We start from the raw sequence: 72,089 nt of genomic DNA, 5'->3' as shown, positions 1-72,089 counted from the left end.
GCTCTGCAGGGTAATTATAGGACTGTAGTGATCATGGTCTGCAGGTTAATTATAGGACTGTAGTGATGCTCTTCAGGGTAATTATAGGACTGTAGTGATGATCTGCAGGGTAATTATAGGACTGAAGTGATGATCTGCAGGGTAATTATAGGACTGTAGTGATGATCTGCAGGGTAATTATAGGACTGTAGTGATGATCTGCAGGGTAATTATAGGACTGTAGTGATGCTCTGCAGGGTAATTACAGGACTGTAGTGATGATCTGCAGGGTAATTATAGCACTGTAGTGATGATCTGCAGGGTAATTATAGGACTGTAGTGATGATCTGCAGGGTAATTATAGGACTGTAGTGATGATCTGCAGGGTAATTATAGGACTGTAGTGATGATCTGCAGGGTAATTATAGGACTGTAGTGATGATCTGCAGGGTAATTATAGGACTGTAGTGATGCTCTGCAGGGTAATTATAGGACTGTAGTGATGCTCTGCAGGGTAATTATAGGACTGTAGTGATGATGATCTGCAGTGTAATTATAGGACTGTAGTGATGATGCTCTGCAGGGTAATTATAGGACTGTAGTGATGATCTGCAGGGTAATTACAGGACTCTAGTGATGATGATCTGCAGGATAATTATAGGACTGTAGTGATGATCTGCAGGGTAATTATAGGACTGTAATGATGATCTGCAGGGTAATTATAGGACTGTAGTGATGATCTGCAGGGTAATTATAGGACTGTAGTGATGATCTGCAGGGTAATTATAGGACTTTAGTGATGCTCTGCAGGGTAATTATAGGACTGTAGTGATCATGGTCTGCAGGGTAATTATAGGACTGTAGTGATGCTCTTCAGGGTAATTATAGGACTGTAGTGATGATCTGCAGGGTAATTATAGGACTGAAGTGATGATCTGCAGGGTAATTATAGGACTGTAGTGATGATCTGCATGGTAATTATAGGACTGTAGTGATGATCTGCAGGGTAATTATAGGACTGTAGTGATGATCTGCAGGGTAATTATAGGACTGTAGTGATGCTCTGCAGGGTAATTACAGGACTGTAGTGATGATCTGCAGGGTAATTATAGCACTGTAGTGATGATCTGCAGGGTAATTATAGGACTGTAGTGATGATCTGCAGGGTAATTATAGGACTGTAGTGATGCTCTGCAGGGTAATTATAGGACTGTAGTGATGCTCTGCAGGGTAATTATAGGACTGTAGTGATGATCTGCAGGGTAATTATAGGACTGTAGTGATGATGCTCTGCAGGGTAATTATAGGACTCTAGTGATGATGATCTGCAGGGTAATTATAGGACTGTAGTGATGCTCTGCAGGGTAATTATAGGACTGTAGTGATGATCTGCAGGGTAATTATAGGACTGTAGTGATGCTCTGCAGGGTAATTATAGGACTGTAGTGATGCTCTGCAGGGTAATTATAGGACTGTAGTGATGATGCTCTGCAGGGTAATTATAGGACTGTAGTGATGCTCTGCAGGGTAATTACAGGACTGTAGTGATGCTCTGCAGGGTAATTATAGGACTGTAGTGATGCTCTGCAGAGTAATTATAGGACTGTAGTGATGATCTGCAGGGTAATTATAGGACTGTAGTGATGCTCTGCAGGGTAATTATAGGACTGTAGTGATGATCTGCAGGGTAATTATAGGACTGTAGTGATGATCTGCAGGGTAATTATAGGACTGTAGTGATGATCTGCAGGGTAATTATAGGACTGTAGTGATGCTCTGCAGGGTAATTACAGGACTGTAGTGATGATGCTCTGCAGGGTAATTGTAGGACTGTAGTGATGCTCTGCAGGGTAATTATTGGACTGTAGTGATGCTCTGCAGGGTAATTACAGGACTGTAGTGATGCTCTGCAGGGTGATTATAGGACTGTAGTGATGATGCTCTGCAGGGTAATTACAGGACTGTAGTGATGTTCTGCAGGGTAATTACAGGACTGTAGTGATGATCTGCAGGGTAATTATAGGACTGTAGTGATGATCTGCAGGGCAATTATAGAACTGTAGTGATGCTCTGCAGGGTAATTATAGGACTGTAGTGATGCTCTGCAGGGTAATTATAGGACTGTAGTGATGCTCTGCAGGGTAATTATAGGACTGTAGTGATGATGATCTGCAGGGTAATTATAGGACTGTAGTGATGCTCTGCAGGGTAATTATAGGACTGTAGTGATGATGCTCTGCAGGGTAATTATAGGACTGTAGTGATGATGCTCTGCAGGGTAATTACAGGACTGTAGTGATGCTCTGCAGGGTAATTGTAGGACTGTAGTGATGCTCTGCAGGGTAATTACAGGACTGTAGTGATGATCTGCAGGGTAATTATAGGACTGTAGTGATGATCTGCAGGGCAATTATAGAACTGTATTGATGATCTGCAGGGTAATTATAGGACTGTAGTGGTGCTCTGCAGGGTAATTATAGGACTGTAGTGATGATGCTCTGCAGGGTAATTACAGGACTGTAGTGATGCTCTGCAGGGTAATTACAGGACTGTAGTGATGATCTGCAGGGTAATTATAGGACTGTAGTGATGATCTGCAGGGCAATTATAGAACTGTAGTGATGCTCTGCAGGGTAATTATAGGACTGTAGTGATGCTCTGCAGGGTAATTATAGGACTGTAGTGATGATCTGCAGGGTAATTATAGGACTGTAGTGATGATCTGCAGGGTAATTATAGGACTGTAGTGATGCTCTGCAGGGTAATTATAGGACTGTAGTGATGATGCTCTGCAGGGTAATTATAGGACTGTAGTGATGATGCTCTGCAGGGTAATTATAGGACTGTAGTGATGATGCTCTGCAGGGTAATTACAGGACTGTAGTGTTGATCTGCAGGGTAATTATAGGACTGTAGTGATGATCTGCAGGGTAATTATAGGACTGTAGTGATGATCTGCAGGGTAATTATAGGACTGTAGTGATGATCTGCAGTGTAATTATAGGACTGTAGTGATGCTCTGCAGGGTAATTATAGGACTGTAGTGATGATCTGCAGGGTAATTATAGGACTGTAGTGATGATCTGCAGGGTAATTATAGGACTGTAGTGATGATGATCTGCAGTGTAATTATAGGACTGTAGTGATGATGCTCTGCAGGGTAATTATAGGACTGTAGTGATGATCTGCAGGGTAATTACAGGACTCTAGTGATGATGATCTGCAGGATAATTATAGGACTGTAGTGATGATCTGCAGGGTAATTATAGGACTGTAATGATGATCTGCAGGGTAATTATAGGACTGTAGTGATGATCTGCAGGGTAATTATAGGACTGTAGTGATGATCTGCAGGGTAATTATAGGACTTTAGTGATGCTCTGCAGGGTAATTATAGGACTGTAGTGATCATGGTCTGCAGGGTAATTATAGGACTGTAGTGATGCTCTTCAGGGTAATTATAGGACTGTAGTGATGATCTGCAGGGTAATTATAGGACTGAAGTGATGATCTGCAGGGTAATTATAGGACTGTAGTGATGATCTGCATGGTAATTATAGGACTGTAGTGATGATCTGCAGGGTAATTATAGGACTGTAGTGATGATCTGCAGGGTAATTATAGGACTGTAGTGATGCTCTGCAGGGTAATTACAGGACTGTAGTGATGATCTGCAGGGTAATTATAGCACTGTAGTGATGATCTGCAGGGTAATTATAGGACTGTAGTGATGATCTGCAGGGTAATTATAGGACTGTAGTGATGCTCTGCAGGGTAATTATAGGACTGTAGTGATGCTCTGCAGGGTAATTATAGGACTGTAGTGATGATCTGCAGGGTAATTATAGGACTGTAGTGATGATGCTCTGCAGGGTAATTATAGGACTCTAGTGATGATGATCTGCAGGGTAATTATAGGACTGTAGTGATGCTCTGCAGGGTAATTATAGGACTGTAGTGATGATCTGCAGGGTAATTATAGGACTGTAGTGATGCTCTGCAGGGTAATTATAGGACTGTAGTGATGCTCTGCAGGGTAATTATAGGACTGTAGTGATGATGCTCTGCAGGGTAATTATAGGACTGTAGTGATGCTCTGCAGGGTAATTACAGGACTGTAGTGATGCTCTGCAGGGTAATTATAGGACTGTAGTGATGCTCTGCAGAGTAATTATAGGACTGTAGTGATGATCTGCAGGGTAATTATAGGACTGTAGTGATGCTCTGCAGGGTAATTATAGGACTGTAGTGATGATCTGCAGGGTAATTATAGGACTGTAGTGATGATCTGCAGGGTAATTATAGGACTGTAGTGATGATCTGCAGGGTAATTATAGGACTGTAGTGATGCTCTGCAGGGTAATTACAGGACTGTAGTGATGATGCTCTGCAGGGTAATTGTAGGACTGTAGTGATGCTCTGCAGGGTAATTATTGGACTGTAGTGATGCTCTGCAGGGTAATTACAGGACTGTAGTGATGCTCTGCAGGGTGATTATAGGACTGTAGTGATGATGCTCTGCAGGGTAATTACAGGACTGTAGTGATGTTCTGCAGGGTAATTACAGGACTGTAGTGATGATCTGCAGGGTAATTATAGGACTGTAGTGATGATCTGCAGGGCAATTATAGAACTGTAGTGATGCTCTGCAGGGTAATTATAGGACTGTAGTGATGCTCTGCAGGGTAATTATAGGACTGTAGTGATGCTCTGCAGGGTAATTATAGGACTGTAGTGATGATGATCTGCAGGGTAATTATAGGACTGTAGTGATGCTCTGCAGGGTAATTATAGGACTGTAGTGATGATGCTCTGCAGGGTAATTATAGGACTGTAGTGATGATGCTCTGCAGGGTAATTACAGGACTGTAGTGATGCTCTGCAGGGTAATTGTAGGACTGTAGTGATGCTCTGCAGGGTAATTACAGGACTGTAGTGATGATCTGCAGGGTAATTATAGGACTGTAGTGATGATGCTCTGCAGGGTAATTATAGGACTGTAGTGATGATGCTCTGCAGGGTAATTACAGGACTGTAGTGATGCTCTGCAGGGTAATTACAGGACTGTAGTGATGATCTGCAGGGTAATTATAGGACTGTAGTGATGATCTGCAGGGCAATTATAGAACTGTAGTGATGCTCTGCAGGGTAATTATAGGACTGTAGTGATGCTCTGCAGGGTAATTATAGGACTGTAGTGATGATCTGCAGGGTAATTATAGGACTGTAGTGATGATCTGCAGGGTAATTATAGGACTGTAGTGATGCTCTGCAGGGTAATTATAGGACTGTAGTGATGATGCTCTGCAGGGTAATTATAGGACTGTAGTGATGATGCTCTGCAGGGTAATTATAGGACTGTAGTGATGATGCTCTGCAGGGTAATTACAGGACTGTAGTGTTGATCTGCAGGGTAATTATAGGACTGTAGTGATGATCTGCAGGGTAATTATAGGACTGTAGTGATGATCTGCAGGGTAATTATAGGACTGTAGTGATGATCTGCAGTGTAATTATAGGACTGTAGTGATGCTCTGCAGGGTAATTATAGGACTGTAGTGATGATCTGCAGGGTAATTATAGGACTGTAGTGATGATCTGCAGGGTAATTATAGGACTGTAGTGATGATCTGCAGGGTAATTATAGGACTGTAGTGATGCTCTGCAGGGTAATTATAGGACTGTAGTGATGCTCTGCAGGGCAATTATAGGACTGTAGTGATGATCTGCAGGGAAATTATAGGACTGTAGTGATGATCTGCAGGGTAATTATAGGACTGTAGTGATGCTCTGCAGGGTAATTATAGGACTGTAGTGATGATCTGCAGGGTAATTATAGGACTGTAGTGATGATCTGCAGGGTAATTATAGGACTGTAGTGATGATGCTCTGCAGGGTAATTACAGGACTGTAGTGATGATCTGCAGGGTAATTACAGGACTGTAGTGATGATCTGCAGGGTAATTATAGGACTGTAGTGATGCTCTGCAGGGTAATTATAGGACTGTAGTGATGATCTGCAGGGTAATTACAGGACTGTAGTGATGATCTGCAGGGTAATTATAGGACTGTAGTGATGATCTGCAGAGTAATTATAGGACTGTAGTGATGATCTGCAGGGTAATTATAGGACTGTAGTGATGCTCTGCAGGGTAATTATAGGACTGTAGTGATGATCTGTAGGGTAATTATAAGACTGTAGTGATGATGCTCTGCAGAGTAATTATAGGACTGTAGTGATGATCTGCAGGGTAATTATAGGACTGTAGTGATGCTCTGCAGGGTAATTATAGGACTGTAGTGATGATCTGTAGGGTAATTATAAGACTGTAGTGATGATGCTCTGCAGAGTAATTATAGGACTGTATTGATGATGATCTGCAGAGTAATTATAGGACTGTAGTGATGATGCTCTGCAGAGTAATTATAGGACTGTAGTGATGATGCTCTGCAGAGTAATTATAGGACTGTAGTGATGATGCTCTGCAGGGTAATTATAGGACTGTAGTGATGATGCTCTGCAGGGTAATTATAGGACTGTAGTGATGCTCTGCAGGGTAATTATAGGACTGTAGTGATGCTCTGCAGGGTAATTATAGGATTGTAGTGATGCTCTGCAGGGTAATTATAGGACTGTAGTGATGCTCTGCAGGGTAATTATAGGACTGTAGTGATGATGATCTGCAGTGTAATTATAGGACTGTAGTGATGATGATCTGCAGGATAATTATAGGACTGTAGTGATGATCTGCAGGGTAATTATAGGACTGTAATGATGATCTGCAGGGTAATTATAGGACTGTAGTGATGATCTGCAGGGTAATTATAGGACTGTAGTGATGATCTGCAGGGTAATTATAGGACTGTAGTGATGCTCTGCAGGGTAATTATAGGACTGTAGTGATCATGGTCTGCAGGGTAATTATAGGACTGTAGTGATGCTCTGCAGGGTAATTATAGGACTGTAGTGATGATCTGCAGGGTAATTATAGGACTTAAGTTTTGATCTGCAGGGTAATTATAGGACTGTAGTGATGATCTGCAGGGTAATTATAGGACTGTAGTGATGATCTGCAGGGTAATTATAGCACTGTAGTGATGATCTGCAGGGTAATTATAGGACTGTATTGATGCTCTGCAGGGTAATTATAGGACTGTAGTGATGATGCTCTGCAGGGTAATTATAGGACTGTAGTGATGATCTGCAGGGTAATTATAGCACTGTTGTGATGATCTGCAGGGTAATTATAGGACTGTAGTGATGATCTGCAGGGTAATTATAGGACTGTAGTGATGATCTGCAGGGTAATTATAGGACTGTAGTGATGATCTGCAGGGTAATTATAGGACTGTAGTGATGATCTGCAGGGTAATTATAGGACTGTATTGATGCTCTGCAGGGTAATTATAGGACTGTAGTGATGATCTGCAGGGTAATTATAGGACTGTAGTGATGCTCTGCAGGGTAATTATAGGACTGTAGTGATGCTCTGCAGGGTAATTATAGGACTGTAGTGATGATCTGCAGGGTAATTATAGGACTGTAGTGATGATGCTCTGCAGGGTAATTATAGGACTCTAGTGATGATGATCTGTAGGGTAATTATAGGACTGTAGTGATGCTCTGCAGGGTAATTATAGGACTGTAGTGATGATCTGCAGGGTAATTATAGGACTGTAGTGATGCTCTGCAGGGTAATTATAGGACTGTAGTGATGCTCTGCAGGGTAATTATAGGACTCTAGTGATGATGATCTGCAGTGTAATTATAGAACTGTAGTAATGATGCTCTGCAGGGTAATTATAGGACTGTAGTGATGATGTGCAGGGTAATTATAGGACTGTAGTGATGCTCTGCAGGGTAATTATAGGACTGTAGTGATGCTCTGCAGGGTAATTATAGGACTGTAGTGATGATGCTCTGCAGGGTAATTATAGGACTGTAGTGATGATGCTCTGCAGGGTAATTATAGGACTGTAGTGATGCTCTGCAGGGTAATTACAGGACTGTAGTGATGCTCTGCAGGGTAATTATAGGACTGTAGTGATGCTCTGCAGGGTAATTATAGGACTGTAGTGATGATCTGCAGGGTAATTATAGCACTGTAGTGATGCTCTGCAGGGTAATTATAGGACTGTAGTGATGCTCTGCAGGGTAATTATAGGACTGTAGTGATGCTCTGCAGGGTAATTATAGGACTGTAGTGATGATCTGCAGGGTAATTATAGGACTGTAGTGATGCTCTGCAGGGTAATTATAGGACTGTAGTGATGATCTGCAGGGTAATTATAGGACTGTAGTGATAATCTGCAGGGTAATTATAGGACTGTAGTGATGCTCTGCAGGGTAATTATAGGACTGTAGTGATGCTCTGCAGGATAATTATAGGACTGTAGTGATGATCTGCAGGGTAATTATAGGACTGTAGTAATGATGATCTGCAGGGTAATTATAGGACTGTAGTGATGCTCTGCAGGGTAATTATAGGACTGTAGTGATGATCTGCAGGGAAAATTATAGGACTGTAGTGATGCTCTGCAGGGTAATTATAGGACTGTAGTGATGATGATCTGCAGGGTAATTATAGGACTGTAGTGATGATCTGCAGGGTAATTATAGGACTGTAGTGATGCTCTGCAGGGTAATTATAGGACTGTAGTGATGCTCTGCAGGGTAATTATAGGACTGTAGTGATGATGATCTGCAGGGTATTTATAGGACGGTAGTGATGCTCTGCAGAGTAATTATAGGACTGTAGTGATGCTCTGCAGGGTAATTATAGGACTGTAGTAATGATGATCTGCAGGGTAATTATAGGACTGTAGTGATGCTCTGCAGGGTAATTGTAGGACTGTAGTGATGATGATCTGCAGGGTAATTATAGGACTGTAGTGATGATGATCTGCAGGGTAATTATAGAACTGTAGTGATGCTCTGCAGGGTAATTATAGGACTGTAGTGATGGTCTGCAGGGTAATTATAGGACTGTAGTGATGCTCTGCAGGGTAATTGTAGGACTGTAGTGATGATCTGCAGGGTAATTATAGGACTGTAGTGATGATCTGCAGGGTAATTATAGGACTGTAGTTATGATGCTCTGCAGGGTAATTATAGGACTGTAGTGATGATGCTCTGCAGGGTAATTATAGGACTGTAGTGATGATCTGCAGGGTAATTATAGGACTGTAGTGATGCTCTGCAGGGTAATTATAGGACTGTAGTGATGATGCTCTGCAGGGTAATTATAGGACTGTAGTGATGATCTGCAGGGTAATTATAGGACTGTAGTTATGATGCTCTGCAGGGTAATTATAGGACTGTAGTGATAATGCTCTGCAGGGTAATTATAGGACTGTAGTGATGATCTGCAGGGTAATTATAGTACTGTAGTGATGATCTGCAGGGTAATTATAGGACTGTAGTGATGATGCTCTGCAGGGTAATTATAGGACTGTAGTGATGATGATCTGCAGGGTAATTATAGGACTGTAGTGATGATCTGCAGGGCAATTATAGGACTGTAGTGATGATGCTCTGCAGGGTAATTATAGGACTGTAGTGATGATCTGCAGGGTAATTATAGGACTGTAGTGATGCTCTGCAGGGTAATTATAGGACTGTAGTGATGATCTGCAGGGTAATTATAGGACTGTAGTGATGCTCTGCAGGGTAATTATAGGACTGTATTGATGATCTGCAGGGTAATTATAGGACTGTAGTGATGCTCTGCAGGGTAATTATAGGACTGTAGTGATGCTCTGCAGGGTAATTATAGGACTGTAGTGATGATCTGCAGGGTAATTATAGGACTGTAGTGATGATCTGCAGGGTAATTATAGGACTGTAGTGATGCTCTGCAGGGTAATTATAGGACTGTAGTGATGCTCTGCAGGGTAATTGTAGGACTGTAGTGATGATGCTCTGCAGGGTAATTATATGACTGTAGTGATGATCTGCAGGGTAATTATAGGACTGTAGTGATGATCTGCAGGGTAATTATAGGACTGTAGTGATGATCTGCAGGGTAATTATAGGACTGTAGTGATGATGCTCTGCAGGGTAATTATAGGACTGTAGTGATGATCTGCAGGGTAATTATAGGACTGTAGTGATGATGCTCTGCAGGGTAATTATAGGACTGTAGTGATGCTCTGCAGGGTAATTATAGGACTGTAGTGATGATCTGCAGGGTAATTATAGTACTGTAGTGATGATCTGCGGGGTAATTATAGGACTGTAGTGATGATGCTCTGCAGGGTAATTATAGGACTGTAGTGATGCTCTGCAGGGTAATTATAGGACTGTAGTGATGATGCTCTGCAGGGTAATTATAGGACTGTAGTGATGATCTGCAGGGTAATTATAGGACTGTAGTGATGATCTGCAGGGTAATTATAGGACTGTAGTGATGATCTGCAGGGTAATTATAGGACTGTAGTGATGCTCTGCAGGGTAATTATAGGACTGTAGTGATGATCTGCAGGGTAATTGTAGGACTGTAGTGATGATGATCTGCAGGGTAATTATAGGACTGTAGTGATGATGACCTGCAGGGTAATTATAGGACTGTAGTGATGCTCTGCAGGGTAATTATAGGACTGTAGTGATGCTCTGCAGGGTAATTATAGGACTGTAGTGATGATCTGCAGGGTAATTATAGTACTGTAGTGATGATCTGCAGGGTAATTATAGGACTGTAGTGATGCTCTGCAGGGTAATTATAGGACTGTAGTGATGATCTGCAGGGTAATTATAGGACTGTAGTGATGATGATCTGCAGGGTAATTATAGGACTGTAGTGATGCTCTGCAGGGTAATTACAGGACTGTAGTGATGATGCTCTGCAGGGTAATTGTAGGACTGTAGTGATGATGATCTGCAGGTTAATTATAGGACTGTAGTGATGATCTGCAGGGTAATTGTAGGACTGTAGTGATGCTCTGCAGGGTAATTACAGGACTGTAGTGATGATGCTCTGCAGGGTAATTGTAGGACTGTAGTGATGCTCTGCAGGGTAATTATAGGACTGTAGTGATGATGCTCTGCAGGGTAATTACAGGACTGTAGTGATGATCTGCAGGGTAATTGTAGGACTGTAGTGATGCTCTGCAGGGTAATTACAGGACTGTAGTGATGATGCTCTGCAGGGTAATTGTAGGACTGTAGTGATGATGCTCTGCAGGGTAATTATAGGACTGTAGTGATGATCTGCAGGGTAATTATAGGACTGTAGTGATGATCTGCAGGGTAATTACAGGACTGTAGTGATGATGCTCTGCAGGGTAATTATAGGACTGTAGTGATGATGATCTGCAGGGTAATTACAGGACTGTAGTGATGATGCTCTGCAGGGTAATTATAGGACTGTAGTAATGATCTGCAGGGTAATTATAGGACTGTAGTGATGATCTGCAGGGTAATTATAGTACTGTAGTGATGATCTGCAGGGTAATTATAGGACTGTAGTGATGATCTGCAGGGTAATTGTAGGACTGTAGTGATGATGATCTGCAGGGTAATTATAGGACTGTAGTGATGCTCTGCAGGGTAATTACAGGACTGTAGTGATGATGCTCTGCAGGGTAATTGTAGGACTGTAGTGATGCTCTGCAGGGTAATTATAGGACTGTAGTGATGATGCTCTGCAGGGTAATTACAGGACTGTAGTGATGCTCTGCAGGGTGATTATAGGACTGTAGTGATGATGCTCTGCAGGGTAATTACAGGACTGTAGTGATGATGCTCTGCAGGGTAATTATAGGACTGTAGTGATGATCTGCAGTGTAATTATAGGACTGTAGTGATGATCTGCAGGGTAATTATAGTACTGTAGTGATGATCTGCAGGGTAATTATAGGACTGTAGTGATGATCTGCAGGGTAATTATAGGACTGTAGTGATGATGATCTGCAGGGTAATTACAGGACTGTAGTGATGCTATGCAGGGTAATTATAGGACTGTAGTGATGATCTGCAGGGTAATTATAGGACTGTAGTGATGATCTGCAGGGTAATTACAGGACTGTAGTGATGATGATCTGCAGGGTAATTACAGGACTGTAGTGATGCTCTGCAGGGTAATTATAGGACTGTAGTGATGATCTGCAGGGTAATTACAGGACTGTAGTGATGATGCTCTGCAGGGTAATTATAGGACTGTAGTGATGATCTTCAGGGTAATTATAGGACTGTAGTGATGATCTGCAGGGTAATTATAGTACTGTAGTGATAATCTGCAGGGTAATTATAGGACTGTAGTGATGATCTGCAGGGTAATTATAGGACTGTAGTGATGATCTGCAGGGTAATTATAGGACTGTAGTGATGATCTGCAGGGTAATTATAGGACTGTAGTGATGATCTGCAGGGTAATTATAGGACTGTAGTGATGATCTGCAGGGTAATTATAGGACTGTAGTGATGCTCTGCAGGGTAATTACAGGACTGTAGTGATGATGCTCTGCAGGGTAATTGTAGGACTGTAGTGATGCTCTGCAGGGTAATTATAGGACTGTAGTGATGCTCTGCAGGGTAATTACAGGACTGTAGTGATGATGCTCTGCAGGGTAATTGTAGGACTGTAGTGATGCTCTGCAGGGTAATTATAGGACTGTAGTTATGCTCTGCAGGGTAATTACAGGACTGTAGTGATGCTCTGCAGGGTAATTATAGGACTGTAGTGATGCTCTGCAGGGTAATTGTTGGACTGTAGTGATGCTCTGCAGGGTAATTACAGGACTGTAGTGATGCTCTGCAGGGTGATTATAGGACTGTAGTGATGATGCTCTGCAGGGTAATTACAGGACTGTAGTGATGCTCTGCAGGGTAATTACAGGACTGTAGTGATGATGCTCTGCAGGGTAATTATAGGACTGTAGTGATGATCTGCAGGGCAATTATAGAACTGTAGTGATGCTCTGCAGGGTAATTATAGGACTGTAGTGATGCTCTGCAGGGTAATTATAGGACTGTAGTGATGCTCTGCAGGGTAATTATAGGACTGTAGTGATGATGATCTGCAGGGTAATTATAGGACTGTAGTGATGATCTGCAGGGTAATTATAGGACTGTAGTGATGATCTGCAGGGTAATTATAGGACTGTAGTGATGCTCTGCAGGGTAATTACAGGACTGTAGTGATGATCTTCAGGGTAATTATAGCACTGTAGTGATGATCTGCAGGGTAATTATAGGACTGTAGTGATGATCTGCAGGGTAATTATAGGACTGTAGTGATGATCTGCAGGGTAATTATAGGACTGTAGTGATGATCTGCAGGGTAATTATAGGACTGTAGTGATGATCTGCAGGGTAATTATAGGACTGTAGTGATGCTCTGCAGGGTAATTATAGGACTGTAGTGATGCTCTGCAGGGTAATTATAGGACTGTAGTGATGATGATCTGCAGTGTAATTATAGGACTGTAGTGATGATGCTCTGCAGGGTAATTATAGGACTGTAGTGATGATCTGCAGGGTAATTACAGGACTCTAGTGATGATGATCTGCAGGATAATTATAGGACTGTAGTGATGATCTGCAGGGTAATTATAGGACTGTAATGATGATCTGCAGGGTAATTATAGGACTGTAGTGATGATCTGCAGGGTAATTATAGGACTGTAGTGATGATCTGCAGGGTAATTATAGGACTGTAGTGATGCTCTGCAGGGTAATTATAGGACTGTAGTGATCATGGTCTGCAGGGTAATTATAGGACTGTAGTGATGGTCTTCAGGGTAATTATAGGACTGTAGTGATTATCTGCAGGGTAATTATAGGACTGAAGTGATGATCTGCAGGGTAATTATAGGACTGTAGTGATGATCTGCATGGTAATTATAGGACTGTAGTGATGATCTGCAGGGTAATTATAGGACTGTAGTGATGATCTGCAGGGTAATTATAGGACTGTAGTGATGCTCTGCAGGGTAATTACAGGACTGTAGTGATGATCTGCAGGGTAATTATAGCACTGTAGTGATGATCTGCAGGGTAATTATAGGACTGTAGTGATGATCTGCAGGGTAATTATAGGACTGTAGTGATGATGCTCTGCAGGGTAATTATAGGACTGTAGTGATGATCTGCAGGGTAATTACAGGACTCTAGTGATGATGATCTGCAGGATAATTATAGGACTGTAGTGATGATCTGCAGGGTAATTATAGGACTGTAATGATGATCTGCAGGGTAATTATAGGACTGTAGTGATGATCTGCAGGGTAATTATAGGACTGTAGTGATGATCTGCAGGGTAATTATAGGACTGTAGTGATGCTCTGCAGGGTAATTATAGGACTGTAGTGATCATGGTCTGCAGGGTAATTATAGGACTGTAGTGATGCTCTTCAGGGTAATTATAGGACTGTAGTGATGATCTGCAGGGTAATTATAGGACTGAAGTGATGATCTGCAGGGTAATTATAGGACTGTAGTGATGATCTGCATGGTAATTATAGGACTGTAGTGATGATCTGCAGGGTAATTATAGGACTGTAGTGATGATCTGCAGGGTAATTATAGGACTGTAGTGATGCTCTGCAGGGTAATTACAGGACTGTAGTGATGATCTGCAGGGTAATTATAGCACTGTAGTGATGATCTGCAGGGTAATTATAGGACTGTAGTGATGATCTGCAGGGTAATTATAGGACTGTAGTGATGCTCTGCAGGGTAATTATAGGACTGTAGTGATGCTCTGCAGGGTAATTATAGGACTGTAGTGATGATCTGCAGGGTAATTATAGGACTGTAGTGATGATGCTCTGCAGGGTAATTATAGGACTCTAGTGATGATGATCTGCAGGGTAATTATAGGACTGTAGTGATGCTCTGCAGGGTAATTATAGGACTGTAGTGATGATCTGCAGGGTAATTATAGGACTGTAGTGATGCTCTGCAGGGTAATTATAGGACTGTAGTGATGCTCTGCAGGGTAATTATAGGACTGTAGTGATGATGCTCTGCAGGGTAATTATAGGACTGTAGTGATGCTCTGCAGGGTAATTACAGGACTGTAGTGATGCTCTGCAGGGTAATTATAGGACTGTAGTGATGCTCTGCAGAGTAATTATAGGACTGTAGTGATGATCTGCAGGGTAATTATAGGACTGTAGTGATGCTCTGCAGGGTAATTATAGGACTGTAGTGATGATCTGCAGGGTAATTATAGGACTGTAGTGATGATCTGCAGGGTAATTATAGGACTGTAGTGATGATCTGCAGGGTAATTATAGGACTGTAGTGATGCTCTGCAGGGTAATTACAGGACTGTAGTGATGATGCTCTGCAGGGTAATTGTAGGACTGTAGTGATGCTCTGCAGGGTAATTATTGGACTGTAGTGATGCTCTGCAGGGTAATTACAGGACTGTAGTGATGCTCTGCAGGGTGATTATAGGACTGTAGTGATGATGCTCTGCAGGGTAATTACAGGACTGTAGTGATGATCTGCAGGGCAATTATAGAACTGTAGTGATGCTCTGCAGGGTAATTATAGGACTGTAGTGATGCTCTGCAGGGTAATTATAGGACTGTAGTGATGCTCTGCAGGGTAATTATAGGACTGTAGTGATGATGATCTGCAGGGTAATTATAGGACTGTAGTGATGCTCTGCAGGGTAATTATAGGACTGTAGTGATGATGCTCTGCAGGGTAATTATAGGACTGTAGTGTTGATGCTCTGCAGGGTAATTACAGGACTGTAGTGATGCTCTGCAGGGTAATTGTAGGACTGTAGTGATGCTCTGCAGGGTAATTACAGGACTGTAGTGATGATCTGCAGGGTAATTATAGGACTGTAGTGATGATCTGCAGGGCAATTATAGAACTGTAGTGATGATCTGCAGGGTAATTATAGGACTGTAGTGGTGCTCTGCAGGGTAATTATAGGACTGTAGTGATGATGCTCTGCAGGGTAATTACAGGACTGTAGTGATGCTCTGCAGGGTAATTACAGGACTGTAGTGATGATCTGCAGGGTAATTATAGGACTGTAGTGATGATCTGCAGGGCAATTATAGAACTGTAGTGATGCTCTGCAGGGTAATTATAGGACTGTAGTGATGCTCTGCAGGGTAATTATAGGACTGTAGTGATGATCTGCAGGGTAATTATAGGACTGTAGTGATGATCTGCAGGGTAATTATAGGACTGTAGTGATGCTCTGCAGGGTAATTATAGGACTGTAGTGATGATGCTCTGCAGGGTAATTATAGGACTGTAGTGATGATGCTCTGCAGGGTAATTATAGGACTGTAGTGATGATGCTCTGCAGGGTAATTACAGGACTGTAGTGTTGATCTGCAGGGTAATTATAGGACTGTAGTGATGATCTGCAGGGTAATTATAGGACTGTAGTGATGATCTGCAGGGTAATTATAGGACTGTAGTGATGATCTGCAGGGTAATTATAGGACTGTAGTGATGATCTGCAGTGTAATTATAGGACTGTAGTGATGCTCTGCAGGGTAATTATAGGACTGTAGTGATGATCTGCAGGGTAATTATAGGACCGTAGTGATGATCTGCAGGGTAATTATAGGACTGTAGTGATGATCTGCAGGGTAATTATAGGACTGTAGTGATGCTCTGCAGGGTAATTATAGGACTGTAGTGATGCTCTGCAGGGCAATTATAGGACTGTAGTGATGATCTGCAGGGAAATTATAGGACTGTAGTGATGATCTGCAGGGTAATTATAGGACTGTAGTGATGCTCTGCAGGGTAATTATAGGACTGTAGTGATGATCTGCAGGGTAATTATAGGACTGTAGTGATGATCTGCAGGGTAATTATAGGACTGTAGTGATGATGCTCTGCAGGGTAATTACAGGACTGTAGTGATGATCTGCAGGGTAATTACAGGACTGTAGTGATGATCTGCAGGGTAATTATAGGACTGTAGTGATGCTCTGCAGGGTAATTATAGGACTGTAGTGATGATCTGCAGGGTAATTACAGGACTGTAGTGATGATCTGCAGGGTAATTATAGGACTGTAGTGATGCTCTGCAGGGTAATTATAGGACTGTAGTGATGATCTGCAGAGTAATTATAGGACTGTAGTGATGATCTGCAGGGTAATTATAGGACTGTAGTGATGCTCTGCAGGGTAATTATAGGACTGTAGTGATGATCTGTAGGGTAATTATAAGACTGTAGTGATGATGCTCTGCAGAGTAATTATAGGACTGTATTGATGATGATCTGCAGAGTAATTATAGGACTGTAGTGATGATGCTCTGCAGAGTAATTATAGGACTGTAGTGATGATGCTCTGCAGAGTAATTATAGGACTGTAGTGATGATGCTCTGCAGGGTAATTATAGGACTGTAGTGATGATGCTCTGCAGGGTAATTATAGGACTGTAGTGATGCTCTGCAGGGTAATTATAGGACTGTAGTGATGCTCTGCAGGGTAATTATAGGACTGTAGTGATGCTCTGCAGGGTAATTATAGGACTGTAGTGATGCTCTGCAGGGTAATTATAGGACTGTAGTGATGATGATCTGCAGTGTAATTATAGGACTGTAGTGATGATGATCTGCAGGATAATTATAGGACTGTAGTGATGATCTGCAGGGTAATTATAGGACTGTAATGATGATCTGCAGGGTAATTATAGGACTGTAGTGATGATCTGCAGGGTAATTATAGGACTGTAGTGATGATCTGCAGGGTAATTATAGGACTGTAGTGATGCTCTGCAGGGTAATTATAGGACTGTAGTGATCATGGTCTGCAGGGTAATTATAGGACTGTAGTGATGCTCTGCAGGGTAATTATAGGACTGTAGTGATGATCTGCAGGGTAATTATAGGACTTAAGTTTTGATCTGCAGGGTAATTATAGGACTGTAGTGATGATCTGCAGGGTAATTATAGGACTGTAGTGATGATCTGCAGGGTAATTATAGGACTGTAGTGATGATCTGCAGGGTAATTATAGGACTTAAGTTTTGATCTGCAGGGTAATTATAGGACTGTAGTGATGATCTGCAGGGTAATTATAGCACTGTAGTGATGATCTGCAGGGTAATTATAGGACTGTATTGATGCTCTGCAGAGTAATTATAGGACTGTAGTGATGATGCTCTGCAGGGTAATTATAGGACTGTAGTGATGGTCTGCAGGGTAATTATAGCACTGTAGTGATGATCTGCAGGGTAATTATAGGACTGTAGTGATGATCTGCAGGGTAATTATAGGACTGTAGTGATGATCTGCAGGGTAATTATAGGACTGTAGTGATGATCTGCAGGGTAATTATAGGACTGTAGTGATGATCTGCAGGGTAATTATAGGACTGTATTAATGCTCTGCAGGGTAATTATAGGACTGTAGTGATGATCTGCAGGGTAATTATAGGACTGTAGTGATGATGCTCTGCAGGGTAATTACAGGACTGTAGTGTTGATCTGCAGGGTAATTATAGGACTGTAGTGATGATCTGCAGGGTAATTATAGGACTGTAGTGATGATCTGCAGGGTAATTATAGGACTGTAGTGATGATCTGCAGGGTAATTATAGGACTGTAGTGATGATCTGCAGTGTAATTATAGGACTGTAGTGATGCTCTGCAGGGTAATTATAGGACTGTAGTGATGATCTGCAGGGTAATTATAGGACCGTAGTGATGATCTGCAGGGTAATTATAGGACTGTAGTGATGATCTGCAGGGTAATTATAGGACTGTAGTGATGCTCTGCAGGGTAATTATAGGACTGTAGTGATGCTCTGCAGGGCAATTATAGGACTGTAGTGATGATCTGCAGGGAAATTATAGGACTGTAGTGATGATCTGCAGGGTAATTATAGGACTGTAGTGATGCTCTGCAGGGTAATTATAGGACTGTAGTGATGATCTGCAGGGTAATTATAGGACTGTAGTGATGATCTGCAGGGTAATTATAGGACTGTAGTGATGATGCTCTGCAGGGTAATTACAGGACTGTAGTGATGATCTGCAGGGTAATTACAGGACTGTAGTGATGATCTGCAGGGTAATTATAGGACTGTAGTGATGCTCTGCAGGGTAATTATAGGACTGTAGTGATGATCTGCAGGGTAATTACAGGACTGTAGTGATGATCTGCAGGGTAATTATAGGACTGTAGTGATGCTCTGCAGGGTAATTATAGGACTGTAGTGATGATCTGCAGAGTAATTATAGGACTGTAGTGATGATCTGCAGGGTAATTATAGGACTGTAGTGATGCTCTGCAGGGTAATTATAGGACTGTAGTGATGATCTGTAGGGTAATTATAAGACTGTAGTGATGATGCTCTGCAGAGTAATTATAGGACTGTATTGATGATGATCTGCAGAGTAATTATAGGACTGTAGTGATGATGCTCTGCAGAGTAATTATAGGACTGTAGTGATGATGCTCTGCAGAGTAATTATAGGACTGTAGTGATGATGCTCTGCAGGGTAATTATAGGACTGTAGTGATGATGCTCTGCAGGGTAATTATAGGACTGTAGTGATGCTCTGCAGGGTAATTATAGGACTGTAGTGATGCTCTGCAGGGTAATTATAGGACTGTAGTGATGCTCTGCAGGGTAATTATAGGACTGTAGTGATGCTCTGCAGGGTAATTATAGGACTGTAGTGATGATGATCTGCAGTGTAATTATAGGACTGTAGTGATGATGATCTGCAGGATAATTATAGGACTGTAGTGATGATCTGCAGGGTAATTATAGGACTGTAATGATGATCTGCAGGGTAATTATAGGACTGTAGTGATGATCTGCAGGGTAATTATAGGACTGTAGTGATGATCTGCAGGGTAATTATAGGACTGTAGTGATGCTCTGCAGGGTAATTATAGGACTGTAGTGATCATGGTCTGCAGGGTAATTATAGGACTGTAGTGATGCTCTGCAGGGTAATTATAGGACTGTAGTGATGATCTGCAGGGTAATTATAGGACTTAAGTTTTGATCTGCAGGGTAATTATAGGACTGTAGTGATGATCTGCAGGGTAATTATAGGACTGTAGTGATGATCTGCAGGGTAATTATAGGACTGTAGTGATGATCTGCAGGGTAATTATAGGACTTAAGTTTTGATCTGCAGGGTAATTATAGGACTGTAGTGATGATCTGCAGGGTAATTATAGCACTGTAGTGATGATCTGCAGGGTAATTATAGGACTGTATTGATGCTCTGCAGAGTAATTATAGGACTGTAGTGATGATGCTCTGCAGGGTAATTATAGGACTGTAGTGATGGTCTGCAGGGTAATTATAGCACTGTAGTGATGATCTGCAGGGTAATTATAGGACTGTAGTGATGATCTGCAGGGTAATTATAGGACTGTAGTGATGATCTGCAGGGTAATTATAGGACTGTAGTGATGATCTGCAGGGTAATTATAGGACTGTAGTGATGATCTGCAGGGTAATTATAGGACTGTATTAATGCTCTGCAGGGTAATTATAGGACTGTAGTGATGATCTGCAGGGTAATTATAGGACTGTAGTGATGCTCTGCAGGGTAATTATAGGACTGTAGTGATGCTCTGCAGGGTAATTATAGGACTGTAGTGATGATCTGCAGGGTAATTATAGGACTGTAGTGATGATGCTCTGCAGGGTAATTATAGGACTCTAGTGATGATGATCTGTAGGGTAATTATAGGACTGTAGTGATGCTCTGCAGGGTAATTATAGGACTGTAGTGATGATCTGCAGGGTAATTATAGGACTGTAGTGATGCTCTGCAGGGTAATTATAGGACTGTAGTGATGCTCTGCAGGGTAATTATAGGACTCTAGTGATGATGATCTGCAGTGTAATTATAGAACTGTAGTAATGATGCTCTGCAGGGTAATTATAGGACTGTAGTGATGATGTGCAGGGTAATTATAGGACTGTAGTGATGCTCTGCAGGGTAATTATAGGACTGTAGTGATGCTCTGCAGGGTAATTATAGGACTGTAGTGATGATGCTCTGCAGGGTAATTATAGGACTGTAGTGATGATGCTCTGCAGGGTAATTATAGGACTGTAGTGATGCTCTGCAGGGTAATTACAGGACTGTAGTGATGCTCTGCAGGGTAATTATAGGACTGTAGTGATGCTCTGCAGGGTAATTATAGGACTGTAGTGATGATCTGCAGGGTAATTATAGCACTGTAGTGATGCTCTGCAGGGTAATTATAGGACTGTAGTGATGCTCTGCAGGGTAATTATAGGACTGTAGTGATGCTCTGCAGGGTAATTATAGGACTGTAGTGATGATCTGCAGGGTAATTATAGGACTGTAGTGATGCTCTGCAGGGTAATTATAGGACTGTAGTGATGATCTGCAGGGTAATTATAGGACTGTAGTGATAATCTGCAGGGTAATTATAGGACTGTAGTGATGCTCTGCAGGGTAATTATAGGACTGTAGTGATGCTCTGCAGGATAATTATAGGACTGTAGTGATGATCTGCAGGGTAATTATAGGACTGTAGTAATGATGATCTGCAGGGTAATTATAGGACTGTAGTGATGCTCTGCAGGGTAATTATAGGACTGTAGTGATGATCTGCAGGGAAAATTATAGGACTGTAGTGATGCTCTGCAGGGTAATTATAGGACTGTAGTGATGATGATCTGCAGGGTAATTATAGGACTGTAGTGATGATCTGCAGGGTAATTATAGGACTGTAGTGATGCTCTGCAGGGTAATTATAGGACTGTAGTGATGCTCTGCAGGGTAATTATAGGACTGTAGTGATGATGATCTGCAGGGTATTTATAGGACGGTAGTGATGCTCTGCAGAGTAATTATAGGACTGTAGTGATGCTCTGCAGGGTAATTATAGGACTGTAGTAATGATGATCTGCAGGGTAATTATAGGACTGTAGTGATGCTCTGCAGGGTAATTGTAGGACTGTAGTGATGATGATCTGCAGGGTAATTATAGGACTGTAGTGATGATGATCTGCAGGGTAATTATAGAACTGTAGTGATGCTCTGCAGGGTAATTATAGGACTGTAGTGATGGTCTGCAGGGTAATTATAGGACTGTAGTGATGCTCTGCAGGGTAATTGTAGGACTGTAGTGATGATCTGCAGGGTAATTATAGGACTGTAGTGATGATCTGCAGGGTAATTATAGGACTGTAGTTATGATGCTCTGCAGGGTAATTATAGGACTGTAGTGATGATGCTCTGCAGGGTAATTATAGGACTGTAGTGATGATCTGCAGGGTAATTATAGGACTGTAGTGATGCTCTGCAGGGTAATTATAGGACTGTAGTGATGATGCTCTGCAGGGTAATTATAGGACTGTAGTTGTGATCTGCAGGGTAATTATAGGACTGTAGTGATGATCTGCAGGGTAATTATAGGACTGTAGTTATGATGCTCTGCAGGGTAATTATAGGACTGTAGTGATGATGCTCTGCAGGGTAATTATAGGACTGTAGTGATGATCTGCAGGGTAATTATAGGACTGTAGTTATGATCTGCAGGGTAATTATAGGACTGTAGTGATGATGCTCTGCAGGGTAATTATAGGACTGTAGTGATGATGATCTGCAGGGTAATTATAGGACTGTAGTGATGATCTGCAGGGCAATTATAGGACTGTAGTGATGATGCTCTGCAGGGTAATTATAGGACTGTAGTGATGATCTGCAGGGTAATTATAGGACTGTAGTGATGCTCTGCAGGGTAATTATAGGACTGTAGTGATGATCTGCAGGGTAATTATAGGACTGTAGTGATGCTCTGCAGGGTAATTATAGGACTGTATTGATGATCTGCAGGGTAATTATAGGACTGTAGTGATGCTCTGCAGGGTAATTATAGGACTGTAGTGATGCTCTGCAGGGTAATTATAGGACTGTAGTGATGATCTGCAGGGTAATTATAGGACTGTAGTGATGATCTGCAGGGTAATTATAGGACTGTAGTGATGCTCTGCAGGGTAATTATAGGACTGTAGTGATGCTCTGCAGGGTAATTGTAGGACTGTAGTGATGATGCTCTGCAGGGTAATTATATGACTGTAGTGATGATCTGCAGGGTAATTATAGGACTGTAGTGATGATCTGCAGGGTAATTATAGGACTGTAGTGATGATGCTCTGCAGGGTAATTATAGGACTGTAGTGATGATCTGCAGGGTAATTATAGGACTGTAGTGATGATGCTCTGCAGGGTAATTATAGGACTGTAGTGATGCTCTGCAGGGTAATTATAGGACTGTAGTGATGATCTGCAGGGTAATTATAGTACTGTAGTGATGATCTGCGGGGTAATTATAGGACTGTAGTGATGATGCTCTGCAGGGTAATTATAGGACTGTAGTGATGCTCTGCAGGGTAATTATAGGACTGTAGTGATGATGCTCTGCAGGGTAATTATAGGACTGTAGTGATGATCTGCAGGGTAATTATAGGACTGTAGTGATGCTCTGCAGGGTAATTATAGGACTGTAGTGATGATGCTCTGCAGGGTAATTATAGGACTGTAGTGATGCTCTGCAGGGTAATTATAGGACTGTAGTGATGATCTGCAGGGTAATTATAGGACTGTAGTGATGATCTGCAGGGTAATTATAGGACTGTAGTGATGCTCTGCAGGGTAATTATAGGACTGTAGTGATGATCTGCAGGGTAATTGTAGGACTGTAGTGATGATGATCTGCAGGGTAATTATAGGACTGTAGTGATGATGACCTGCAGGGTAATTATAGGACTGTAGTGATGCTCTGCAGGGTAATTATAGGACTGTAGTGATGCTCTGCAGGGTAATTATAGGACTGTAGTGATGATCTGCAGGGTAATTATAGTACTGTAGTGATGATCTGCAGGGTAATTATAGGACTGTAGTGATGCTCTGCAGGGTAATTATAGGACTGTAGTGATGATCTGCAGGGTAATTATAGGACTGTAGTGATGATGATCTGCAGGGTAATTATAGGACTGTAGTGATGCTCTGCAGGGTAATTACAGGACTGTAGTGATGATGCTCTGCAGGGTAATTGTAGGACTGTAGTGATGATGATCTGCAGGTTAATTATAGGACTGTAGTGATGATCTGCAGGGTAATTGTAGGACTGTAGTGATGCTCTGCAGGGTAATTACAGGACTGTAGTGATGATGCTCTGCAGGGTAATTGTAGGACTGTAGTGATGATGCTCTGCAGGGTAATTATAGGACTGTAGTGATGATCTGCAGGGTAATTATAGGACTGCAGTGATGATCTGCAGGGTAATTACAGGACTGTAGTGATGATGCTCTGCAGGGTAATTGTAGGACTGTAGTGATGATGCTCTGCAGGGTAATTATAGGACTGTAGTGATGATCTGCAGGGTAATTATAGGACTGCAGTGATGATCTGCAGGGTAATTACAGGACTGTAGTGATGATGCTCTGCAGGGTAATTATAGGACTGTAGTGATGATGATCTGCAGGGTAATTACAGGACTGTAGTGATGATGCTCTGCAGGGTAATTATAGGACTGTAGTGATGATCTGCAGGGTAATTATAGGACTGTAGTGATGATCTGCAGGGTAATTATAGTACTGTAGTGATGATCTGCAGGGTAATTATAGGACTGTAGTGATGATCTGCAGGGTAATTGTAGGACTGTAGTGATGATGATCTGCAGGGTAATTATAGGACTGTAGTGATGATGCTCTGCAGGGTAATTGTAGGACTGTAGTGATGATGATCTGCAGGGTAATTATAGGACTGTAGTGATGATGCTCTGCAGGGTAATTACAGGACTGTAGTGATGATGCTCTGCAGGGTAATTGTAGGACTGTAGTGATGCTCTGCAGGGTAATTATAGGACTGTAGTGATGATGCTCTGCAGGGTAATTACAGGACTGTAGTGATGCTCTGCAGGGTGATTATAGGACTGTAGTGATGATGCTCTGCAGGGTAATTACAGGACTGTAGTGATGATGCTCTGCAGGGTAATTATAGGACTGTAGTGATGATCTGCAGTGTAATTATAGGACTGTAGTGATGATCTGCAGGGTAATTATAGTACTGTAGTGATGATCTGCAGGGTAATTATAGGACTGTAGTGATGATCTGCAGGGTAATTATAGGACTGTAGTGATGATGATCTGCAGGGTAATTACAGGACTGTAGTGATGCTATGCAGGGTAATTATAGGACTGTAGTGATGATCTGCAGGGTAATTATAGGACTGTAGTGATGATCTGCAGGGTAATTACAGGACTGTAGTGATGATGATCTGCAGGGTAATTACAGGACTGTAGTGATGCTCTGCAGGGTAATTATAGGACTGTAGTGATGATCTGCAGGGTAATTACAGGACTGTAGTGATGATGCTCTGCAGGGTAATTATAGGACTGTAGTGATGATCTTCAGGGTAATTATAGGACTGTAGTGATGATCTGCAGGGTAATTATAGTACTGTAGTGATAATCTGCAGGGTAATTATAGGACTGTAGTGATGATCTGCAGGGTAATTATAGGACTGTAGTGATGATCTGCAGGGTAATTATAGGACTGTAGTGATGATCTGCAGGGTAATTATAGGACTGTAGTGATGATCTGCAGGGTAATTATAGGACTGTAGTGATGATCTGCAGGGTAATTATAGGACTGTAGTGATGCTCTGCAGCGTAATTACAGGACTGTAGTGATGATGCTCTGCAGGGTAATTGTAGGACTGTAGTGATGCTCTGCAGGGTAATTATAGGACTGTAGTGATGCTCTGCAGGGTAATTACAGGACTGTAGTGATGATGCTCTGCAGGGTAATTGTAGGACAGTAGTGATGCTCTGCAGTGTAATTATAGGACTGTAGTGATGCTCTGCAGGGTAATTACAGGACTGTAGTGATGCTCTGCAGGGTAATTATAGGACTGTAGTGATGCTCTGCAGGGTAATTATTGGACTGTAGTGATGCTCTGCAGGGTAATTACAGGACTGTAGTGATGCTCTGCAGGGTGATTATAGGACTGTAGTGATGATGCTCTGCAGGGTAATTATAGGACTGTAGTGATGATCTGCAGGGCAATTATAGAACTGTAGTGATGCTCTGCAGGGTAATTATAGGACTGTAGTGATGCTCTGCAGGGGAATTATAGGACTGTAGTGATGCTCTGCAGGGTAATTATAGGACTGTAGTGATGATGATCTGCAGGGTAATTATAGGACTGTAGTGATGCTCTGCAGGGTAATTATAGGACTGTAGTTATGATGCTCTGCAGGGTAATTATAGGACTGTAGTGATGATGCTCTGCAGGGTAATTACAGGACTGTAGTGATGCTCTGCAGGGTAATTGTAGGACTGTAGTGATGCTCTGCAGGGTAATTACAGGACTGTAGTGATGCTCTGCAGGGTAATTATAGGACTGTAGTGATGCTCTGCAGGGTAATTATAGGACTGTAGTGATGATCTGCAGGGTAATTATAGGACTGTAGTGATGATCTGCAGGGCAACTATAGAACTGTAGTGATGATCTGCAGGGTAATTATAGGACTGTAGTGATGCTCTGCAGGGTAATTATAGGACTGTAGTGATGATGCTCTGCAGGGAAATTACAGGACTGTAGTGATGCTCTGCAGGGTAATTATAGGACTGTAGTGATGCTCTGCAGGGCAATTACAGGACTGTAGTGATGATCTGCAGGGTAATAATAGGACTGTAGTGATGATCTGCAGGGTAATTATAGGACTGTAGTGATGATCTGCAGGGTAATTATAGGACTGTAGTGATGATCTGCAGGGTAATTATAGGACTGTAGTGATGCTCTGCAGGGTAATTATAGGACTGTAGTGATGATCTGCAGGGTAATTATAGGACTGTAGTGATGATCTGCAGGGTAATTATAGGACTGTAGTGATGCTCTGCAGGGTAATTATAGGACTGTAGTGATACTCTGCAGGGTAATTATAGGACTGTAGTGATGATCTGCAGGGTAATTATAGGACTGTAGTGATGATCTGCAGGGTAATTATAGGACTGTAGTGATGCTCTGCAGGGTAATTATAGGACTGTAGTGATGATCTGCACGGTAATTATAGGACTGTAGTGATGATCTGCAGGGTAATTATAGGACTGTAGTGATGATGCTCTGCAGGGTAATTACAGGACTGTAGTGATGATCTGCAGGGTAATTATAGGACTGTAGTGATGCTCTGCAGGGTAATTATAGGACTGTAGTGATGATCTGCAGGGTAATTACAGGACTGTAGTGATGATCTGCAGGGTAATTATAGGACTGTAGTGATGCTCTGCAGGGTAATTATAGGACTGTAGTGATGATCTGCAGGGTAATTATAGGACTGTAGTGATGCTCTGCAGGGTAATTATAGGACTGTAGTGATGATCTGCAGGGTAATTATAGGACTGTAGTGATGCTCTGCAGGGTAATTATAGGACTGTAGTGATGATGCTCTGCAGGGTAATTATAGGACTGTAGTGATGCTCTGCAGGGTAATTACAGGACTGTAGTGATGATCTGCAGGGTAATTATAGGACTGTAGTGATGCTCTGCAGGGTAATTACAGGACTGTAGTGATGCTCTGCAGGGTAATTATAGGACTGTAGTGATGATCTGCAGGGTAATTACAGGACTGTAGTGATGCTCTGCAGGGTAATTACAGGACTGTAGTGATGCCGTGCAGGGTAATTATAGGACTGTAGTGATGCTCTGCAGGGTGATTACAGGACTGTAGTGATGATCTGCAGGGTAATTACAGGACTGTAGTGATGCTCTGCAGGGTAATTATAGGACTGTAGTGATACTCTGCAGGGTAATTATAGGACTGTAGTGATGCTCTGCAGGGTAATTATAGGACTGTAGTGATTCTCTGCAGGGTAATTATAGGACTGTAGTGATGCTCTGCAGGGTAATTATAGGACTGTAGTGATGATCTGCAGGGTAATTATAGGACTGTAGTGATGCTCTGCAGGGTAATTATAGGACTGTAGTGATGATCTGCAGGGTAATTATAGGACTGTAGTGATGCTCTGCAGGGTAATTATAGGACTGTAGTGATGATGCTCTGCAGGGTAATTATAGGACTGTAGTGATGCTCTGCAGGGTAATTACAGGACTGTAGTGATGATCTGCAGGGTAATTATAGGACTGTAGTGATGCTCTGCAGGGTAATTACAGGACTGTAGTGATGCTCTGCAGGGTAATTATAGGACTGTAGTGATGATCTGCAGGGTAATTACAGGACTGTAGTGATGCTCTGCAGGGTAATTACAGGACTGTAGTGATGCTCTGCAGGGTAATTATAGGACTGTAGTGATGCTCTGCAGGGTGATTACAGGACTGTAGTGATGATCTGCAGGGTAATTACAGGACTGTAGTGATGCTTTGCAGGGTAATTATAGGACGGTAGTGATGCTCTGCAGGGTAATTATAGGACTGTAGTGATGCTTTGCAGGGTAATTATAGAACTGTAGTGATGATGATCTGCAGGGTAATTATAGGACTGTAGTGATGCTTTGCAGGGTAATTATAGGACTGTAGTGATGCTCTGCATGGTAATTATAGGACTGTAGTGATGATGCTCTGCAGTGTAATTATAGGACTGTAGTGATGATCTGCAGGGTAATTATAGGACTGTAGTGATGATGCTCTGCAGGGTAATTATAGGACTGTAGTGATGATGCTCTGCAGGGTAATTATAGGACTGTAGTGATGATGCTCTGCAGTGTAATTATAGGACTGTAGTGATGATCTGCAGGGTAATTATAGGACTGTAGTGATGATGCTCTGCAGTGTAATTATAGGACTGTAGTGATGATCTGCAGGGTAATTATAGTACTGTAGTGATGATCTGCAGGGTAATTATAGGACTGTAGTGATGATCTGCAGGGTAATTGTAGGACTGTAGTGATGATGATCTGCAGGGTAATTACAGGACTGTAGTGATGCTCTGCAGGGTAATTATAGGACTGTAGTGATGATCTGCAGGGTAATTACAGGACTGTAGTGATGATGATCTGCAGGGTAATTACAGGACTGTAGTGATGCTCTGCAGGGTAATTATAGGACTGTAGTGATGATCTGCAGGGTAATTACAGGACTGTAGTGATGATGCTCTGCAGGGTAATTATAGGACTGTAGTGATGATCTGCAGGTTAATTATAGGACTGTAGTGATGATCTGCAGGGTAATTATAGTACTGTAGTGATGATCTGCAGGGTAATTATAGGACTGTAGTGATGATCTGCAGGGTAATTATAGGACTGTAGTGATGATCTGCAGGGTAATTGTAGGACTGTAGTGATGCTCTGCAGGGTAATTACAGGACTGTAGTGATGATGCTCTGCAGGGTAATTGTAGGACTGTAGTGATGCTCTGCAGGGTAATTATAGGACTGTAGTGATGCTCTGCAGGGTAATTACAGGACTGTAGTGATGATGCTCTTCAGGGTAATTGTAGGACTGTAGTGATGCTCTGCAGGGTAATTATAGGACTGTAGTTATGCTCTGCAGGGTAATTACAGGACTGTAGTGATGCTCTGCAGGGTAATTATAGGACTGTAGTGATGCTCTGCAGGGTAATTGTTGGACTGTAGTGATGCTCTGCAGGGTAATTACAGGACTGTAGTGATGCTCTGCAGGGTGATTATAGGACTGTAGTGATGATGCTCTGCAGGGTAATTACAGGACTGTAGTGATGCTCTGCAGGGTAATTACAGGACTGTAGTGATGATGCTCTGCAGGGTAATTATAGGACTGTAGTGATGATCTGCAGGGCAATTATAGAACTGTAGTGATGCTCTGCAGGGTAATTATAGGACTGTAGTGATGCTCTGCAGGGTAATTATAGGACTGTAGTGATGCTCTGCAGGGTAATTATAGGACTGTAGTGATGATGATCTGCAGGGTAATTATAGGACTGTAGTGATGATCTGCAGGGTAATTATAGGACTGTAGTGATGATCTGCAGGGTAATTATAGGACTGTAGTGATGATCTGCAGGGCAATTATAGAACTGTAGTGATGCTCTGCAGGGTAATTATAGGACTGTAGTGATGCTCTGCAGGGTAATTATAGGACTGTAGTGATGCTCTGCAGGGTAATTATAGGACTGTAGTGATGATGATCTGCAGGGTAATTATAGGACTGTAGTGATGCTCTGCAGGGTAATTATAGGACTGTAGTGATGATGCTCTGCAGGGTAATTATAGGACTGTAGTGATGATGCTCTGCAGGGTAATTACAGGACTGTAGTGATGCTCTGCAGGGTAATTGTAGGACTGTAGTGATGCTCTGCAGGGTAATTACATGACTGTAGTGATGATCTGCAGGGTAATTATAGGACTGTAGTGATGATCTGCAGGGCAATTATAGAACTGTAGTGATGATCTGCAGGGTAATTATAGGACTGTAGTGATGCTCTGCAGGGTAATTATAGGACTGTAGTGATGATGCTCTGCAGGGTATTTACAGGACTGTAGTGATGCTCTGCAGGGTAATTGTAGGACTGTAGTGATGCTCTGCAGGGTAATTACAGGACTGTAGTGATGATCTGCAGGGTAATTATAGGACTGTAGTGATGATCTGCAGGGTAATTATAGGACTGTAGTGATGATCTGCAGGGTAATTATAGGACTGTAGTGATGATCTGCAGGGTAATTATAGGACTGTAGTGATGCTCTGCAGGGTAATTATAGGACTGTAGTGATGATCTGCAGGGTAATTATAGGACTGTAGTGATGATCTGCAGGGTAATTATAGGACTGTAGTGATGCTCTGCAGGGTAATTATAGGACTGTAGTGATGATCTGCAGGGTAATTATAGGACTGTAGTGATGATCTGCAGGGTAATTATAGGACTGTAGTGATGATGCTCTGCAGGGTAATTACAGGACTGTAGTGATGATCTGCAGGGTAATTATAGGACTGTAGTGATGCTCTGCAGGGTAATTATAGGACTGTAGTGATGATCTGCAGGGTAATTAAAGGACTGTAGTGATGATCTGCAGGGTAATTATAGGACTGTAGTGATGCTCTGCAGGGTAATTATAGGACTGTAGTGATGATCTGCAGGGTAATTATAGGACTGTAGTGATGCTCTGCAGGGTAATTATAGGACTGTAGTGATGATCTGCAGGGTAATTATAGGACGGTAGTGATGCTCTGCAGGATAATTATAGGACTGTAGTGATGATCTGCAGGGCAATTATAGAACTGTAGTGATGATCTGCAGGGTAATTATAGGACTGTAGTGATGCTCTGCAGGGTAATTGTAGGACTGTAGTGATGCTCTGCAGGGTAATTACAGGACTGTAGTGATGATCTGCAGGGTAATTATAGGACTGTAGTGATGATCTGCAGGGTAATTATAGGACTGTAGTGATGATCTGCAGGGTAATTATAGGACTGTAGTGATGATCTGCAGGGTAATTATAGGACTGTAGTGATGCTCTGCAGGGTAATTATAGGACTGTAGTGATGATCTGCAGGGTAATTATAGGACTGTAGTGATGATCTGCAGGGTAATTATAGGACTGTAGTGATGCTCTGCAGGGTAATTATAGGACTGTAGTGATGATCTGCAGGGTAATTATAGGACTGTAGTGATGATCTGCAGGGTAATTATAGGACTGTAGTGATGATGCTCTGCAGGGTAATTACAGGACTGTAGTGATGATCTGCAGGGTAATTATAGGACTGTAGTGATGCTCTGCAGGGTAATTATAGGACTGTAGTGATGATCTGCAGGGTAATTAAAGGACTGTAGTGATGATCTGCAGGGTAATTATAGGACTGTAGTGATGCTCTGCAGGATAATTATAGGACTGTAGTGATGATCTGCAGGGTAATTATAGGACTGTAGTGATGCTCTGCAGGGTAATTATAGGACTGTAGTGATGATCTGCAGGGTAATTATAGGACGGTAGTGATGCTCTGCAGGATAATTATAGGACTGTAGTGATGATCTGCAGGGTAATTATAGGACTGTAGTGATGCTCTGCAGGATAATTATAGGACTGTAGTGATGATGCTCTGCAGGGTAATTATAGGACTGTAGTGATGCTCTGCAGGGTAATTACAGGACTGTAGTGATGATCTGCAGGGTAATTATAGGACTGTAGTGATGCTCTGCAGGGTAATTACAGGACTGTAGTGATGCTCTGCAGGGTAATTATAGGACTGTAGTGATGATCTGCAGGGTAATTACAGGACTGTAGTGATGCTCTGCAGGGTAATTACAGGACTGTAGTGATGCTGTGCAGGGTAATTATAGGACTGTAGTGATGCTCTGCAGGGTGATTACAGGACTGTAGTGATGATCTGCAGGGTAATTACAGGACTGTAGTGATGCTCTGCAGGGTAATTATAGGACTGTAGTGATACTCTGCAGGGTAATTATAGGACTGTAGTGATGATCTGCAGGGTAATTATAGGACTGTAGTGATGATCTGCAGGGTAATTATAGGACTGTAGTGATGCTCTGCAGGGTAATTATAGGACTGTAGTGATGATGCTCTGCAGGGTAATTATAGGACTGTAGTGATGCTCTGCAGGGTAATTACAGGACTGTAGTGATGATCTGCAGGGTAATTATAGGACTGTAGTGATGCTCTGCAGGGTAATTACAGGACTGTAGTGATGCTCTGCAGGGTAATTATAGGACTGTAGTGATGATCTGCAGGGTAATTACAGGACTGTAGTGATGCTCTGCAGGGTAATTACAGGACTGTAGTGATGCTCTGCAGGGTAATTATAGGACTGTAGTGATGCTCTGCAGGGTGATTACAGGACTGTAGTGATGATCTGCAGGGTAATTATAGGACGGTAGTGATGCTCTGCAGGGTAATTATAGGACTGTAGTGATGCTTTGCAGGGTAATTATAGGACGGTAGTGATGCTCTGCAGGGTAATTATAGGCTTGTATTGATGCTCTGCAGGGTAATTATAGGACTGTAGTGATGCTCTGCAGGGTAATTATAGGACTGTAGTGATGATGCTCTGCAGGGTAATTATAGGACTGTAGTGATGATCTGCAGGGTAATTATAGGACTGTAGTGATGATGCTCTGCAGTGTAATTATAGGACTGTAGTGATGATCTGCAGGGTAATTATAGGACTGTAGTGATGCAGGGTAATTATAGGACTGTAGTGATGATGCTCTGCAGGGTAATTATAGGACTGTAGTGATGATCTGCAGGGTAATAATAGGACTGTAGTGATGATGCTCTGCAGGGTAATTATAGGACTGTAGTGATGATCTGCAGGGTAATTATAGGACTGTAGTGATGCTCTGCAGGGTAATTATAGGACTGTAGTGATGATCTGCAGGGTAATTATAGGACTGTAGTGATGCTCTGCAGGGTAATTATAGGACTGTAGTGATGCTCTGCAGGGTAATTATAGGACTGTAGTGATGCTCTGCAGGGTAATTATAGGACTGTAGTGATGCTCTGCAGGGTAATTACAGGACTGTAGTGATGCTCTGCAGGGTAATTATAGGACTGTAGTGATGCTCTGCAGGGTAATTATAGGACTGTAGTGATGATCTGCAGGGTAATTATAGGACTGTAGTGATGCTCTGCAGGGTTATTATAGGACTGTAGTGATGCTCTGCAGTGTAATTATAGGACTGTAGTGATGATCTGCAGGGTAATTATAGGACTGTAGTGATGCTCTGCAGGGTAATTATAGGACTGTAGTGATGCTCTGCAGGGTAATTATAGGACTGTAGTGATGATCTGCAGGGTAATTATAGGACTGTAGTGATGATGATCTGCAGTGTAATTATAGGACTGTAGTGATGCTCTGCAGGGTAATTATAGGACTGTAGTGATGCTCTGCAGGGTAATTATAGGACTGTAGTGATGATGCTCTGCAGGGTAATTATAGGACTGTAGTGATGATCTGCAGGGTAATTATAGGACTGTAGTGATGATGCTCTGCAGTGTAATTATAGGACTGTAGTGATGATCTGCAGGGTAATTATAGGACTGTAGTGATGCAGGGTAATTATAGGACTGTAGTGATGATGCTCTGCAGGGTAATTATAGGACTGTAGTGATGATCTGCAGGGTAATTATAGGACTGTAGTGATGCTCTGCAGGGTAATTATAGGACTGTAGTGATGATCTGCAGGGTAATTATAGGACTGTAGTGATGCTCTGCAGGGTAATTATAGGACTGTAGTGATGCTCTGCAGGGTAATTATAGGACTGTAGTGATGCTCTGCAGGGTAATTATAGGACTGTAGTGATGATCTGCAGGGTAATTATAGGACTGTAGTGATGATGCTCTGCAGTGTAATTATAGGACTGTAGTGATGATCTGCAGGGTAATTACAGGACTGTAGTGATGCTCTGCAGGGTAATTACAGGACTGTAGTGATGCTCTGCAGGGTAATTATAGGACTGTAGTGATGCTCTGCAGGGTGATTACAGGACTGTAGTGATGATCTGCAGGGTAATTATAGGACGGTAGTGATGCTCTGCAGGGTAATTATAGGACTGTAGTGATGCTTTGCAGGGTAATTATAGGACGGTAGTGATGCTCTGCAGGGTAATTATAGGCTTGTATTGATGCTCTGCAGGGTAATTATAGGACTGTAGTGATGCTCTGCAGGGTAATTATAGGACTGTAGTGATGATGCTCTGCAGGGTAATTATAGGACTGTAGTGATGCTCTGCAGGGTAATTATAGGACTGTAGTGATGATGCTCTGCAGGGTAATTATAGGACTGTAGTGATGCTCTGCAGGGTAATTATAGGACTGTAGTGATGATGCTCTGCAGGGTAATTACAGGACTGTAGTGATGCTCTGCAGGGTAATTACAGGACTGTAGTGATGCTCTGCAGGGTAATTATAGGACTGTAGTGATGCTCTGCAGGGTGATTACAGGACTGTAGTGATGATCTGCAGGGTAATTATAGGACGGTAGTGATGCTCTGCAGGGTAATTATAGGACTGTAGTGATGCTTTGCAGGGTAATTATAGGACGGTAGTGATGCTCTGCAGGGTAATTATAGGCTTGTATTGATGCTCTGCAGGGTAATTATAGGACTGTAGTGATGCTCTGCAGGGTAATTATAGGACTGTAGTGATGATCTGCAGGGTAATTACAGGACTGTAGTGATGCTCTGCAGGGTAATTACAGGACTGTAGTGATGCTCTGCAGGGTAATTATAGGACTGTAGTGATGCTCTGCAGGGTGATTACAGGACTGTAGTGATGATCTGCAGGGTAATTATAGGACGGTAGTGATGCTCTGCAGGGTAATTATAGGACTGTAGTGATGCTTTGCAGGGTAATTATAGGACGGTAGTGATGCTCTGCAGGGTAATTATAGGCTTGTATTGATGCTCTGCAGGGTAATTATAGGACTGTAGTGATGCTCTGCAGGGTAATTATAGGACTGTAGTGATGATGCTCTGCAGGGTAATTATAGGACTGTAGTGATGATCTGCAGGGTAATTATAGGACTGTAGTGATGATGCTCTGCAGTGTAATTATAGGACTGTAGTGATGATCTGCAGGGTAATTATAGGACTGTAGTGATGCAGGGTAATTATAGGACTGTAGTGATGATGCTCTGCAGGGTAATTATAGGACTGTAGTGATGATCTGCAGGGTAATAATAGGACTGTAGTGATGATGCTCTGCAGGGTAATTATAGGACTGTAGTGATGATCTGCAGGGTAATTATAGGACTGTAGTGATGCTCTGCAGGGTAATTATAGGACTGTAGTGATGATCTGCAGGGTAATTATAGGACTGTAGTGATGCTCTGCAGGGTAATTATAGGACTGTAGTGATGCTCTGCAGGGTAATTATAGGACTGTAGTGATGCTCTGCAGGGTAATTATAGGACTGTAGTGATGCTCTGCAGGGTAATTACAGGACTGTAGTGATGCTCTGCAGGGTAATTATAGGACTGTAGTGATGCTCTGCAGGGTAATTATAGGACTGTAGTGATGATCTGCAGGGTAATTATAGGACTGTAGTGATGCTCTGCAGGGTTATTATAGGACTGTAGTGATGCTCTGCAGTGTAATTATAGGACTGTAGTGATGATCTGCAGGGTAATTATAGGACTGTAGTGATGCTCTGCAGGGTAATTATAGGACTGTAGTGATGCTCTGCAGGGTAATTATAGGACTGTAGTGATGATCTGCAGGGTAATTATAGGACTGTAGTGATGATGATCTGCAGTGTAATTATAGGACTGTAGTGATGCTCTGCAGGGTAATTATAGGACTGTAGTGATGCTCTGCAGGGTAATTATAGGACTGTAGTGATGATGCTCTGCAGGGTAATTATAGGACTGTAGTGATGATCTGCAGGGTAATTATAGGACTGTAGTGATGATGCTCTGCAGTGTAATTATAGGACTGTAGTGATGATCTGCAGGGTAATTATAGGACTGTAGTGATGCAGGGTAATTATAGGACTGTAGTGATGATGCTCTGCAGGGTAATTATAGGACTGTAGTGATGATCTGCAGGGTAATTATAGGACTGTAGTGATGCAGGGTAATTATAGGACTGTAGTGATGATCTGCAGGGTAATTATAGGACTGTAGTGATGCTCTGCAGGGTAATTATAGGACTGTAGTGATGCTCTGCAGGGTAATTATAGGACTGTAGTGATGCTCTGCAGGGTAATTATAGGACTGTAGTGATGATCTGCAGGGTAATTACAGGACTGCAGTGATGCTCTGCAGGGTAATTATAGGACTGTAGTGATGATCTGCAGGGTAATTATAGGACTGTAGTGATGCTCTGCAGGGTTATTATAGGACTGTAGTGATGCTCTGCAGTGTAATTATAGGACTGTAGTGATGATCTGCAGGGTAATTATAGGACTGTAGTGATGCTCTGCAGGGTAATTATAGGACTGTAGTGATGATCTGCAGGGTAATTATAGGACTATAGTGATGCTCTGCAGGGTGATTACAGGACTGTAGTGATGATGATCTGCAGTGTAATTATAGGACTGTAGTGATGCTCTGCAGGGTAATTATAGGACTGTAGTGATGCTCTGCAGGGTGATTACAGGACTGTAGTGATGCTCTGCAGGGTAATTATAGGACTGTAGTGATGATCTGTAGTGTAATTATAGGACTGTAGTGATGCTCTGCAGGGTAATTACAGGACTGTAGTGATGCTCTGCAGGGTGATTACAGGACTGTAGTGATGCTCTGCAGGGTGATTACAGGACTGTAGTGATGCTCTGCAGGGTAATTATAGGACTGTAGTGATGCTCTGCAGGGTAATTACAGGACTGTAGTGATGCTCTGCAGGGTAATTACAGGACTGTAGTGATGCTCTGCAGGGTGATTACAGGACTGTAGTGATGCTCTGCAGGGTGATTATAGGACTGTAGTGATGCTCTGCAGGGTAATTACAGGACTGTAGTGATGCTCTGCAGGGTAATGACAGGACTGTAGTGATGCTCTGCAGGGTAATTACAGGACTGTAGTGATGCTCTGCAGGTTAATTATAGGACTGTAGTGATGATCTGCAGGGTAATTACAGGACTGTAGTGATGCTCTGCAGGGTGATTACAGGACTGTAGTGATGCTCTGCAGGGTAATTATAGGACTGTAGTGATGATCTGCAGGGTAATTATAGGACTGTAGTGATGCTCTGCAGTGTAATTATAGGACTGTAGTGATGCTCTGCAGGGTGATTACAGGACTGTAGTGATGCTCTGCAGGGTAATTATAGGACTGTAGTGATGCTCTGCAGGGTGATTATAGGACTGTAGTGATGATGCTCTGCAGGGTAATGATAGGACTGTAGTGATGCTCTGCAGGGTAATTACAGGACTGTAGTGATGCTCTGCAGGGTAATTACAGGACTGTAGTGATGCTCTGCAGGGTAATTACAGGACTTTAGTGATGCTCTGCAGGGTAATTACAGGACTGTAGTGATGCTCTGCAGGGTAATTACAGGACTGTAGTGATGCTCTGCAGGGTAATTACAGGACTGTAGTGATGCTCTGCAGGGTAATTATAGGACTGTAGTGATGATCTGCAGGGTAATTATAGGACTGTAGTGATGCTCTGCAGGGTGATTATAGGACTGTAGTGATGCTCTGCAGGGTGATTATAGGACTGTAGTGATGCTCTGCAGGGTAATTACAGGACTGTAGTGATGCTCTGCAGGGTAATTACAGGACTGTAGTGATGCTCTGCAGGGTAATTATAGGACTGTAGTGATGATCTGCAGGGTAATTACAGGACTGTAGTGATGCTCTGCAGGGTGATTACAGGACTGTAGTGATGCTCTGCAGGGTGATTATAGGACTGTAGTGATGATCTGCAGGGTAATTATAGGACTGTAGTGATGCTCTGCAGGGTGATTATAGGACTGTAGTGATGCAGGGTGATTATAGGACTGTAGTGATGCTCTGCAGGGTGATTATAGGACTGTAGTGATGCTCTGCAGGGTAATTATAGGACTGTAGTGATGCTCTGCAGGGTGATTACAGGACTGTAGTGATGGTCTGCAGGGTGATTATAGGACTGTAGTGATGCTCTGCAGGGTAATTATAGGACTGTAGTGATACTCTGCAGGGTAATTATAGGACTGTAGTGATGCTCTGCAGGGTAATTACAGGACTGTAGTGATGCTCTGCAGGGTAATTACAGGACTGTAGTGATGCTCTGCAGGGTGATTATAGGACTGTAGTGATGCTCTGCAGGGTGATTACAGGACTGTAGTGATGGTCTGCAGGGTGATTACAGGACTGTAGTGATGCTCTGCAGGGTGATTATAGGACTGTAGTGATGCTCTGCAGGGTGATTACAGGACTGTAGTGATGCTCTGCAGGGTAATTACAGGACTGTAGTGATGGTCTGCAGGGTGATTATAGGACTGTAGTGATGCTCTGCAGGGTAATTATAGGACTGTAGTGATACTCTGCAGGGTAATTATAGGACTGTAGTGATGCTCTGCAGGGTAATTACAGGACTGTAGTGATGCTCTGCAGGGTAATTACAGGACTGTAGTGATGCTCTGCAGGGTGATTATAGGACTGTAGTGATGCTCTGCAGGGTGATTACAGGACTGTAGTGATGCTCTGCAGGGTGATTATAGGACTGTAGTGATGCTCTGCAGGGTAATTACAGGACTGTAGTGATGCTCTGCAGGGTAATTACAGGACTGTAGTGATGCTCTGCAGGGTGATTATAGGACTGTAGTGATGCTCTGCAGGGTAATTATAGGACTGTAGTGATGCTCTGCAGGGTAATTACAGGACTGTAGTGATGCTCTGCAGGGTAATTACAGGACTGTAGTGATGATCTGCAGGGTAATTATAGGACTGTAGTGATGCTCTGCAGGGTAATTATAGGACTGTAGTGATGCTCTGCAGGGTGATTACAGGACTGTAGTGATGGTCTGCAGGGTGATTATAGGACTGTAGTGATGCTCTGCAGGGTAATTATAGGACTGTAGTGATGCTCTGCAGGGTGATTATAGGACTGTAGTGATGATCTGCAGGGTAATTACAGGACTGTAGTGATGCTCTGCAGGGTAATTACAGGACTGTAGTGATGCTCTGCAGGGTGATTATAGGACTGTAGTGATGCTCTGCAGGGTGATTACAGGACTGTAGTGATGCTCTGCAGGGTAATTACAGGACTGTAGTGATGGTCTGCAGGGTGATTATAGGACTGTAGTGATGCTCTGCAGGGTGATTATAGGACTGAAGTGATGATCTGCAGGGTAATTATAGGACTGTAGTGATGCTCTGCAGGGTAATTACAGGACTGTAGTGATGCTCTGCAGGATGATTATAGGACTGTAGTGATGCTCTGCAGGGTAATTATAGGACTGTAGTGATGCTCTGCAGGATGATTATAGGACTGTAGTGATGCTCTGCAGGGTAATTATAGGACTGTAGTGATGATGCTCTGCAGGGTGATTATAGGACTGTAGTGATGCTCTGCAGGGTGATTACAGGACTGTAGTGATGCTCTGCAGGGTAATTATAGGACTGTAGTGATGATCTGCAGGGTAATTACAGGACTGTAGTGATGCTCTGCAGGGTGATTATAGGACTGTAGTGATGCTCTGCAGGGTGATTACAGGACTGTAGTGATGCTCTGCAGGGTAATTATAGGACTGTAGTGATGATGCTCTGCAGGGTGATTATAGGACTGTAGTGATGCTCTGCAGGGTGATTACAGGACTGTAGTGATGCTCTGCAGGGTAATTATAGGACTGTAGTGATGCTCTGCAGGGTAATTACAGGACTGTAGTGATGCTCTGCAGGGTGATTATAGGACTGTAGTGATGCTCTGCAGGGTGATTACAGGACTGTAGTGATGCTCTGCAGGGTGATTACTGGACTGTATTGATGCTCTGCAGGGTGATTACAGGACTGTAGTGATGCTCTGCAGGGTGATTATAGGACTGTAGTGATGCTCTGCAGGGTAATTACAGGACTGTAGTGATGCTCTGCAGGGTAATTACAGGACTGTAGTGATGCTCTGCAGGGTGATTATAGGACTGTAGTGATGCTCTGCAGGGTAATTATAGGACTGTAGTGATGCTCTGCAGGGTGATTACAGGACTGTAGTGATGCTCTGCAGGGTAATTATAGGACTGTAGTGATGATCTGCAGGGTAATTATAGGACTGTAGTGATGCTCTGCAGGGTAATTACAGGACTGTAGTGATGATCTGCAGGGTGATTACAGGACTGTAGTGATGCTCTGCAGGGTGATTATAGGACTGTAGTGATGATCTGCAGGGTAATTATAGGACTGTAGTGATGATCTGCAGGGTAATTATAGGACTGTAGTGATGCTCTGCAGGGTAATTACAGGACTGTAGTGATGATCTGCAGGGTGATTACAGGACTGTAGTGATGCTCTGCAGGGTGATTACAGGACTGTAGTGATGCTCTGCAGGGTGATTATAGGACTGTAGTGATGCTCTGCAGGGTGATTACAGGACTGTAGTGATGCTCTGCAGGGTGATTATAGGACTGTAGTGATGATCTGCAGGGTAATTATAGGACTGTAGTGATGATCTGCAGGGTAATTATAGGACTGTAGTGATGATCTGCAGGGTAATTATAGGACTGTAGTGATGATCTGCAGGGTAATTATAGGACTGTAGTGATGTTCTGCAGGGTAATTACAGGACTGTAGTGATGCTCTGCAGAGTGATTACAGGACTGTAGTGATGCTCTGCAGGGTAATTATAGGACTGTAGTGATGATCTGCAGGGTAATTATAGGACTGTAGTGATGCTCTGCAGGGTAATTACAGGACTGTAGTGATGATCTGCAGGGTAATTATAGGACTGTAGTGATGATCTGCAGGGTGATTACAGGACTGTAGTGATGCTCTGCAGGGTGATTACAGGACTGTAGTGATGCTCTGCAGGGTAATTATAGGACTGTAGTGATGATCTGCAGGGTAATTATAGGACTGTAGTGATGCTCTGCAGGGTAATTACAGGACTGTAGTGATGCTCTGCAGAGTGATTACAGGACTGTAGTGATGCTCTGCAGGGTAATTATAGGACTGTAGTGATGATCTGCAGGGTAATTATAGGACTGTAGTGATGCTCTGCAGGGTAATTACAGGACTGTAGTGATGATCTGCAGGGTAATTATAGGACTGTAGTGATGATCTGCAGGGTGATTACAGGACTGTAGTGATGCTCTGCAGGGTGATTACAGGACTGTAGTGATGCTCTGCAGGGTGATTATAGGACTGTAGTGATGCTCTGCAGGGTAATTACAGGACTGTAGTGATCATGGTCTGCAGGGTAATTATAGGACTGTAGTGATGATCTGCAGGGTAATTATAGGACTGTAGTGATGATCTGCAGGGTGATTACAGGACTGTAGTGATGCTCTGCAGGGTAATTACAGGACTGTAGTGATGATCTGCAGGGTGATTATAGGACTGTAGTGATGCTCTGCAGGGTAATTATAGGACTGTAGTGATGATCTGCAGGGTGATTACAGGACTGTAGTGATGCTCTGCAGGGTAATTACAGGACTGTAGTGATGCTCTGCAGGGTAATTACAGGACTGTAGTGATGATCTGCAGGGTGATTACAGGACTGTAGTGATGATCTGCAGGGTAATTATAGGACTGTAGTGATGCTCTGCAGGGTGATTACAGGACTGTAGTGATGCTCTGCAGGGTGATTATAGGACTGTAGTGATGCTCTGCAGGGTAATTATAGGACTGTAGTGATGATCTGCAGGGTAATTATAGGACTGTAGTGATGCTCTGCAGGGTAATTACAGGACTGTAGTGATGCTCTGCAGGGTAATTATAGGACTGTAGTGATGCTCTGCAGGGTGATTACAGGACTGTAGTGATGCTCTGCAGGGTGATTATAGGACTGTAGTGATGCTCTGCAGGGTAATTATAGGACTGTAGTGATGATCTGCAGGGTAATTATAGGACTGTAGTGATGATCTGCAGGGTGATTACAGGACTGTAGTGATGATCTGCAGGGTAATTATAGGACTGTAGTGATGCTCTGCAGGGTAATTATAGGACTGTAGTGATGATGCTCTGCAGGGTGATTACAGGACTGTAGTGATGATCTGCAGGGTAATTATAGGACTGTAGTGATGCTCTGCAGGGTAATTATAGGACTGTAGTGATGCTCTGCAGGGTGATTATAGGACTGTAGTGATGCTCTGCAGGGTGATTACAGGACTGTAGTGATGATCTGCAGGGTAATTATAGGACTGTAGTGATGCTCTGCAGGGTAATTATAGGACTGTAGTGATGATGCTCTGCAGGGTAATTACAGGACTGTAGTGATTCTCTGCAGGGTGATTATAGGACTGTAGTGATGCTCTGCAGGGTGATTATAGGACTGTAGTGATGCTCTGCAGGGTAATTATAGGACTGTAGTGATGATGCTCTGCAGGGTGATTACAGGACTGTAGTGATGCTCTGCAGGGTGATTATAGGACTGTAGTGATGCTCTGCAGGGTGATTATAGGACTGTAGTGATGATCTGCAGGGTGATTATAGGACTGTAGTGATGCTCTGCAGGGTAATTATAGGATTGTAGTGATGATGATCTGCAGGGTAATTATAGGACTGTAGTGATGCTCTGCAGGGTAATTACAGGACTGTAGTGATGCTCTGCAGGGTAATTACAGGACTGTAGTGATGCTCTGCAGGGTAATTACAGGACTGTAGTGATGCTCTGCAGGGTAATTACAGGACTGTAGTGATGCTCTGCAGGGAAATTACAGGACTGTAGTGATGCTCTGCAGGGTGATTACAGGACTGTAGTGATGCTCTGCAGGGTGATTATAGGACTGTAGTGATGCTCTGCAGGATGATTATAGGACTGTAGTGATGATCTGCAGGGTAATTATAGGACTGTACTGATGATGCTCTGCAGGGTGATTATAGGACTGTAGTGATGCTCTGCAGGGTAATTATAGGACTGTAGTGATGATGCTCTGCAGGGTGATTATAGGACTGTAGTGATGCTCTGCAGGATGATTATAGGACTGTAGTGATGCTCTGCAGGGTAATTATAGGACTGTAGTGATGATGCTCTGCAGGGTGATTATAGGACTGTAGTGATGCTCTGCAGGGTGATTACAGGACTGTAGTGATGCTCTGCAGGGTAATTATAGGACTGTAGTGATGCTCTGCAGGGTAATTACAGGACTGTAGTGATGCTCTGCAGGGTAATTACAGGACTGTAGTGATGCTCTGCAGGGTGATTACAGGACTGTAGTGATGATCTGCAGGGTGATTATAGGACTGTAGTGATGCTCTGCAGGGTGATTATAGGACTGTAGTGATGATCTGCAGGGTGATTATAGGACTGTAGTGATGCTCTGCAGGGTAATTACAGGACTGTAGTGATGATCTGCAGGGTAATTACAGGACTGTAGTGATGCTCTGCAGGGTGATTATAGGACTGTAGTGATGCTCTGCAGGGTGATTATAGGACTGTAGTGATGCTCTGCAGGGTGATTATAGGACTGTAGTGATGCTCTGCAGGGTAATTATAGGACTGTAGTGATGCTCTGCAGGGTGATTATAGGACTGTAGTGATGATCTGCAGGGTGATTATAGGACTGTAGTGATGATCTGCAGGGTAATTACAGGACTGTAGTGATGATCTGCAGGGTGATTATAGGACTGTAGTGATGCTCTGCAGGGTGATTATAGGACTGTAGTGATGCTCTGCAGGGTAATTATAGGACTGTAGTGATGATGTGCAGGGTAATTATAGGACTGTAGTGATGCTCTGCAGGGTAATTATAGGACTGTAGTGATGATCTGCAGGGTAATTATAGGACTGTAGTGATGATCTGCAGGGTAATTATAGGACTGTAGTGATGCTCTGCAGGGTGATTACAGGACTGTAGTGATGCTCTGCAGGGTAATTATAGGACTGTAGTGATGCTCTGCAGGGTGATTACCGGACTGTAGTGATGCTCTGCAGGGTAATTACAGGACTGTAGTGATGCTCTGCAGGGTGATTATAGGACTGTAGTGATGCTCTGCAGGGTGATTACAGGACTGTAGTGATGCTCTGCAGGGTGATTATAGGACTGTAGTGATGATCTGCAGGGTAATTATAGGACTGTAGTGATGCTCTGCAGGGTAATTATAGGACTGTAGTGATGCTCTGCAGGGTGATTACCGGACTGTAGTGATGCTCTGCAGGGTAATTACAGGACTGTAGTGATGCTCTGCAGGGTGATTATAGGACTGTAGTGATGCTCTGCAGGGTGATTATAGGACTGTAGTGATGCTCTGCAGGGTGATTATAGGACTGTAGTGATGCTCTGCAGGGTAATTACAGGACTGTAGTGATGATGCTCTGCAGGGTAATTATAGGACTGTAGTGATGCTCTGCAGGGTAATTATAGGACTGTAGTGATGCTCTGCAGGGTAATTATAGGACTGTAGTGATGCTCTGCAGGGTGATTATAGGACTGTAGTGATGATCTGCAGGGTAATTATAGGACTGTAGTGATGCTCTGCAGGGTAATTATAGGACTGTAGTGATGCTCTGCAGGGTGATTACCGGACTGTAGTGATGCTCTGCAGGGTGATTACAGGACTGTAGTGATGCTCTGCAGGGTGATTACCGGACTGTAGTGATGCTCTGCAGGGTGATTACAGGACTGTAGTGATGCTCTGCAGGGTGATTACAGGACTGTAGTGATGCTCTGCAGGGTGATTACCGGACTGTAGTGATGCTCTGCAGGGTGATTACAGGACTGTAGTGATGCTCTGCAGGGTGATTACAGGACTGTAGTGATGCTCTGCAGGGTGATTACCGGACTGTAGTGATGCTCTGCAGGGTGATTACAGGACTGTAGTGATGCTCTGCAGGGTGATTACAGGACTGTAGTGATGCTCTGCAGGGTGATTATAGGACTGTAGTGATGCTCTGCAGGGTAATTACAGGACTGTAGTGATCATGGTCTGCAGGGTAATTATAGGACTGTAGTGATGATCTGCAGGGTAATTATAGGACTGTAGTGATGATCTGCAGGGTGATTACAGGACTGTAGTGATGCTCTGCAGGGTAATTACAGGACTGTAGTGATGATCTGCAGGGTGATTACAGGACTGTAGTGATGCTCTGCAGGGTAATTACAGGACTGTAGTGATGCTCTGCAGGGTAATTACAGGACTGTAGTGATGATCTGCAGGGTGATTACAGGACTGTAGTGATGATCTGCAGGGTAATTATAGGACTGTAGTGATGCTCTGCAGGGTGATTACAGGACTGTAGTGATGCTCTGCAGGGTGATTATAGGACTGTAGTGATGCTCTGCAGGGTAATTATAGGACTGTAGTGATGATCTGCAGGGTAATTATAGGACTGTAGTGATGCTCTGCAGGGTAATTACAGGACTGTAGTGATGCTCTGCAGGGTGATTACAGGACTGTAGTGATGATCTGCAGGGTAATTATAGGACTGTAGTGATGCTCTGCAGGGTAATTATAGGACTGTAGTGATGATGCTCTGCAGGGTGATTACAGGACTGTAGTGATGATCTGCAGGGTAATTATAGGACTGTAGTGATGCTCTGCAGGGTAATTATAGGACTGTAGTGATGCTCTGCAGGGTGATTATAGGACTGTAGTGATGCTCTGCAGGGTGATTACAGGACTGTAGTGATGATCTGCAGGGTAATTATAGGACTGTAGTGATGCTCTGCAGGGTAATTATAGGACTGTAGTGATGATGCTCTGCAGGGTAATTACAGGACTGTAGTGATGCTCTGCAGGGTGATTATAGGACTGTAGTGATGCTCTGCAGGGTGATTATAGGACTGTAGTGATGCTCTGCAGGGTAATTATAGGACTGTAGTGATGATGCTCTGCAGGGTGATTACAGGACTGTAGTGATGCTCTGCAGGGTGATTATAGGACTGTAGTGATGCTCTGCAGGGTGATTATAGGACTGTAGTGATGATCTGCAGGGTGATTATAGGACTGTAGTGATGCTCTGCAGGGTAATTATAGGACTGTAGTGATGATGATCTGCAGGGTAATTATAGGACTGTAGTGATGCTCTGCAGGGTAATTACAGGACTGTAGTGATGCTCTGCAGGGTAATTACAGGACTGTAGTGATGCTCTGCAGGGTAATTACAGGACTGTAGTGATGCTCTGCAGGGTAATTACAGGACTGTAGTGATGCTCTGCAGGGTAATTACAGGACTGTAGTGATGCTCTGCAGGGTAATTATAGGACTGTAGTTATGATGCTCTGCAGGGTGATTACAGGACTGTAGTGATGCTCTGCAGGGTGATTATAGGACTGTAGTGATGCTCTGCAGGATGATTATAGGACTGTAGTGATGATCTGCAGGGTAATTATAGGACTGTAGTGATGATGCTCTGCAGGGTGATTATAGGACTGTAGTGATGCTCTGCAGGGTAATTATAGGACTGTAGTGATGATGCTCTGCAGGGTAATTATAGGACTGTAGTGATGATCTGCAGGGTAATTATAGGACTGTAGTGATGATCTGCAGGGTAATTATAGGACTGTAGTGATGCTCTGCAGGGTGATTACAGGACTGTAGTGATGCTCTGCAGGGTAATTATAGGACTGTAGTGATGCTCTGCAGGGTGATTACCGGACTGTAGTGATGCTCTGCAGGGTAATTACAGGACTGTAGTGATGCTCTGCAGGGTGATTATAGGACTGTAGTGATGCTCTGCAGGGTGATTACAGGACTGTAGTGATGCTCTGCAGGGTAATTATAGGACTGTAGTGATGATCTGCAGGGTAATTATAGGACTGTAGTGATGCTCTGCAGGGTAATTATAGGACTGTAGTGATGCTCTGCAGGGTGATTACCGGACTGTAGTGATGCTCTGCAGGGTAATTACAGGACTGTAGTGATGCTCTGCAGGGTGATTATAGGACTGTAGTGATGCTCTGCAGGGTGATTACAGGACTGTAGTGATGCTCTGCAGGGTGATTATAGGACTGTAGTGATGCTCTGCAGGGTGATTATAGGACTGTAGTGATGCTCTGCAGGATAATTACAGGACTGTAGTGATGATGCTCTGCAGGGTAATTATAGGACTGTAGTGATGCTCTGCAGGGTAATTATAGGACTGTAGTGATGCTCTGCAGGGTAATTATAGGACTGTAGTGATGATCTGCAGGGTAATTATAGGACTGTAGTGATGATCTGCAGGGTAATTATAGGACTGTAGTGATGCTCTGCAGGGTAATTATAGGACTGTAGTGATGCTCTGCAGGGTAATTATAGGACTGTAGTGATGATCTGCAGGGTGATTACAGGACTGTAGTGATGCTCTGCAGGGTGATTACCGGACTGTAGTGATGCTCTGCAGGGTAATTATAGGACTGTAGTGATGATCTGCAGGGTGATTACAGGACTGTAGTGATGCTCTGCAGGGTAATTATAGGACTGTAGTGATGCTCTGCAGGGTGATTACAGGACTGTAGTGATGCTCTGCAGGGTGATTACCGGACTGTAGTGATGCTCTGCAGGGTGATTACCGGACTGTAGTGATGCTCTGCAGGGTGATTACAGGACTGTAGTGATGCTCTGCAGGGTGATTACAGGACTGTAGTGATGCTCTGCAGGGTGATTACCGGACTGTAGTGATGCTCTGCAGGGTGATTACAGGACTGTAGTGATGCTCTGCAGGGTGATTACAGGACTGTAGTGATGCTCTGCAGGGTGATTACCGGACTGTAGTGATGCTCTGCAGGGTGATTACAGGACTGTAGTGATGCTCTGCAGGGTGATTACAGGACTGTAGTGATGCTCTGCAGGGTGATTACAGGACTGTAGTGATGCTCTGCAGGGTGATTACCGGACTGTAGTGATGCTCTGCAGGGTGATTACCGGACTGTAGTGATGCTCTGCAGGGTGATTACAGGACTGTAGTGATGCTCTGCAGGGTGATTACAGGACTGTAGTGATGCTCTGCAGGGTGATTACAGGACTGTAGTGATGCTCTGCAGGGTGATTACAGGACTGTAGTGATGCTCTGCAGGGTGATTACAGGACTGTAGTGATGCTCTGCAGGGTGATTACAGGACTGTAGTGATGCTCTGCAGGGTGATTACAGGACTGTAGTGATGCTCTGCAGGGTGATTACCGGACTGTAGTGATGCTCTGCAGGGTGATTACCGGACTGTAGTGATGCTCTGCAGGGTAATTATAGGACTGTAGTGATGATGATCTGCAGGGTAATTATAGGACTGTAGTGATGCTCTGCAGGGTAATTATAGGACTGTAGTGATGATCTGCAGGGTAATTATAGGACTGTAGTGATGATCTGCAGGGTAATTATAGGACTGTAGTGATGCTCTGCAGGGTAATTATAGGACTGTAGTGATGCTCTGCAGGGTAATTATAGGACTGTAGTGATGATCTGCAGGGTGATTACAGGACTGTAGTGATGCTCTGCAGGGTGATTACCGGACTGTAGTGATGCTCTGCAGGGTAATTATAGGACTGTAGTGATGATCTGCAGGGTGATTACAGGACTGTAGTGATGCTCTGCAGGGTAATTATAGGACTGTAGTGATGCTCTGCAGGGTGATTACAGGACTGTAGTGATGCTCTGCAGGGTGATTACCGGACTGTAGTGATGCTCTGCAGGGTGATTACCGGACTGTAGTGATGCTCTGCAGGGTGATTACAGGACTGTAGTGATGCTCTGCAGGGTGATTACAGGACTGTAGTGATGCTCTGCAGGGTGATTACCGGACTGTAGTGATGCTCTGCAGGGTGATTACAGGACTGTAGTGATGCTCTGCAGGGTGATTACAGGACTGTAGTGATGCTCTGCAGGGTGATTACCGGACTGTAGTGATGCTCTGCAGGGTGATTACAGGACTGTAGTGATGCTCTGCAGGGTGATTACAGGACTGTAGTGATGCTCTGCAGGGTGATTACAGGACTGTAGTGATGCTCTGCAGGGTGATTACCGGACTGTAGTGATGCTCTGCAGGGTGATTACCGGACTGTAGTGATGCTCTGCAGGGTGATTACAGGACTGTAGTGATGCTCTGCAGGGTGATTACAGGACTGTAGTGATGCTCTGCAGGGTGATTACAGGACTGTAGTGATGCTCTGCAGGGTGATTACAGGACTGTAGTGATGCTCTGCAGGGTGATTACAGGACTGTAGTGATGCTCTGCAGGGTAATTACAGGACTGTAGTGATGATCTGCAGGGTAATTATAGGACTGTAGTGATGATGATCTGCAGGGTAATTATAGGACTGTAGTGATGCTCTGCAGGGTGATTACAGGACTGTAGTGATGCTCTGCAGGGTGATTACCGGACTGTAGTGATGCTCTGCAGGGTGATTACCGGACTGTAGTGATGCTCTGCAGGGTGATTACAGGACTGTAGTGATGCTCTGCAGGGTAATTACAGGACTGTAGTGATGATCTGCAGGGTAATTATAGGACTGTAGTGATGATGATCTGCAGGGTAATTATAGGACTGTAGTGATGCTCTGCAGGGTGATTACAGGACTGTAGTGATGCTCTGCAGGGTGATTACAGGACTGTAGTGATGCTCTGCAGGGTGATTACAGGACTGTAGTGATGATCTGCAGGGTAATTACCGGACTGTAGTGATGCTCTGCACAGATGGCGGTCCCGCTGTAGTACGGGCGGGTGCAGGGCGCTGTGTGACCTGCAGGGGGCAGAGCTGCAGGGACCGTGCGGACAGCGGGGAGCTCCGGGCAGTGTGGCCGGGAAGCCTCCGTCCTGCTCCGGGTCGCCGCCCTCTCTGCTCCGCGGACTCATCTCCAGTCCCGGGCAGGACTGAGGCGCCACAGGTGTCCGGGACGCGGGAGACCGAGGAAACCGCCGCCCGACCCCGGAACACGAGGACACAGAAGACGCAGACTTACCGCACAGCCGGGACCTGCGGCAGAGAAGAGCGCGGGGCAGGAGCCGACAAAAGTCAGAAAGTTGCAGGGAAGAAGATGGAGATTATGCCGGTGATAGGGAGGATGAGGAGGAATGGCGCAGGAGGGAGAGGACGGGATTGTGCAGAAGTGACTCATCCTGACTCATTCACACCGGGGGCAGGAGACGGCATGGCTGCCGGTACTCCCTGTAGTAATGTAGTACCGAGCAGGTGTAGATGTGCCCTCACCCCTGTATATAACAGTGACCGAGCAGGTGTATATGTGCCCTCACCCCTGTGTATAACATAGTGACTGAGCAGGTGTAGATGTGCCCTCACCCCTGTGTATAACATAGTAACTGAGCAGGTGTATATGTGCCCTCACCCCTGTGTATAACATAGTGACTGAGCAGGTGTAGATGTGCCCTCACCCCTGTGTATAACATAGTGACTGAGCAGGTGTATATGTGCCCTCACCCCTGTATATAGCATAGTGACTGAGCAGGTGTATATGTGCCCTCACCCCTGTATATAACATAGTGACTGAGCAGGTTTATGTGCCCTCTCCCCTGTGTATAACATAGTAACTGAGCAGGTGTATATGTGCCCTCACCCCTGTATATAACAGTGACCGAGCAGGTGTATATGTGCCCTCACCCCTGTATATAACATAGTGACTGAGCAGGTGTATATGTGCCCTCACCCCTGTGTATAACATAGTGACTGAGCAGGTGTAGATGTGCCCTCTCCCCTGTGTATAGCATAGTGACTGAGCAGGTGTATATGTGCCCTCACCCCTGTATATAACATAGTGACTGAGCAGGTTTATGTGCCCTCTCCCCTGTGTATAACATAGTAACTGAGCAGGTGTATATGTGCCCTCACCCCTGTATATAACAGTGACCGAGCAGGTGTATATGTGCCCTCACCCCTGTATATAACATAGTGACTGAGCAGGTGAATGTGCCCTCTCCCCTGTGTATAACATAGTGACTGAGCAGGTGTATATGTGCCCTCACCCCTGTGTATAACATAGTGACTGAGCAGGTAGATGTGCCCTCACCACTGAGTATAACATAGTGACTGAGCAGGTGTATACGTGCCCTCACCCCTGTGTATAACATAGTGACTGAGCAGGTGTATTTGTGCCCTCTCCCCTGTATATAACATAGTGACTGAGCAGGCGTATACGTGTCTTCACCCCTGTATATAACAGTGACTGAGCAGGTGTATATGAGCCCTCACCCCTGTGTATAACATAGTGACTGAGCAGGTGTATATGTGCTCTCTTCCTTGTGTATAACATAGTGACTGAGCAGGTGTATATGAGCCCTCACCCCTGTGTATAATATAGTGACTGAGCAGGTGTATACGTGCCCTCACCCCTGTGTATAACAGTGACTGAGCAGGTGTATATGTGCTCTCACCCCTGTGTATAACATAGTGACTGAGCAGGTGAATATGTGCCCTCACCCCAGTGTATAACATAGTGACTGAGCAGATGTATACGTGCTCTCACCCCTGTGTTTAACAGTGACCGAGCAGGTGTATATGAGCCCTCACCCCTGTGTATAATATAGTGACTGAGCAGGTGTATACGTGCCCTCACCCCTGTGTATAACATAGTGACTGAGCAGATGTATACGTGCTCTCACCCCTGTGTATAACAGTGACTGAGCAGGTGTATATGTGCTCTCACCCCTGTGTATAACATAGTGACTGAGCAGGTGTATATGTGCTCTCACCCCTGTGTATAACATAGTGACTGAGCAGGTGTATACGTGCTCTCACCCCTGTGTATAACATAGTGACCGAGCAGGTGTATACGTGCTCTCACCCCTGTGTATAACATAGTGACTGAGCAGGTGTATATGTGCTCTCACCCTTGTGTATAACATAGTGACTGAGCAGGTATATGTGAACTCACCTGAGTGTATAACATAGCACTAAGGGAGCAGGTGTATACGTGCCCTCACCCCTGTGTATAACATAGTGACCGAGCAGGTGTATACGTGCTCTCACCCCTGTGAATAACATAGTGACTGAGCAGGTGTATACGTGCCCTCACCCCTGTGTATAACATAGTGACCGAGCAGGTGTATACGTACTCTCACCCCTGTGTATAACATAGTGACTGAGCAGGTGTATATGTGCTCTCACCCTTGTGTATAACATAGTGACTGAGCAGGTATATGTGAACTCACCTGAGTGTATAACATAGCACTAAGGGAGCAGGTGTATACGTGCCCTCACCCCTGTGTATAACATAGTGACCGAGCAGGTGTATACGTACTCTCACCCCTGTGTATAACATAGTGACTGAGCAGGTGTATATGTGCTCTCACCCCTGTGTATAACATAGTGACTGAGCAGGTGTATATGTGCTCTCACCCCTGTGTATAACATAGTGACTGAGCAGGTATATGTGAACTCACCTGAGTGTATAACATAGCACTAAGTGAGCAGGTGTATACGTGCCCTCACCCCTGTGTATAACACAGTGACCGAGCAGGTGTATACGTGCTCTCACCCCTGTGTATAACATAGTGACTGAGCAGGTGTATATGTGCTCTCACCCCTGTGTATAACATAGTGACTGAGCAGGTGTATATGTGCTCTCACCCCTGTGTATAACATAGTGACTGAGCAGGTATATGTGAACTCACCTGAGTGTATAACATAGCACTAAGTGAGCAGGTATATACGTGCCCACACCTCTGTATAACAGCAGTGACTGAGTAGGTGTATACGTGCCCTCACCTATGTGTATGATATAGTGAATGAGCAGGTGTATATGTGCCCTCAACCCTTTATATAACGTAGCAATGACTGAGCAGGTGCATATGTGCCCTCACATCTGGCTGTTGCACAATGGAGACAGACGCAATGCTGACGTTAGGATGAGGGAGAAAGAGATCAGTGATTCATATACATGTGTATATATAATGTGTGTGATTACAGGTTACACCGCCGACACTGCTGCACTCACCGCCTGCTCCATACAGATAATTATCTGCCCGACGCATCTCTGAGAGCTGGATGGAGGGGCGTCTACTACCAACCCTGTATGTATCAATCTCATATCTATCTATCTATCTATCTATCTATCTATCTATCTATCTATTATCTATCTATTATCTATCATCAATTATCTATCATCTATCTATTATCTATCTATCTATCATCTATCTATCTATTATCTATCTATCTATTATCTATCTATTATCTATCTATCTATCTATCTATTATCTATCTGTTATCTGTCTATTATATATCTATTATCTATCATCTATTATCTATCTATTATCTGTCTATTAGCTATCTATTATCTATCTATCTATTATTTATCTATTATCTATCTATTATCTGTGTATTATCTATCTATTATCTATCTATTATCTATCTATCTATTATCTATCTATTATCTGTCTATTATCTATCTATCTATCTATTATCTATCTATCTATCATCTATCTATCCATTATCTATCTATTATCTATCTATTATCTATATTATCATCTATCTATCTATCTTTCTATCTATCTATTATCTATCTATTATCTATCTATCTATTATCTATCTATTATCTATTATCTATCTATTATCTATCTATCTATCTATTATCTATCTATTATCTATCCATTATTTATCTATTATCTATCTATTATCTATCTATCTATCTATCTATCTATCTATCTATTATCTATCTATCTATCTATCTATTATCTATCATCTATCTATTATCTATCTATTATCTATCTATTATCCATCTATTATCTGTCTATTATCTATCTATTATCTATCATCTATCTATTATCTATCTATCTATCTATTATCTATCTATTATCTATCTATTATTTGTCTATTATCTATCTATTATCTATCTATTATCTATCATCTATCTATTATCTATCTATTATCTGTCTATTATCTGTCTATTATCTGTCTATTATCTATCTATCTATCTATCTATTATCTATCTATCTATCTATTATCTATCTATCTATCTATTATCTATCATCTATCTATTATCTGTCTATTATCTATCTATTATCTGTCTATTTGTCTATTATCTGTCTATTATCTATCTATCTATTATCTATCTATCTATCTATCTATCTATTATCTATCTATCTATCTATCTATTATCTATCTATCTATTATCTATCTATCTATCTATCTATCTATCTATCTATCTATCTATCTATCTATTATCTATCTATCTATCTATCTATTATCTATCATCTATCTATTATCTGTCTATTATCTATCTATTATCTGTCTATTATCTATCTATTATCTATCTATTATCTATCTATTATCTATCATCTATCTATTATCTATCTATTATCTATCTATTATCTGTCTATTATCTGTCTATTATCTGTCTATTATCTATCTATTATCTGTCTATTTGTCTATTATCTGTCTATTATCTATCTATTATCTATCTATCTATCTATCTATCTATCTATCTATCTATCTATTATCTATCATCTATCTATTATCTGTCTATTATCTGTCTATTATCTGTCTATTATCTATCTATTATCTGTCTATTATCTGTCTATTATCTGTCTATTATCTATCTATTATCTATCTATCTATTATCTATTCTATCATCTATCTATTATCTATCTATTATCTATCTATTATCTGTCTATCTATCTATCTATTATCTATCTATTATCTATCTATCTATTATCTATTCTATCATCTATCTATTATCTATCTATTATCTGTCTATTATCTGTCTATTATCTATCTATTATCTATCTATTATCTATCTATCTATTATCTATCTATTATCTGTCTATTATCTGTCTATTATCTGTCTATTATCTGTGCATCATCTCTGTGACTGGTATCTCGCTCCAGGACTGGACGGACACTGCCTGCATTGCTGGGGTGGGGGTCACCAGACATGCCGCTCTCCTCCGTCCTCCAGAACATTGATGATGATGATAATATTGGGGTCTGGCCATTTTCAGGAAGCAGATGATTACATTGCGGAGACATTGCGGAGGTGATGCACGGGCGGTCAGCGCGATCCTTTGTGTGGCGGCTCGCCGGTCGTGTGCGCTCTGACGTAGGGCTGACAGTGAGACTACATGTTTGATGGCTCGTCTGCCGTGTGTGTGTGCTCTTACATAGGACTGCAGGTAAACATTTCACCGCATAATCTGTTGCTCGGAGCCGTTCATGCCAGGAAGCTGAGGAGTTAAACAAGAAATGGCAGCCCGCCGCTGGTGTAGGGGAACAGAATGGAGACGTACATCTCCCATAGGTGTCTGGATCTCCTCCAGCCAATCAGATCCGTCCTGCAGCCTGGAGTAAATCTGGAAACGTTCATTCATGATTTTTTTTTTTCCTTTCTCTCATCATTGACTCATTGATGTTTTCCTCTCTCATTCACCCCTCCTTCCTTCCCTTATCCATTCACTTGCCAGCCTCGCGCATGCCCCGTGCCGATCCCCCTCGCCCCTGGCTAGGGTAGGATTCTTATGAATGAACATTGACGTCAGAGAGGGCAGAACCACTAGAGCTTGGGTGGGACACGTGACCAGGGGCTGGGTGGGTATTTAAAGCGGCCGCCGCTGTCCCCGGTGCTGAATACTGCTCAGAGACAACACACTGAAGACTACAAAGAGACAGAGAGGGAGGGAGAGAGACCAAACAGAGACTGCCGAGAACAAGTGAGACATACATGAATGCATGAGAATGGCCGGGCGGGGGGCAGGATAGCATGTCGGGACTAAATCGTAAGCCGTTGTGTATGTGCGTAGGATAGACAGGATTCTATATATGTATACAACAACTAAGCGTAAAGCTAACCGGTAGCCCTTGTGCCCTAGAGTCTTCATCGGTGGCTTTGCGTAGATTTTTTTATGTACGTGCCTCCTCTTTCCTAAAGTCAACTTTTGCCCGAACTCTCCCACGTGGACATTTTACCCCCCTCCTGTTTATACTGCTAGTTTTCCGCTCAGTTAATCCTATGAGGTCTCGAAGATCAGTGTACAGTACGGGGAGGTGGGATAAAATATACAGTTAATCCTCTTCATTTCCGAGTCGTACCGTATAGACTAGACCTCCCCGGTGCCGACGAGAGCTTGCCGAGGAATTCTGATTGATAGTTAGAGGAGGGAAAAAGATGATTTTTCTTAAGAATTTTAGGAAATATGGTATTTTTTAGGAGTTTTCTTTTAATGATTATGTATCCGTGATTGTTTTTTTGTTTAGTTTTGTTTTTAATAGAAGTGACGCAAAGTGTTTAATCAGAGCAGAGAGGCTTTAATGCAACTAATGAATGAGGGGGGCCAATGACGCATGAACTGACACATCTCATTACAGCGAGAACATTACCCCCCTCGCCTCCTCTTGCTCTTCAGATATTCACATACTGATGGATAAAAGCTGCATGATCCGTGCTAGTGTCGGGCTAGAAAAGTTCCCCCCCCCCCCGATGTACGTCATGTCAAGTGCGAAAATGTATCGGCCGGCCGTGACTTATGTCGATAAAAAAATGATGATATGATTTATTTGTCATTTGGAAGGGGAGATAAAACGTCAGGTCTAGACTTTTTTAATAGAGATCCGATGGGATCGGAGATGGGACCGATAGCGGTGTTTTTAGGGTGAAAAAATGACGACGGCAACTAATCGAGAGAGAAGTAAAGGAAGAGTGGAAATGGAATAGCAACAGGTAGAAAATAGCAACTCGGAAGGAGGCAGAAGGTAGAAACCAATTGAGAGAGACGGTATCAACAATAGCATTGACGTAGGTTGAGTAAGATGGACACTCCGGGAGTGGAAGGAAAGTATGGGAGGAAAAAAAAGGGACAGACAACTTTTGGACAGAGTGAGCTGAAGATAAATAATATATGACGAAGAGTGTTCGGAAGCGATAGGAGTCATGGACCAAGAGGAGAACATAGGATGAAAAGGGGGCAAAGATTTGGAGGACAATACAGACTTCGAGTCTATAGTGGACCAAGAAGAACATAGATGGTAGACCGAAGATGACGATGGTCATAGATGAAGAGCAAAAGAGGAACGTAGAGTAGAAGGTGTGAAGATACATGACAAGAGGTAGACCAGGAGATGGGGAACATGGCAATGAGAGAGTTCGATATACTGGAAAATGAGAATTCCTTAGAGGAATTCCTATACAAACCTACAGATAGACTAAGGGGTTAAATATAAAAAGATATCACGGAGGGTGGTGAACGAGAATGGAAGAATGTGGAGGATGGAAGACGTAGGGATGGACCTAGCAGTGAAGAACTCGGAGAAAGACGTAGCGTAGGAGAAGGGTTTCGATCTATTATTGGGGAAAGGGAATATAAGAAAACATATACCCTGAGAAGTATGAGATTAATTTTGGGGACACCACTTGTGAAGCTTTTGGTGCTTCAGGCTGTTGACACAATATTGACATGTGCAGTTTTATAATGACTACGTCTGACTGCAAACTGCTACAGCCGGTGTATGCGGACATCTTCCACCCACACTAATAGACTCTTATGTTTTCCGTAGCTAATTACATTCCTGTGCATGGACGGGAAGAGCAGTGATAACTGTACATGTAGCTGTAGAGATGGATCTGTAGAATACAGAAAAAGCTGGAAACACAGAACATAGACTGGCCAATGATGGATAAAATAAGGATTTGAGAATGATAGGAATCAATATAGAACATGCAACTGATGGTGAACACTGCGCTGAGAGAAAGAAGAGATAAAGATCCCATGAATAGATTATATATGTGACAGATTTATCTAAAATACAAAAGAAGAAGAAACGTGAGGGATAGAGAAGAATGCAAGGATAGGGAGGTAGCGGTGGTGGCATCAAACGAAAGGCGCGTAATGGGTTACATATACACAAGTCAATATGGTGTTAGGACCAAAGATTGATGGCTCCAACACAGCTGGAGGTGGACAATACAGAGGTGGATGGAATGGAGAATACAGAGGTAGCTAAAGCACAGGAGAATGTGGAGGACATTTAGCCACAGGGGAAAAGCGAACAAGTAAAAATAACAAGACACTGTTAAGGAGATGTAAAACTGGGAAATAAGTAAGTGATGGAGAACACATAGAAAGAGCAAATGATGGAGAACACATAGGATGGACCCTGGATGGAGAAGACGTAGTACACATAGGAGATGAAGAACACATAAGATAAGCAGATGATGAAGAACACGTAAATAGGCAATGGATGGAGAATGCATAGGATGGGTATGAGATGGAGGACACTCAGGATGAGCTGGGGATGAAGAATGTATTGGATGGGTAGGAGATAGAGGATACCCAGGATGAGCTGGGGATGGAGAATGCATAGGATGGGTAGGAGATGGAGGACACTCAGGATGAGCAGGGGATGAAGAATGTATTGGATGGGTAGGAGATAGAGGATACCCAGGATGAGCTGGGGATGGAGAATGCATAGGATGGGTAGGAGATAGAGGATACCCAGGATGAGCTGGGGATGGAGAATGCATAGGATCGGTAGGAGATGGAGGACACCCAGGATGAGCAGGGGATGAAGAATGTATTGGATGGGTAGGAGATAGAGGATACCCAGGATGAGCTGGGGATGGAGAATGCATAGGATGGGTAGGAGATGGAGGACACTCAGGATGAGCAGGGGATGAAGAATGTATTGAATGGGTAGGAGATGGAGGACACCCAGGATGAGCAGGGGATGAAGAATGTATTGGATGGGTAGGAGATCGAGGTCACCCAGGATGAGCTTGGGATGAAGAATGTATTGAATGGGTAGGAGATGGAGGACACCCAGGATGAGCAGGGGATGAAGAATGTATTGAATGGGTAGGAGATTGAGGACAGCCAAGATGAGCAGGGGATGAAGAATGCATCAGATGGGTAGGAGATCGAGGTCACCCAGGATGAGCTTGGGATGAAGAATGCATTGGATGGGTAGGAGATCGAGGACACCCAGGATGAGCTTGGGATGAAGAATGTATTGAATGGGTAGGAGATGGAGGACACCCAAGATGAGCAGGGGATGAAGAATGCATCAGATGGGTAGGAGATCGAGGTCACCCAGGATGAGCTTGGGATGAAGAATGCATTGGATGGGTAGGAGATCGAGGACACCCAGGATGAGCAGGGGATGAAGAATGTATTGGATGGGTAGGAGATAGAGGATACCCAGGATGAGCAGGGGATGAAGAATGCATCAGATGGGTAGGAGATCGAGGACACCCAGGATGAGCAGGGGATGAAGAATGTATCGGTTGGGTAGGAGATAGAGGACACCCAGGATGAGCTTGGGATGAAGAATGCATTGGATGGGTAGGAGATCGAGGTCACCCAGGATGAGCTTGGGATGAAGAATGCATTGGATGGGTAGGAGATCGAGGACACCCAGGATGAGCAGGGGATGAAGAATGTATTGGATGGGTAGGAGATCGAGGACACCCAGGATGAGTAGGGGATGAAGAATGTATCGGTTGGGTAGGAGATAGAGGACACCCAGGATGAGCTGGGGATGAAGAATGCATTGGATGGGTAGGAGATCGAGGACACCCAGGATGAGCAGGGGATGAAGAATGTATTGGATGGGTAGGAGATAGAGGATACCCAGGATGAGCAGGGGATGAAGAATCTATTTGATGGGTAGGAGATCGAGGACACCCAGGATGAGCAGGGGATGAAGAATGCATCGGATGGGTAGGAGATCGAGGACACCCAGGATGAGCTGGGGATGAAGAATACATTGGATGGGTAGGAGATCGAGGACACCCAGGATGAGCAGGGGATGAAGAATGTTTTGGATGGGTAGGAGATACAGGACACCCAGGATGAGCAGGGGATGAAGAATGTATTGGATGGGTAGGAGATAGAGGACACCCAGGATGAGCAGGGGATGAAGAATGTATTGGATGGGTAGGAGATAGAGGACACCCAGGATGAGCAGGGGATGAAGAATGTATTGGATGGGTAGGAGATCGAGGACACCCAGGATGAGCAGGGGATGAAGAATGCAATGGATCGGTAGGAGATCGAGGACACCCAGGATGAGCAGGGGATGAAGAATGTATTGGATGGGTAGAAGATAGAGGACACCCAGGATGAGCAGGGGATGAAGAATGTATTGGATGGGTAGAAGATAGAGGACACCCAGGATGAGCAGGGGGATGAAAAATGTATTGGATGGGTAGGAGATCGAGGACATCCAGGATGAGCTGGGGATGAAGAATGCATCGGATGGGTAGGAGATCGAGGACACCCAGGATGAGCTGGGGATGAAGAATGCATTGGATGGGTAGGCTTTTGGGAACATCTAGGATGAGCATAGGATGGAGAACGCATAACAGGTAGAATGGGCAGGGAATGGAAAATGTAGGAGATGTAGAACACATAGGATGGGCAAGGGATGAAGATCATGCATGATGGGCAAGGGATTAAAAACAGGATGGGCATAGGATAAAAAGAAAGAAGAGGAGCAAGGAATGTTGAACACATAGGAGATGGAGATCACATAGGCAAGAGAGAACTCAGGCAGAAGGTGAACACATATGATGGGAAAAGGGAAACACATAGCATGAGTAGATGATAGAGAATATTTACAAAACAGATATGTGGAACACATTCATTGGTAGAATATATAGAAAACATAGATGGACAGGAGATAAACATAGATGGAAGACAGGTAGGCTAGATAGATATAATGTCTATTGGCAGGATAAAGAAAACAGGCAGGAGATGTAAATCATGTAGATGAGTTAGAGAACACATAGATAGGCTCGAGATGAGGAACATATAAGACGAAAAGGGGATGAAGAACATAGGTAAGCAAGAGATGAAGAGTGTGTAGCTATGTTGGAGGTTGGTAAGACAGAAGGACATGGTATAGAGAAAATAAATGGGTAAGATATGGAGAACATGTAGATAGGCAGATGATGGAGAACATGCAATACAGGTAGATGAGCAGAAGATGGAGAACATGTAATACAGGTAGATGAGCAGAAGATGGAGAAAACGAAGACAATAGAGCAGACGTAAAGATAAAAGATGAAGCACACAGATATTTAGGAGATACTGAACACGTAGATGGGTAAGTGATGAGGAATGCGTAGAAGATGGAAAAAAAATGTTCAGGGGCAGGAGTTAGAGAACATCTAGATAGGAAGGATGCGGAGAGCACGTAGACGGAAGTGAGTAAATACACAGATGGGCAGGAAACGGACAGCAGAGATACAGATAAAGATAAGGCAATCAACGAATGGTGTAAGGTTAAAATATGATAAACCAAAAAAAAAAACTTGAAGATTACCTCATAGGACAGAACATAAAATATGTAGGTGGAAAATCTAAGACCAGACAAGGTATGAAGGGAAAGGCCACATAAGGTAAGGAGAGACACAGGAAGCCAACTACACAGCAAGAAACTACTGATATACCATATATAATAGAGTATAACCGGTAGGTGAGACTTAGTCTATAGAAATCTCATTTTCACGCATTAGGTGTAACATCTTTATCACTTCAGAGGAGGTAGCTAGGTTCTTAAAAGTATCTGCATAGCCATCGTCAGCAAATGGTTAATCCTCCGCTGTTAATGGGTTTGAACGTGTCCCTTCCCCCTCCAGATATTGAATACAGCAGGGCATCCCCGTTGAGAGTAGTAGAAGAGGGGGAATCCTTCGTTCCAAGAGGTGGGCAAGGATTCGATATTGGTGGTTGGGGAATGGGGGACAACCTCCCACTCACACACATAATGATTCCTCCGCAGTGTCTGGTGCAGCATCCCCGTGTGTACGGAGGATGGGGGAAGGAAAGGGAGGAGGACCGCCAGCATCTTTATCCAAGGTTCCTATAGAAACTGCACACTGTGCAGATAAATTGTCTTCAGGACCAAATGCGTTAGTCCTAGACGTGCTTTATAATGGCGTAATGGTACAGAAGGCATGGCAGGTCTATGTTGGCGATGAGCACAATCTGGAGCTAAAGAGGTTGATTCAGATCAACAGTTAAAAGGATTTAAAGAAAGGGAGGAGGCCGAGGTTCTGTCAGGGAATCCCAGATTGTCAGACAGCGCTCGGTCCGTGACACTGATCCAGAAGGATATTGTCTGAGAAGCTAGCAGCCAGGCATACCAGAGCAATAGTTTCCAAAAAGTGTTCCACTACATTCTTGAGGATAAGAAAACCAGAAAGAAAGTGATAGGCGTGGAGAAAGCCACCTACTCTGTGAGCGAAAGAGACCTCTGATGTATAGTATAGGGCTAAAATATATCCATGAATTGACCCCGAGAGGAAGAAAAATTCCCAGTAGATATGAAACATAGGTCCAAGGTAAGCCCAAGTCTATGACACGGTCAATGATTAGCCTAATGTGAAGCTAATAGAGGGAGAGGAAGTTGTTAACTTACAGAGACCTGCAGTATTTCTTGAAGGGAGGGAGCCAGAGGGACCTGCAGAATTTTGTATCGGGAGGAGACACCTGCATGATTCTAGAAAGGGGGGTTTGGGAAAGACCTAAAGGATTTCCACAATGGAACTCCCTATTCTTTCCCCACCCCCGCACTCCCTCTCTCTCCCATGCAGACACATTCTGTCTTCCTCCATCTTCTTCTGTCTGCTCCTCTCTAACGCTCCCTCCCTCCAAAACCAGCACTGATGCTTCCAGGAAGAGGTTGATCTCAACAATAAGCAAAAAATGGTGTAATTCTGTGATGACTTCACTAACCAATAAATACTCTATCTCTTTTTCTCTCCCTCCTTTCCATCTTCCATGCTCATCTTGGTTTTTTTTTTGCTTCCATCTCCTTTATTTGTCTGATTTAATTATATTCATATTTATGTCAATTATGTCGCCCTTCCAATTAAACATATTGCCTACTTTGCCTTTCCCCTGTTCATACAGAAATGTTCCCCGCACCCCCCTTCCTTCTCATCCTGACCCTTACCCTAACACATGCCCCCCTCTTTCATGCCATTCCTGTGACTGAAGAACAGAGACACCAGACCACCCATCGAACATTGCATAGTGAGGTTGCACACCCTACAGAACTTGAGGACCATCAAGATTCTCAACCACCAGTTCAAAGCCAACATGTAAGAAGTGAAGCAACCCAAGAGAGATCAACCAACGATGTTCAGTCTCCATCCAGTTCTGATGATGAGGATGAGCTATTTAAGGACATTAGTCCCAAAGCACTAGCCGCTGTTCTCCTAAAGGCACTGAACCCAGATGATGGGGAGCAAACTCCTACTACAGTATTCGAAAAAGTGCCCCCTACTGGCCAAGTGCTTGTAAAAGAAGAAATGCGTAAGGTGGATGAGGAAGACCAGACCGAAAGAGTAAGGAGTCGAACAAGAAGCTCTGACAAAGAAGAAACAATTAAAGAAGATGAGAAGATGGATGATGGAGAAGATATGGAAAGTGTAAAGTCATTGCTGCAGGAACTTGAAGCATTTGAGCCTCCAGCTAAAAAAGAACTAGATCCGCTGCAAGATAGCAGCCTCGAGAGGGAGGACCTGCAAAAGCTTAGAGAACTATTAGGCTTCGGAGAACAAACAGAAGAGGAAAAAAGAAGCCCTCTAAATTCTGTTCCACACACTTCTCAACAGTTGGACGAAGAAGAAGAAGAAGATGAAAAACTTGCAAATGTTGCCCAAGACCTTCTACTCCAATACTTATTAAATGGAAGTGAAAATGATGATGAAGAAGCAGAGGAAGATGAAAAGGAGAATGAACAAGATTATCCAGTAGATGATTTTGTTGGTGGTCAGCGACCATTGTTCGAAGACGAGGAAGAGGGAAACACACAAAGTAAAAGGTCAAATGATGATGATATAGAAGAAGTAGATCCACAAACTATTGATAAACTAATCGAGCTTTCCAGTCGCTTACATCTGCCAGCTGATGATGTAGTTGATATAATTAATGATGTGGAAAAGAGGAAGAGGAGAAGGATGAAGAAGAAGAAAGCAAGAGATGATTTTCTGGGACGAAGAGAAAGAATAAGGAACCCCCCACAATCATGGCCAGATACTGCTTACTACCCCAGAAGAAAGCTTGACCAACAGTCTAGTTGGAATAAAGTAGACACGACCTGGAAAAAGTCTTCTACACCATCCTGGAATAGGAACAGGCTATCGGAGTCTACCTGGAAGAAGTTGTCAAACCCAATTTGGACCAAGCCTTCTAAATCCAACTGGAATAAGATTTCTGATCCAAGCTTGAACAGAGTATCAGAGCCAAGCTGGAATAAGGTATCTCAGCCAAGCTGGAATAAGGTATCTGAGCCAAGCTGGAATAAGGTATCTCAGCCAAGCTGGAATAAGGTTTCGGAGCCAAGCTGGAATAAGTTATCAGAGCCAAGCTGGAATAAAGTGTCAGAGCCAAACTGGAATAAGGTGTCCCAGTCAAGCTGGAATAAAGTGTCCCAGCCAAGCTGGAATAAAATATCTGAGCCAAGTTGGAATAAGGTGTCTGAGCCAAGCTGGAATAAGATCTCAGAGCCAAGTTGGAATGAAAATCCTAAGGCTGGCTGGAATAAGGTACCTGAGTCAAGTTGGAATGAAGTGTCAAAGCCAAGCTGGGATAAAGTATCTGAGCCAAGCTGGAAGGTATCAGAACCAAGCTGGAATAAGGTCTCAGAGACAAATTGGAATAAAGTTTCCGAGCCAAACTGGAGCAATGTGCCAGACACAAAGTGGAACAAGATGCAGGAATCAAGCTGGAATAAGGCATCGCAACCAAGATGGATGAAAGCAATGGATCCATACACACGTAGATATCGTGCACGTCCAGCCCCTTACACTAACTACATCCTGCCTAGAACCTTCCAGAACCCTCCGAGATACTATTATAAGCCTCCTGTCCCCCAGCCGAATGATTACTTTGACGATGACCAAGATAAGCAGGAGGAAATGGAGAATTATATTGAAAGGATCCTGCTGAACCATCCTGAGGTGTTCCAGTGATATAATCCCAGACCTAATCCCAGTCAAATATAATTTACGAAATTTGACCCAGTATGAAAATCCAGTCCAGTTCCATTATAAACAACTGAGAAAATAAATGGAAATACGACTCATTCACCTTCACTAATCTCAGTTGGCTCCATTTAGGCCAACGTTAGTAAACTCAGCATACAATAATTATTTACACATCTAGCAAGCTCTTCATTTGAGTGCCTAATAGTGTCAGTGTAATCACTGAATCCACAACAGCACCTTTGCTCTCCAGTATTGTTAGAAATCTATATAAAGATAACCCCACAAACTAGTCTACTGGTCCAATGCTCAACACGTTAACTTAGGAGGAGTATGCCTAAAGTCTGGTAGTGTCCAAGTACACGTGAGGATCTGGACTTGAGCTTGTGTTTTGGTTAGTTCCACAATCCCGAGTCAAAACATGGATTTTCGAAGCCTTACAAATCCAGGTTCAATAGAGTCTGTGTTTTGACAAAAAAAAAATGTAACTATTGCACTATACGAAAGTTTCCTAATCTTGGAATTCATTAATATGTCCAAGAACAGGTAACACTAAGTCTTTAACCCTTAGGATGATCTTAAGGAGGCCCATATGTAAAATATAGAAGGTCTGTGATCTCCGCACAGTGAAGGCAGCTATCTTAAGGCACGTTCTGCCTCATAAACACATATTTCCATAGAAGAGACAGGCCGCCAGTTATAAGGACTGTTTTGACAAATGGTGCTGTCCCAGGTGCTGAAATAATTTATCAGCCTGTTGTCCCACTCTACCCATCGCTCCATAGTGACGTATAAGAAGAAGTTGGCATACAGTTTCATAGAATGAAAAGAATCCTATATAAATGTCAAAACCTTGGATGTTAATTGAGCCCGAGATACACCTGTCTTCACTGTCCGTAGGTTCGTAAGGTTCCTCTATCAACCTAAGGGTTAAACATTTATACCATAGAAATTGGGAGGTAAAGTACAATCTCTCGTTATTGAGCACAATATTTGTAGTCCCATTAACCCCACAATACAGAAAAAAGTTTTAAAAAAAAGACAAAAAAATGATCTTGTACTTATGGGGTACATTGCCCCTTCCCCGTCCGCTCCCATCACAGTTCCCCCTCTTCTCCCGGACTAACTCTGGTTGCATGCCTCCTCTCCTCTCCATCCAGTGTCTTGGCTGCTGTAGCCTGTTCTGTGATGCTGTTGGTGTTCCTTGCTAATAAACGAGCTTTTCTCTCTGCTCCACTTTGTACATATCATATGAATACTTTTGCTAAGGAAATAAAGCTAACTATTTTATTATGAGTTATGGTTGTTATTTGGCCCGTGAAAACGTTGTGGGCCTGGGGGATGCAGAAAACATTTTGGGGTGGCCTCTACATGCAAACGTTCCTGTGATATTACGGTAAGACGGAACTAATTTATTCCAACTAGAATTAGTGAGAAATTAGACAAAAAAGTGTCGTCCATATTACGTATCTAGTCTCCTCGACCTCATGTAGACAAGTCTATCAATGGAGTCATACTGACTTCCATGAACTGTGTTCTTTACCTAAAAGTCAATAGAGTTGTCTTAAAGACACATATATTTAGACTCCATTGAGTGCTGTGATTTGTATTCTTCACACTGAAGTCAATAGAATTCCCTTGAGAACCCATTTTGTTGACTTCTGTGATCCAGGCTTTTTACCAGAGTTGCCTTAAATTGCTTTCTATAGATCAATATTCACCACGTTTGTAATGGATGGATTTGTCTTAAGGATTTGCATTTTTTTTAGACTACGTTATCTTCTATGGGAAGACTTGGATTAGAGATTTCAGTGTTTTTGCTCATGATTACCAATGAGTATGAGTAACAGTGGTGCAGACAAATGGGAGCGATGAGGTCCCAATAACACGAAGACTAAAGGTTCAGTAACATAAAAGGGCTGTATACGTTGTGGGGTGGCACCGTAAAGGGTGCTAAGATCTGGCACCTCTTGGCACAGTTATACGGTTAGAATGAGCTACTTGGTTACCCCTGTTTATACAGAAGAACCACATGACATCGAAATACTTAAAGCTTTGAATTTGCCCCCAAACAGAAGAAAAAGTTGAGTGAGATATAAGGGGGTAATAACTCGAGCTTTGACCTTATGCGATGACATGCCGTAGAGAGAATATATTAGAAGCTTGATCTTAATAGGTTTACAAGCACTTTAGATACTCAACGAGTCTCTCAAGAGGCACTTGGTTATTAATATAATCACACATTGGTAGCAAAAGTTAAGTGCCTAATAGCGTGAGCGAAATATCCAGTTAGCCAGTTATGTACTGTAGCTTTCATCTTCAATGGATCTACATGAAGACACAAACCATCCTACTCTACGTCTACATGTTCACCTACTACGAACATTCCAAAAAGGTTTCCGAGTTTACTAAGTAGTCATCCTCAAGCATGCCCTTTGGTTTTTCATTGCTACCTCCTTACTACATAGAGTCGTTGATTGATACATAAACACCCATGGATTCCTTGCCATAGTAAGTTTTTCCTCCAATGTGTCCATCATAAAAAGTAACACCATAGTGTCCTTCAAAGGACTTTTATCTTCTGAGAAACAGCCTAATACACAATGACACGGCTCTGGCTGATTTCACGTTTGGCAAATAGCATCCGTCTGGTAGAGTTCTTGAAATCCAAGGTGTGGTAGAAATCCAAGGTCTTGTAGAGTTATTGGATAGGTTCTTAAACCATTGGGAGACCGTCCAAAGATTACTCTTGGGAAAAGGCAGAAAGTGTTCTTGTACGACACTATTGTGATCATGAAGTACACATCTATTCTATGAATTATGTAGGCACACAGATAATTTATATTAGGACAAGAGTGTACCTGGGTAATGGTTTTCCCACCTTAGGTGATTATTAGTGGCAGTGGGTTTACGGTATTTTTGTGTGATTAAACACACCTATTTCTACTGATGATGAGATCCAAAAATGGTAATTTATTATTAATTTCTGACATAAATCTCATACCACTACCATTGTCATTAAGGCATTAAGTGAAAAGATGGAACTCATCAATGGACCCAAATCAAAGCAAAACCACATCATCAATAAAACTAATCCATGGAGGACTATTGGAACTCCACCAGGTGTCCTCTTGGAAGACAGTGGTCTCCTCCCACCAGCCCAGGAAGTGGTCGGCATGCAATGGGGCACAGGGACTCGCCATCCCAGTCATCCTGAACAGGTGGCACACCTTTCCACTGAAAAAGAAGTGATTGTGGATGAGAATGGGGTCAAGAGTGTAACAAGAAAACATAGTCTGCACATCACTAGAGATGATTAACCTCTTTAAACCCCCGGATGTTTACAAAAATACTTTCACTAATCCATTGGGTCTTAAACGATCATTGAAGTTCTAAAATTGGAATCTTAAAAATGGATAAATAAAAAACGTACAATAAAAAATTAATGATGGTAGAAGTGAATGGTGATATTAAGAATACAAGGTTTTGGAAGGTTATTTTAGGTTCTTGACACTAGCACCTGGCCATATTGGATCTGATTCTAATAGCGGTAAATTCCGGATTGACTCCGCTGACTTTAATGGGGTCCATTGGGGGTTCTGCAAAGATTCTGGTATTTTTTTCAGTGCAAAAAGACTAATGAAGGCGGCAGTGTAGACAGAAACCCCAACAAGTCTTTGTATGGAAATGTGAATTACTCCATTGGTCTCATGGACACTGATTATTATGACTCCATGGTAGAAACAGCACCCAGAAAAGCATAATGCCTTTCCTATACCTCCAGGTTAATATAAACTTTTAATTTTCTAGAAGGTTTGGTACAAATTAGACGAAAAAATAAAACCATGGCATTTGTCCTTGGATGACACACCTCAAGAAGATTTCTCTCAGTCCCGAGTTTTCTTCTCAGTGAAGACCAAGTCATCCCTCTTAGATCATCCCAAACCTCTACCTGATCCATCCAGAAATAAAAATAATTCTCTTGAAACCAGGTAGCATGTGAAAATTAAGCGGTTGTCCACTACTCAGACAACCCCTTCTCAATCACCCTAGTTCTCCAATATAAAGTAGCAGCGGCTATACTCACCTTTGGTGTGGACACAGTTCCAGCTATGTCAGTGCCTGCTCTCCCGGGGCTCGCTTGACATTTTTATGCTATGTGAGCCCTGCAGGCAATCCGTGGCCGCTTCACTCCCTCTTCTTTCAGACATAACTGACATTCGTAGGAGATCAGAAAGCAGTGGAAGTTCTCACATCAGATTGTCAGTTTCACCCAAAGGAAGTGATAGGGAATTGGCCGCTGATTGGCTGCAGAGCCCCGGCTGACATAGCTCGAAGAGACCCGCACTAGCGGTGATTACAGCTGTTGTTACTTTATATGAGGGAACTATGGTGATTGAGAAAAGGATGTCTGAGTAGTGGAAAATCCCTTTAAGGAAGATGATGATTGGGATCTAAATAGAGTACAACGAGGACATTCTTGTTTACATCTAGAAGCTGAAAACCTGTCACGCCGTAACGTTTGGAAGAGTTGAGGTGCATCATCTAATGAAATTTGTATATACCAAGAGTAGAGAATCGCACAGAAGCTGCCCGGATGCCACATGAAGAACGAGACCGTGACCCTCACTTAGCCACATTGACTATGGCAGTCCAAGGTGGTCTGCAATCTTTACAGACCAATCCTGCTGCCCGGTACTACCCTTTGTAGGGCTGGGGAACCATTTGCATATTTATCACATCATTAGGGGGGCGTACAAAATTATCAAATTAAACAATGTGTTGTATACCTAAGACTCAGTGTCACGTAGGTATTCAGCACATAATGTACCCTGAGCCTGAGGTATACAGCACATATGGGACACATCCTGAGGTATACAGCACATATGGGACACATCCTGAGGTATACAGCACATATGGGGCACATCCTGAGGTATACAGCACATATGGGACACAGCCTGAGGTATACAGCACATATGGGGCACATCCTGAGGTATACAGCACATATGGGACACATCCTGAGGTATACAGCATATAAGGGACACAGCCTGAGGTATACAGCACATATGGGGCACATCCTGAGGTATACAGCACATATGGGACACATCCTGAGGTATACAGCATATAAGGGACACAGCCTGAGGTATACAGCACATATGGGACACATCCTGAGGTATACAGCACATATGGGACACATCCTGAGGTATACAGCACATATGGGGCACATCCTGAGGTATACAGCACATATGGGACACAGCCTGAGGTATACAGCATATAAGGGACACAGCCTGAGGTATACAGCACATATGGGGCACATCCTGAGGTATACAGCACATATGGGACACATCCTGAGGTATACAGCACATATGGGGCACATCCTGAGGTATACAGCACATATGGGACACAGCCTGAGGTATACAGCACATATGGGGCACATCCTGAGGTATATAGCACATATGGGACACATCCTGAGGTATACAGCACATATGGGGCACATCCTGAGGTATACAGCACATATGGGACACAGCCTGAGGTATACAGCACATATGGGGCAAAGCCTGAGGTATACAGCACATATGGGACACATCCTGAGGTATACAGCACATATGGGACACATCCTGAGGTAAACAGCACATATGGGACACAGCCTGAGGTATACAGCACATATGGGACACAGCCTGAGGTATACAGCACATATGGGACACATCCTGAGGTATACAGCACATATGGGACACAGCCTGAGGTATACAGCACATATGGGGCACATCCTGAGGTATACAGCACATATGGGACACAGCCTGAGGTATACAGCACATATGGGACACAGCCTGAGGTATACAGCACATATGGGGCACATCCTGAGGTATACAGCACATATGGGACACAGCCTGAGGTATACAGTACATATGGGACACAGCCTGAGGTATACAGTACATATGGGACACAGCCTGAGGTAAAAAGCTCATATGGGACACATCCTGAGGTATACAGCACATATGGGACACATCCTGAGGTAAAAAGCTCATATGGGACACATCCTGAGGTATATAGCACATATGGGACACAGCCTGAGGTATACAGCACATATGAGACACAGCCTGAGGTATACAGCACATATGAGACACAGCCTGAGGTATACAGCAAATATGGGGAACATCCTGAGGTATACAGCACATATGGGACACAGCCTGAGGTATACAGCACATATGGGACACAGCCTGTGGTATACAGCACATATGGGGCACATCCTGAGGTATACAGCACATATGGGACACAGTCTGAGGTATACAGCAAATATGGGACACAGCCTGAGGTATACAGCACATATGGGGCACAGTCTGAGGTATACAGCACATATGAGACACAGCCTGAGGTATACAGCACATATGGGGCACATCCTGAGGTATACAGCACATATGGGACACATCCTGAGGTAAACAGCACATATGGGACACATCCTGAGGTATACACTACATATGGGGCACATCCTGAGGTATACAGCACATATGAGACACAGCCTGAGGTATACAGCACATATGAGACACAGCCTGAGGTATACAGCACATATGGGGCACATCCTGAGGTATACAGCACATATGAGACACAGCCTGAGGTATATAGCACATATGGGACACAGCCTGAGGTATACAGCACATATGGGACACATCCTGAGGTATACAGCACATATGGGACACAGTCTGAGGTATACAGCACATATGGGGCACAGCCTGTGGTATACAGCACATATGGGGCACATCCTGAGGTATACAGCACATATGGGACACAGTCTGAGGT

At 43.3% G+C, this 72,089-nt stretch overlaps 1 protein-coding gene across 1 annotated transcript; it reads left to right on the top strand.

The window, feature by feature from the left end:
• Window positions 1-55,928: 55,928 nt before the first annotated feature.
• Window positions 55,929-66,590, top strand: LOC138677309 (S-antigen protein-like). The gene is made up of 2 exons (XM_069767344.1): window positions 55,929-56,016; window positions 63,217-66,590. The coding sequence occupies exon 2, from the start codon at window positions 63,219-63,221 to the stop codon at window positions 65,280-65,282; it is 2,064 nt and encodes a 687-aa protein (XP_069623445.1). The 5' UTR covers window positions 55,929-56,016; window positions 63,217-63,218; the 3' UTR covers window positions 65,283-66,590.
• Window positions 66,591-72,089: the final 5,499 nt, after the last annotated feature.

This window comes from Ranitomeya imitator, chromosome 4 (assembly GCF_032444005.1).
Source record: "Ranitomeya imitator isolate aRanImi1 chromosome 4, aRanImi1.pri, whole genome shotgun sequence".
In the NCBI taxonomy this organism is placed as follows: Eukaryota; Metazoa; Chordata; class Amphibia; order Anura; family Dendrobatidae; genus Ranitomeya; species Ranitomeya imitator.
The sequence above is the reverse complement of the archived record's forward strand: the minus strand, read 5'-3'. Positions and strand labels throughout refer to the sequence as shown.

Bases quoted from the DNA above. Each gene is read 5' to 3' on its own strand.
- LOC138677309 (XM_069767344.1), top strand. From the start codon at position 63,219: ATGTTCCCCGCACCCCCCTTCCTTCTCATCCTGACCCTTACCCTAACA.